The sequence below is a fragment of the Ornithodoros turicata genome, unplaced genomic scaffold (assembly GCF_037126465.1).
Source record: "Ornithodoros turicata isolate Travis unplaced genomic scaffold, ASM3712646v1 ctg00001212.1, whole genome shotgun sequence".
Lineage (NCBI taxonomy): Eukaryota > Metazoa > Arthropoda > Arachnida > Ixodida > Argasidae > Ornithodoros > Ornithodoros turicata.
In genome coordinates, this window is record NW_026999505.1 from 46,784 (window position 1) to 118,872 (window position 72,089).

General features: G+C 46.4%; 1 protein-coding gene across 1 annotated transcript; it reads right to left on the bottom strand.

Moving 5' to 3' along the window:
• Positions 1–23,568: 23,568 nt before the first annotated feature.
• Positions 23,569–49,914, bottom strand: LOC135376681 (BPTI/Kunitz domain-containing protein-like). The gene is made up of 7 exons (XM_064609177.1): positions 49,892–49,914; positions 37,947–38,000; positions 37,798–37,878; positions 36,016–36,189; positions 30,571–30,747; positions 29,008–29,181; positions 23,569–23,573 (listed from the first exon to the last, which is right to left on the bottom strand). Exons 2-7 carry the CDS (start codon positions 37,978–37,980, stop codon positions 23,569–23,571), a joined length of 645 nt encoding a protein of 214 aa, XP_064465247.1. The 5' UTR covers positions 37,981–38,000; positions 49,892–49,914.
• Positions 49,915–72,089: the final 22,175 nt, after the last annotated feature.

Below are 72,089 nucleotides of genomic sequence, written 5' to 3' on the forward strand. Positions count from 1 at the left end.
TGCAGTTCGTTGTGCACGTGAGAATCTTGAGGTCGCACGACTGGAGCAAGCATCCCAGTACAACAAGGGTCGACGCCAGGTAACATACCGCGTAGGAGACTTAGTCCTGAGGCGGACGCATCCACTTAGCGACGCGGCGAAGGGCTTCGCAGCTTCTCTCGCGGACCGATGGGACGGGCCTTACCGGGTAAGTGCGCAACTTACACCCGTAACTTATAGACTTGAACGTTGCAGTACAAGCGAGGAGTCCGGCCCAGTTCACATCACAGACCTCAAGGAGTTCATCGATCGCATCTTGGAGCAAGATGAAGGGCAAGAGGACTCCGGCACAAGTTCGTCGCAATCCCTACCCTTCCACGGCCCCATCGACACGGAGTCACAGCCCGCTGAAGATGGGACAGTTCGGGGCGGGTTACCGGGGTCTCCTCGTTGTAACCTCCGCCCTCGTAGACCTCCAAGGTGATGCTTTTTCATTTTTTTTCCCTGCAGATGCCACGACCACCTGCAGCAAGAAGCCGTTCTCGACCCCAACAACGGCACCGACCTCAGCGATTCCCTGGGAACTCTCCTGCTCGGAGGCCTTCCCCGTCACCCAGATCCCCAAACAGATCAAACAGACACCCCAACGAGCCTCCAGCGGTGTACACGGAACAAGAAAGAAGCGCCCTCTGCCCCTTCTGCGGTGTTCCACTGATCCACCCTCCGACCCATAATGCGGGAGCCCTTTACCTGCATCGTATCCAACAAGCCGCACAGCCGAGGGCAGCAGCTAACAACGTGGCCTCCGCTCCTACACGTCGGGACATAGTCGCTGCAGTGAACCTACTTCGGCAGATGGCCCCCCAAGTTCTCGCTCGGCCATCCTTCTCGCCGGACCCTGAGGATATAATCCTCGACCTCCCCGAACTTCCCGACATTTGCCTCAAGGGGGGGAGAGTGTGGGGGGCGCTGATAACCCGGCAACTTCCGCGCGATAGCGCAGATAGCGCAAGAGATAAAAGAGCGAGCGCTCGGGAAAAGAGGGAGATTCGTGCGGCAGGCAGGCTGGCAGACGGTCACAGAAGCGAGGAGCGAATAGAAGGAGGAGGAATAGAGGAGGAATAAAAGATGAGGTGGCAAGAGGAACGGTCCATCTTATAACCGTGCTTTCTCACGCTCGCATGCATCCGGCGTAATAGTATCGCTTACGGGAAACCGCCATTTTCTCGTTCAATATGACGCGCGCGCGCAAATTCAAATGTTAAGAAGACAGTTGTTATCGTTGCTTCCAAATGATGGTTCTGACCGCTGTTTCCAAACATGTCCCAACACGTTCAAGGACGATAGAGAGGGAGGGAATAAACGTTAGTATAAATTTCGAAGCAGTAGCGACAGTTTGAGCAATCGTATAGAAAACCATGCTCAGCTTGGAAGATCCTCGTAAGTGATGCCCGTTTTGAGAAAAAAGTTTGTTTGAAGTGTTTCGTTTTCAGTTTTCAACAACTTTGCGGCTCGTGAAGTCGGTTTCTTCCCACCTCACGTGTTTCGGGAGATTGGCAGCGCACGCTTCTTCTGCACCAACTGCGGTGGTTTGTGGTCCAAAGGTACGCTTCCTCGTTATTTTTTTTTTAATGCGTTCTATAACCAGTCACATTTTTTCAGAGCAAAAGCATTGGACGGACCGATTGATTCGACCGTTTCTCGGCTGTCGGACGGTACCGTTCGACGTGCATTGTAAAGGAATTCGTCTCGTAAAGCAACAAGAACAAGAAGAAGAAGAAGATGGAGGAGATGGATCATCACTGTCACTCTGTGACTGAAGAAGACTGTGCGTGTATCTGTTTTTTTTTTTTAAATACGTGCTTCTTACACTCCTTTCGTGTAGATTACAAATGGCTACTGACGGGAGATCTGCCCTTGGTCCTCACCTTCAAGCCTCCCCCGAAGACGTTCTTTTTGCGGATTGGTGATCAGCTGAGAACCTGTCGTTGCGGTGGACTTTGGTCGAGAAACCCCAGCCATTGGTTAGACTCGAGCCTTCGCCCGTATTTGGGCTGTCTTCCCGGCTACGAAACCAAAGCTGGAGGATAACTCTCTCTCTCTCATGTAACCTCTCACGATAAATAAAAAAAAACGGTTGTCTACTCTCATTCATGTCTCAGTCATGACGCCCGAGCAGCGGTTTGCAACCTTTGTGCAAATGCGAATGTATCGGGACTTGCTACGATTACGCGATTATATTCACGGTGATGGCTGCGAGGGTGACTTTCGCTCGATTCTCAAGACGATACCCTTACGTCTGTTCAGCACCAGTGGGAGGATTACAAAGAAAATGAAGCGATTCGTAGATTACAAGCTCGAGCTGTTGGAAAAGTATAAACGAGGACTGTCAATTGACCCGTGTCTCATCAACGCGGGTTTCAACCGACCTATCGTCCGTCGCTACTGGCTTCTCCACACATCCCTCGACGTCACGGTGACCGGCAACGACGAGCGTCGGGTCAGCACGTTGGAAGATCGTCTCGCAAGGGTCTTGTGTATGTCGTGAATAAATAAATAGACTATTTTACGAAACGAGTTCGCTCACGAGGAGACGTTTTATTGTTTCGTCATTCTCTTCGAGGTTACAGGAAAATATGGATACACCATTTTTCAAGCTGTAGAGTTTCGACATGCGCGTGGCTACGTAGATACAAAAAAGCCCGCAGTAAGGCGAAAAGGGTGATTGAATACATTGGTCGTTATACTCGTCCACTAGTAAAGTCCTTCGAAGGTTTGCTTCGATGGGGGGAAGTCCGTAGCTGTCGAAAAACACTGCAGACCCGTCGTAGTTTTTCATGTAAAGCACCCAGTGCTGCCCGCGATTTCTTCGCTCTTCGGTATTGATGATTAAATAGCCGGGCCAGCGTAAAACGAAGGCTTCGTCGGAAGCGCAAATGCCTCTCAGCATGGAGGAAGCGAGGGGGTTCAGGGACACGAGTTCCAAGATGTCGCTCTCGTACATTTGTTCTATGGGAAGGTGACCGTGCGGTCCTTGTCGACGCACATGAGCTTGGGACACTCGGAAATCAAGAGGACGGTGACCGCGTGTGTAAGGGCTTTAGCGAAACGTAATTGCAGGCGAACGTTTCCTTTTCGCCACTCGTTCAAATGCGAAGGAGAAGAACACTTGTCCACGTCCAAGTTGAAGTAGAGAAGGAACCCGTTCGTTTTAAATCGGTCGTAGCTATACTTGAAATGCTTCTCTCGCAGTTCTTGCAAGAAGTTAAAGTAGGGAATTTTGACGAGGTCGTTCTTGAAGTCGTACTCGGCTCGCACTTGCTGACCGTCCACGGAGAGCATCGAATGAGACAGGTCGTAATGGCGGAATTTGTAGGGGTTCGACTGGATGTCTCCGAGAAAGTCGGACGTGGCGAGCAGGACGACGCATAATTTGGAAGGCACCCTTTCGGGATAAACGTTTTCAAAGTGAGCGTCCAAGCTCCCGGCACTCAAACTCCGCACTTTGGTTTCCAATCCGCGTAAGACGTAGATAGCAGGTGTGCTCCGAAGGCGCCGCTCGTATTCCAAAAAGAGGGAAGGTGCAAGCGTCACCTTTTTCAAGTGTAACGTCATCTCTTTGATGTCTACCTCGTAATTGTACGTCTTCTTGTCGTTGGGCGCCGATATGAGTTTAAATTCGTCGTTGTTTAACAGGAAAATGATGCGAATTTCGACGGCAGGTAGCATCAGTCGCGGCTGTTGGAACAGGTCGGTATTGATCTGACCGACCAGGTTAAAGTATTTTCCACCTTTCGTCGCTTCGTAACGTTGTTTCGGACCGCGAGACGAGACGTCGTAATCGTTCTTTAAATGTTCGTCGTCCTCGACATAGAGTCCAGCCGCGTGCACTGTTTCTTGAGCCATAGGCGTGGAATGTAGCACGACGTCCAAAATACTCCTGTAGTCGTACAACTCGTTGGAACTGACGAGCTTGTTGTTCGCATAAACGGTGACCGTCTTAAACATGCCGCTCAACAGATGGTCTATTGGGAAAACGACATCTTTCTCGTCCATTTCTTCCCCTTCGTCGCGAACAATGAGCGCGGTCAAAGACACAAAGCTGCCGTAGAGATCCAAGTGTGCCCTTTGAATACAAATGTGTGCCCTTATTGTGTGCCCTTATTTTGAATACAAAACTCGATCACGGAATTATTTACTCCGTTGACCGGATAAAAAAGTTGGTACGAAGTATCTTCCACTCCGTATTGAACAGAAGGGGGGTCGAATATCATCACGTCACTCGTAAGACAATGCGGTGACCGTTGAGTCTGTATTTTTCCTTTCGTTGACGTCATGACGGGAGCGAAGTGGATATGTGACCCTCTCGCTCAAAAAGAACCAAAGATGTCTGCAGGTGCTTCGACAGGTGTGGCTTTTTGTTGTCTTTTGCGGCGTATCCTCCCATTGTTCTTCCCCGAGCCCTGCATGGAATCCAACACGTCTCTCCCCGTCGCAATTGCCGTTTTTTTTACTGCTCGCGATATTCCTTCGCCGTCGGCCAAATTCCGCGCCAAGCACTTCAACGTTTTCTTGGCGATAGGTTTTATTTGTTGCCAGATGGGTACAATAAATTTGGATATGTTGCTCCACACACCACCACCGCGTTGAAAAAGGGGACCCGTATACACGGGGATTATTTTTGAAGAATTACGGTACATATTTGAAATGCAACGTTAGATTGGTTCTACCTTTAGATCGCAACGGTAAACGTCTTCCCGTTTCGTCTGCGAGAACGATTGTCACTGAGGGAGTTTCGAATTGAGACAGGTTAAAATACTGGATGTTATCTAACGTGTAGGTAATGACGTGCTTGTCTTTCTCGAAATAAAAGGGTAGTATTTTTAATATCGGTTTTTTTCCGCTCCCCACGTAGGTGGGTTCTACGATATCCGTGTAGACGATTATGTTGTGAAATGGGGGTTCCAGGAGTACCTCGACTGAGCTCGTGGCATCCTCCTCCTCCTCCTCCCATGTGAACAGGGTACGCGATTCGAAACCCAAAAGCACAGCCAGCTCCTCGGAAAGTCTCAATGTGGTGGTTCCCTCGGAAAGCCGAATTTTACATTTCTGTTCGGCTCGATCGAAGCTGAAGTGCACGCGTTCACCAACGCGTTGGTTAATCGCATCCAGAAGTGCTTGGGGCGTAGCATAATAGCCGGGAGGTAGATGTACTTGCAATGATCGAGGAATTTTCGTCTTGATCACGAAAGAAAATTGACGCGTTACAGGGAGCGAGGTGCGCAGAGTTCCTTCTTGCCCCTCGACGGGTGTGAACTGTAGCATCTTTAAAAAAGGTTCTGGAATGTTGAACTCTTTCGGTGTTTTCAGAGAGTAGACGTTATCCGCGAATTCTAGCGTTGCTTCCATCTTGTGCGTCTGGAAATACTTGTTGAGTGTGTTCCGTAGGGACGTGGTTTCCGAATTGAAAGTGACGTCGCCGAAAGCGACGGGTGTGGCGTGCTCCAATAAGATGGAGGTGGCTTCGCGCTCGCTCATTTTGAGAGGCTTCACCGCACGACCTGATTCGCGTGATGCCAGTAACGAGTCGAGCGCCTGTGCGAGCCGAGGGTCCAATTCCACGGCTTTCACGTCTTCGGGTAATACAAAGTCGTATCGCGATTTATTGTACACGAAAGAAACGTTAAATTCCGAAAGGGCTTTTCCCAAATCCCTCTCGAGATCCGAGGTGATGCGAAAAGTTCTCCCGGCTTCGACCGTGTCCTCGAAAGAAACCTCGATTTTTGCATCTTGCTTTTCGTATCCGATATTTAAAAAATCGTTACTTATGCTGAGATCCATCAGGCCGACTTTATAGCGATCCGAGAGTTGAAGGGGAGTATCGAAAGCTACCGTGAAGGCATTGAGTTTATTCGAAGGAAACTTATCCATGCTGGCGTTCGAGAGGAGGTGGTCATAGATGTCTGACGTCATTTCCCAATCTTGACCACGTCGCTGCTCGGAACCCAACTGTCGTGTTCTTTGTCGTAACCGAACCAGCGAACCAAGGAGAAGCTCTGACCGTTCACTTGCTTCTTTCTCAGCACTTTCGTTACTGGCCAAGGCTGATTGGCGTCGCGGGTTACGACGAGTACCTCCTCCGGGTAGAAAGATCCGTCCACTTCCTTACCCCGGTAATCTTCCAGGTGTACGACGGGAGGAGAGGTGTCTCTCAGGCGGGAGACGGTCAAAATCTGAGGCGACCAACTCCCTTCCGGGCTCTTATGAAAACCTTTTCTATGTAGTAGGACCCTCACTTTATCCCCCAGTTTGAGCTTCTTTTTCACGGAGGGTACGACAGGCTTCCCATTTATCTTATTGAACAGCTCCAATTCGTTTTCGGGTGTGACTTCGGCCGGGCTGATGCCCAAAGTCCTGTGTTTGGTGTTGTTGTAGTCGCGCACGATCTTGGGAAGCGCGGAAACGAAGTGGTATTTTCCCGTTACTCTAAAATAACGGAATATTCTGTCGCGTAAAGTGCGTATGACGCGTTCTGCCTGCGATGCTTTGATTACTGGAGAGAAGGTCGAATACATGTGCACCTTCTTTCGTGAGAGATACTCCTTGACGGCCTTGTTGTAGAATTCCCCTCCTCTGTCGCAAAAGATGTGTGTAGGCACGTTACCACCCCGAAAAAGTCGCATCATGGCCTTTTTCATTTCGGCGGGGCGTTTCGTCTTTAGCGGGAGGGTGCGCAGGAAACGGGAGAGGGAATCAATCGCCACGAGAATGTAGCGGTAGCCACCGTTGAATCTCTTGTATTTTGAAAAGTCGGCGAGATCCATTTGCCACACGTCGTTGATCTTGAGCGCGATGATGCGTCTCCTATTAAACTTTCTTCTCAGGCGTGAAGGGTGAAGGGTGAAGGTGAAGGGTGTAGGCGTCCAGCTTTCTGAGAATGGCAAGAGCCTTCTTTTTGCTCAAGTGATGAGCTTTTCTATAGCGGTCCACGCCCCCCAAACCACCCTCTGGTTTCTCATATCCCTCCATAAGTCGTCCACGCAATTGAGGCTTGCTGCTGCTGCTGCTGAGACTCGCGAGGTTTGGGCAGGGAAATCAGGCGCAATAGTTTCGAGACTTTGGGGAACCAGGAAGGTTTCTTCCCCGTCTTACGTTGTAACAAATAATTAACGAGTTCGTAAACGGAGGAGTGCCTGACGGGCTTGCCCGACACGGAGACACAACCCTCGCGATCCCAGGAAATAACTTTTTTTAATTCCAAGACGACTCTTTCCGCTTCCTCTTCGTCAACCTCTGGAGAGAGGAGCGAATAGTCAAAGTCATTTGTAGCGTCGGACGTCTTGTTTTTATTGTCGTAGGGATCGAATCCGTAGTGCTTGAGTATGCGATACAGTGCTTGTAGTATGAGTTTCACTTTGACGTCGTCACTCTCCTTAGAAGAAAGAATATTTCCGATAGAACTGGTCACTTCAATTCTCTTGGCCATTGTCGTAAAGGTTCAACACGGCGGAAAGCAGGAGAGGAACCACCGACGAAAGAACGCCCTGCCCTCGCTGCTGAGACAGATAGTGCTTCAAACATTGCGGATTCTTGTGAATCTTTTTGTATGCGAGCCGGCGTAAGAAGCGTTTGTGCTTCTTCAAACGCGCGAACGTATCTGGTGCCGACGACACTTTTCCGTTCAATACATTGAGACAAATTTCGGAGAGGTGTTTCACGTCGGAGGAGGAAGAACGTCTCAAGACGTGGCGACGGCGCGGAGGGGGTAAAGTGGAAAGTACTTTGAGTAAAGTGAGATGAGGACGGAGATTCATTTCGGAGCGTAGATATATTGACGTTCACCCGGAAAAATATTGCTACGCAACCTGTGGTCCTCGTGCGTATAGTTGTGAAGATCCACGAGTAAATAAGCGTGGGGGGACGACATCGCTTGTTTATATGCGTCCAGAAAATACTCTAATCTTTTTCTACCGTATAGCTGTTGGCCGAAATGTTCCATCTGGTGCACGCTGCGCACGGTGCGCCACAGGACGACGTAACTGGCGTTGTAGGACATAGTTCTAAAATGACTACTGTTGAAAAAGATGTGTTGTACGATTAAGAAGATCGACGCGTTGGCGTGGTGAGAACCCCGAATGAAAAGATCGATCACCTCCTTCAAGGAATTGGTGTCGGTCATATGATCGTCGACGATGATGAGCGTGGCGCGCGACGTATCCCACTCTCGAGGTAGCTCCTTGGTAAATTTTACGGAGTCCCCAAATTCGTCCTGCATGCTCGGCGACGCATATTTCTGCACGTAGAATATTTGCGAGGGAGGCTTGTCCACGACGTTGTTCAGGTTCCTCAACACGTTCGTTACGAATGTGGATTTACCGCACATGGAGGGGCCGCTTAAAATACAACGAAAAGGATGGCGGAAACGAAAAGGTTCGGGGTTAGACATGACGTGTGTGCACACGTTGCGCGAAGAAAAAGAAGAGACTGAGACTCGTAGAGAAATACATGTCTTTTATTTACACGTCGTCGTCGTCCTCTAGGTCCGAACTGCGTTCCCAATACAGTTTATCCAGACTAAAGGTGGACTTTTTTCTCGTCAGTCTGTCCGCCGCTAAGATGCAGTCGAGCGTCTTCATCTTGTCCTGACACATTTCTTGACGTGCTTGCAACCATTCCAGGCGGTGGACTTGAAAAGCTTCCTCCACGATGCCGCGAATAAATTCGCGAAGTTCTTCGTTTTTTGTCTTTTCCTGGCGACGGCGAGAAACGCAGGAGAATAAACCACACATGGTGTTTTCCAGGGATTGGTCTGAATGATAACGCGCGGATAGTGCGCTCTCCCTTTATACGGCGCTTCCAAATAAAAAACATAAAGAAATGGGCGTCAGAACGAAAGCGAATCCTCCACCACCACCACCGTGCTCGAAGCGCATGCGCGAGACGTGAAGGGCGACGAGACCAAAACCGAAACGTCCGACGGCAGACGTGGTGGCGCTGCGAGCGCGCGCGCGTGTGACGTATGCTCCGCGGAGAGGGCGCCAGATTCAGTTTTCTGTTTGCCTCTCGTCGGGTGCGGACGTCTGGCGCGTCGCTCGTATCGTGACCGTTGATGTGCTGGTGAACTCTTTAGTCATGTAAAGAAGATGGAGGGCGGTGTGTGTGCACACAGATATGCTTGGATGTCGGTGAGTTGTCGTTTTAATACTTCTTCTGTTGTCGCGTTTACCTACCCCCTAACTGCGATTACTTGTCAGCGTGTATTGGAGTAGTGTATGTTTGTCGATTTACCTTGTTGCGATTAGCAGAAAGTCTTCCCCTTGTTGTTATTATTCTTGTCCGTGCATGCCCAAACATGTTCGCAATTCCCTTGAACGCCATTCTGTCAATGACCCTTGTTGCTATACTCGTCGGTGCATGCCCGTACATATTCGCGATGGTGAAAATTTTGTGTGTGTGTGCCTGTTTTCGCGCGTGTTTTCCCCTCGTTAGCACTTTTTTTGTTTTGTTTCTTTCTGCATTCCACGGAAGTCCCCATGATGACAGCGGTGCCGCCACCTGACGTGATGCTTTCCGACCTGTCTGGTGTGACGCTTTGCAAATGGCGGCGCCCATGGGCTGATGCTGTTACCGAACCTGGACTGACACATTAATGAATTGAATGTGTATAGTAATGACTTGAATTATTAAATGAGTTTAGAAAGTGCATTTATGCGTATGTGCGCTTCTTTTCGTGTGTCTCATTATAGAATAACACGACTTAACGATAATTTGATATTTTCCTCCTCTCTCTCTCGTTGGAATGAATAGTAATTGAATTTATTAAATGAAAATTATATTCTAAAAAAATTTTTAAAAAATTTGGTGGGGGTGCAAATTGCAAAATTGGGGGTAACAGGGGGGGTGAGAGAGGAGGAAGGTGTCATGTTGCTCGTTAAGTCGTGTTTATCCAATACTACTGTGCAATAGGTACAAAAATCACTTGATAGTAACGAAAATCTCCAACCAAGTTACAGGACGGGGATACCCGACGTTTCGGAGCCAGTTCGGCTCCTTCCTCAGGGGTGGCTGTAGTGGCCGTTGGCAGCAGCGTTCTTGCCGTGGTTGGAATTTCGTGATTCGCTGGATTGTTTTTGAGTCACGTGACGGAGGCCGCTGACGTATACGCTGGGTAACGCTCCAACAGATCGGTTAAGGTTTCCAGATGTGGATTGTATACGCCAGGACTCTACAAACATTCTTTTGATCTGATTACCCTCAAGGTCGATGATGCAGGCGTTTTGAAAGTCGATAGGATGTTCTCGAACTTGACAGTGTTCACCGTGTACAGGAAGCCCACTCATACGGGACGATATCTAAGGTTTGATTCCAATCACCCTACGTGTCACAAGGCTTCGGTGGTTTCGTCCCTTCTTTCGAGAGCTAAAAAGATTTGTTTGTCGGAGAAAGACAGGAAAAAAGAAGAAGCAACAATCACTTCCGAATTAAAAAATAACGCATACACAAGTAGCAACAACAACAACTTTATTTTCGACCTTGTAGAGTGGGGAGTTTCATCGCCACAGGCGATACTCTACCCCATTGCTGGATGGAATGGGGGGAATAAAATAACGAGCCCCTTCACAATAACGATCGAAGTCCGATGGTGTCCAGAAATGTCAGAAGAGCTTTGAGCGCAGAGCGTTGCTGGGCTGGATTGGGCCGGGGACCAAGCAATTTCGATAGGGAGAAAGGGCGAGAGTCCAGTTGACGAAGAGACTCGGAGAGTGTGGTTCGGGAAGGTTCGTAGTGAGGGCAATGAAGAAGAATGTGCTCCAGATCCTCAAGAGCACCACAGTGGCAACAGGTGGGAGAGTCAACTTGCCTCAAGCGGTAACGCTACTGAGCTGTAAAGGCCACATCGAGGCGCATTCGGTGGATTAATGCAGCATCTTGACGAGAGGTGTTTCGTGGCATGCGGAAAGCGAGCGTGGGATCAACTCTGTTCAAGATAGAGGGGGGAAGAATGTCGGTTGTCCGTTGGCGGGAAGCCAGGGGTGTCACTAGGCGTCGCAGAATGGAACGGCGGTCTCCTCTCAGCAGAACAATACGGGTCCGTTTCCGATATGAGAGTGCTGCTTCTGCGGCGCTGTCGGCCTGCTCGTTCCCCACGACACCACAGTGGGCTGGAACCCACTGGAGAACTAGCCTGTGGCCTGCGGCGTAGATAGTGTGGTAAGCCATTAGCACGTCTGTGACTTGGGGTGCGGATGGGCCTCGTATGCCGGAATTTTCAATTGCTTGAAGGGCAGATTTGGAGTCTGTAAAGACTGCCCATTCCCGGGGTGGAAAATCAGCGATGTGTTGTAGAAAGAAAAGAATGGCATAGAGTTCCGCAGCTGTGGAGGAGGTTGGATGTGAGAGGCGTGTTCCGTGCACGACGCCTTCGGATGGAATGAAGAAGGCTGAGGCGGACTTGTTGTTTCGGGATGCGCCATCAGTATATGCTGCCGTAAACGTAGAAAACTTCGCGTCTACCAGAGCATGAAAATGGGCTCGGAGGACTTGAGGGAGGACCTGATCTCTTCTTTCCAGAAGGTTTGGGAGGTGTACAAAAGTGGGCGGTACCGGTAGAGACCAGGGGGCTTCCGACGGCATAGTGTCCTTAGTTATGAAGCCAGTGAGAGTCTGGCGTGTCCTCTGCGTTACTCGATAGAAGTCGCTTTCAGGGCGGTATAGAATTTTCCTGAGTAGCGGGTGGCGGGGAATGTGAGCACGCAAACGGAGGTAGTGCCGAGCCGTTTCCCGTTCACGGATAACTTCAATCGGGAGCTCACCAGCTTCAGCCAGTACTTGCCGTGTTTCAGCCATTCTTGGAATTCCGAGGCATCGACGAAGGCTTCGAGCAAACAGGGACCGAAGTGTATTTAATGAAGTTGTTGATATCCTGTGCAGAATAGGAAGGCTGTAAAGCACAGTTGCACTCACCAAACCGCGAGCAGGGAACGCTGATCACAGCCCCATCCTGAGCCAGAAAGATGTTGAATTGCGGGGAGCCATCGCTGCACTTTACTTTCAAGATGTTTAATGTGCCGAGCCAAGCGCAAGTCCGAGTCGATTACCACGCCAAGGAAGCGGTGAAAGCGTACCGGGTCAAGCTTCTTCAAGCCAAGCCAAAGAGGGAAATTGGCCATAGCTTTACGCGTGAAAGGGAGCTCGACACACTTTTCGGGTGAAAGGTCCATCCCGAGGGGCGTGAGGTACGTACGGATATTGTTTAAAGCGAGCTGCAGGCGGCGCTGGAGAGCCGGGCGTGATTTTCCTACTGTCCAAAGGGCGACGTCATCTGCATAGACGGAGAACGACACTTTGCGAGGAATTACTGATTGTAGGCCGGCCATCACCACGTTAAAGAGTGTCGGGCTGAGAATGCTTCCTTGGGGGACTCCTTGAGGAACAGGATGCTGAGGGCTTTGGCCTTGGGACGTACGGAAAGCGACAGTTCGGTCCGTAAGGAAGTCTTGGAGCCAGATGAAGAGCCGACCGGATACTCCAAACGAACGCAAGGCGTGCAGCACACAAATGTGCGAGACGGTATCATGTGCGCGCTTGATGTCGAGGAAGACCGATTGGACGATCCGTCTATGGGCTCGAGCATGTTGAACTGTGGAGACTAGGTCGAGAACTGGATCCATGGAGCTTCGGTGGCGACGAAATCCAGCCATTTCGTGAGGGAACGCACGTTGTTTTTCAAGCCACCAGTCGAGGCGATACAAAACCATTCTCTCCATCAGTTTCCCCATACAGCTTGTCAGGCTCACCGGGCGAAAGGAGGATAGGGAATTTGGGGGCTTGCCTGGTTTCAGGATGGGAACAACCAATGCCTCCTTCCATGTATGTGGTAAAGATCCTTGTTGCCAAGACGTATTATAGACATGAAGGAGAGCTTGGAGTGACCGCCTGTCAAGGTTTCGTAAGGCGGCATAGGTGATTTTATCGGGCCCAGGGGACGAGGCGGCGTTCACAAGCTTCAACGCAGCCGTTAGCTCAATTAGTGTGAAGTCGCGGTCCATAACTTCCGGGGGACGGGGCCAGTCGTAGTGAAGTTCAGCCGTCAAACTGTGGACAAAACTGCGGTGTAGGGGCGTGGTCGAGGCAGCCGCCGGAGTCGTTAGTACCACACAGAAGTCCGTCGCAAGCGTGTTTTCGTCTACACGCTGAACGATAGCCAAGGCCGCGAGAGGATTCTTTAGAGGGGGCGCCTCCTTCAGAGATCGGATTGTCCGCCAGATCTTCGTGGCCGGATCAAACGGTGAAAGGTGGTGGCAAAACTTACGCCAACGCTTCCTGTCCTCGTTTTTAAGTTCTCGTGTTACTTTAGCTTTCATCCGACGGTATTCCACAATGTCCGTAAGTTGCCCTGTCCGACGAGCCGTTCTTTCTGCTCGGCGACGTAATGCTCTAAGGTGAATAATGGCTGGGGAATGGCCGACATGGCCTGTTACCCTTTTAGACATGACCACCGCGTCCTGAATACCGCGGGTAATTGCTTGAGAGAGAGCCTCTGGGGACATACCGGTGTGCACAGATGTTCTGAGGCCCGCACGAAAACGTCTCCAGTTTGTGAAAGAAATCAGTCCAGCAGTGGCTGAGAGGGGCAGTCTGTCGTGCGAAATATATAGAGGAAAATGATCGCTACCTCTAGTGTCGACGTCCGTAGCGCACGACAAGTGGCGAATTATGTCGCTTGAGCACCACGAGAGGTCCAATACATCAAGTGACGTTGGGGATCGCATGTAAGTGGGCTCGCGGTTGTTCAGCAGGCACATGTTATTTATCTCCATTGCCTCCAACAACCTCCTTCCCCTACTGTCCGTCCTTCGGCTTCCCCAGGCCGAGTGATGTGCATTGAAGTCCCCTAGCACAAGCGCCGGGGCTTCCAGAGAACCAAGTAAGCGTTCGAAGTCACTCCACGGGACCTGTACCGCGGGACGGATATAGATACTGACGACCGTTAACAGCATGGGGCCAAGGCGGATCCTGCATGTGACGTAATCATAAGAGCGATGACAAACTGAGCCGATGGGTGCAGCAACGAGGTCATTGCGAACGTATAGCGCTGCTCTGCTCTCAGGGGAATCATGAGAGCGATAGATTCTGTATCCATTAACACGATGTGTACAATCCATGCCGTGTTCGCATATAGCTATGAAAGGGAACTTGTACAGTTGTAGATGTAATTTACGCTACACAAGTAGCTTTGTTCATAGAGCCGCTCGACGTCAAGCTCGCGGTCTCCGAAACCGAACACGTCCAACTGACGACCAGCCCTGTCAGACTAGACGAATCACCATGCCATATGTGAAGGGAATCAGCGAGTCCCTGACACGTATACCAGCGAAGGAAGGAATACGCGTGTCTCACGTACCCGTCTCAACAACCGGACACTATATACCGCGGCCGAAAGATAGCCCACCGAAAGAAAAAGCACAAGGTGTAGTCTATAAAATTCCATGCACCAAATGCAGCGCATCATATATCGGCGAGACAAAGAACTTCCCCGAAAGACTACGGCAACATAAGAATGATGTACGGAAGTCGGACATCGAACGAAGCGCTCTCGCTGAACACTGTCATGTTCGAGACCATCCTATCGACTTTCAAAACGCCTGCATCATCGACCTTGAGGGTAATCAGATCAAAATAATGTTTGTAGAGTCCTGGCATATACAATCCACACCTGGACACCTTAACCGATCTGTTGGAGCGTTACGCAGCGTATACGTCAGCGGCCTCCGTCACGTGACTGAAAAACAATCCGGCGAATCACGAAATTCGAACTACGGCAAGAACGCTGCTGCCAACGGCCACTACAGTCACCCCTGAGGAAGGAGCCGAACTGGCTCCGAAACGTCGGGTATCCCCGTCCTGTAACTTGGTTGGAGATTTTCGTTACTATCATAGTTCTCACCCAACCAGACACATATGTTCACTTTCAAAATCAATTGGAATGAAACACACTGAATAACTTTAATGCAACACAGGCATCCGTGCAGTGTCTTCTCTCCTTCAGACAATATACGTAGGACACGGAGTGAGTACGTAATATCCCTGTTCATGGACCCCGCCACAATTTATTTCCTGGAAACAATGTTTTTTGGGGTAGGGGTTCACGGTACGGGATCTGCATCTTATGCTGTGCGTCAACTGTGTCCGCAACTACACTGTCTTGGCTCAAAGCCTTAAGTTTTTCGAATGTAGTGTCATAATTTGTGATTGTGTTGCAACAGCAATGTTAGCACCCTTACCCCCGATGCCACAGTCTATCAGCCCCAAACTCATGGAACATCCCAACAATGTTGGATGCAGAAAAGTACATTGTTGGGATGTTCCGTGAGTTTGGGTTATGCCTCTTTTCCACTAGTGAGGTACCAGTAGACGGATGTCTGCGGCTCCTTGATACCCAGTTACATCATGAGGACCAACATGTATGTAGGTGTTACGCAGCCAGAAGCAAAAAAGGGATACTACCTTTTCATTTAGCTCATTCAAAAATTTTAAAAAGAGCTGTGTTGAGTAACTGCTTAAATGGTGTTTTGCACAAGTCCTGCTTCCACTGGGAAAAAGGGGCCATATGATGCGCAGATTCATTGGGCGCGAAGTGCTGGGTACCCATATGAACTCATACTCACTGTGAGTGTGGTATTGCTAAAGACCATCGTGGGGAAAATCTCCGGCGAAGAACACAACTGTAGGGGTACTGGTTGTCATGCCTTATATGCATAAATTGCCCCATAACTTAAAGAAACTTGCAAACAGGCATTCTATTCCTGGGGCATTCTGTTCTCCTGAAAAATTAGGGGCGTTCTGTAATATGACCTGTCATAGAAAGAACATCGATCAGTATGACATGCAACATCTGATGTTTGTTCCACAATAAGTCCACGGAATGAAGCACTCTTTCAAATAAAATCTTACTATAGACAAGAATTCGTGCAGAACCTGCACTTCATCAGGTGAAGATACAAATAAACGTACAGCAGAACCGGGCTATTGCAGTCTCACATATGCCCAGTTATCCGCCTCTTTATATTAATTATCTATTCCCCCACGTGTGACGGCACACTTGACAGGATCACAAACCCAGAATTTATTACCCACCCTCTGTGTTCCCAAGAACACAGGAAATGCCACACATCTGCGTCACCCGCCGCCAGCATCTTTGCGCCTCCGATTGTCTGTGCTTTGTGGTGACAAGTTACCAATCTCGCTCCACTCGAAAAAGAACAGACCTCGTTCGAGATGTTGTGTTTGTGTAACTGCTTTCCCTGTATGCCCATACGTAAGTGGAAATGGTGGCATAGCAGACAGGGGGGATATTGAATAAATAAAAGTTGGGTGGGAGGCAGGGTGCCTGAAGAATATAAATGAATGAAAGGAAAGAGGAGAAAAGTAAGTGAAGAGGCCCCCGTGCCACACGAGGTACATCAGGTCAGTGGGAAAGATGTTAAGCATACAGTCGTAGCAAGCGCAATGGTGGAAATGCCCACATCTGAACAGGATTGCAGTAAAAAAACTAGCCACCAAATTTCAACGACTTTCAGTGCCAATATGCTTCATAGGGAGAAGGCTTTAATATATGATTGAAGCAAAAAAAAAATATATAGATATCCACCAGACTACTCTGCCTTATTCGGCTTGCTTATTCGGGGCCCCGTACTCCGTTCTCCATAGTGTTTTTTCATCCTTTCAATTTTCTCCAACAAATGCATCGAGCCTCAAGCGGGAACCAATCGCCGCCTGATTGTGCTTGCGTGCGGAATCATTTCTCCTACTCCGTGTGATACACACATACAGCGCGAGAGAGATGATCTTCCCATTCGTCGCTGTCCTTATATGTGACAACACGCATTTCAACGGGACCGCAGCAAACATGGACTGCAGGGAGGTAGCAAGAAAGAAATATTCAGGATTCCTTACACGTTTTAAGTTTAGTGACGCTGAAACTAACTGCAATTTGCGATACGCCGAACTAAAACGTGGATGTCGAACTTGACGCCATAACACTTCGTGAAAGGCACGCATTGGGTGACAGTTGCGGCACCACGCATGTATGTGAAGGCCACGGGTTCGAACATCGATGCCGACTTTGCTGTCTGGGGTTTTACCTGCGTTTTCGTGAGTTGCTTCCGCACATATGTAAGTGCAGTTCCCTTGGAAGTTGTCCCAGCAAGCACATTGTCGTCAGCTGTGACGTTTCCCACAACGGCGAGCCCTTTCGCTATCACCACCACCAAGTGATTGCTTCTGTCGTACGTATACGTTTCTGAACGCTATTTAACGCAGCAGTGTGAACCAAACTCTATAGCGTACGCTGCATGGAAAACAGCTCCTATCACTGAATTCACGAACCTATATGCGCTACGTTACCGGAATTTAGAAGCACACGGACGAACAAGAATCGTCCGACTGGTGGTGCACGCTGGCGCTCATGTGTTCAGAAAGTCTTAACTGCAAAGCTTCGGAAAACATGGTAAGTGAATCTTTCGATTTCCCTCAAGTGATTTTTATGACGTCGTGGACCTTTGATATTACAGCTTCCTTTACCGTACCTTTTAAATAAAATGCTGCTCATCTGCTAAAACACACGATAGGTGTTACACGATACGCAGTACACCAAGGAGTTCAACCTTTTTCTTTCCCTGCACCTAGGGTTCCCGCAAACGTTCCATAATATCTAAGGACATCAGGCACAGGGGTCATCCCAACAAGAAAACAAAAAGAAGAAATTAGCTTGAGCCAGATCATGTCACCAACACCACATTTATTTGATTTTGAAAACTCAATCGTCGTCGTCGTATATAGCTAAGGAGCTGGAGAGGCGACGCCTTTCATTATTGACGCTTCCGCGGCACCAGCAAACTTGTATAGCAGGCACTAATGATACGTCGCCGTCGCCAGAACCCAATTTGCGTTTACGGTGATCGTTGGAGTAACTTTCAAGTGCTTAGAAGCGGTTGTGACTTCAAGCAAGCTAACGCTTGTCCCAAAACAAAACAAAACAAAACAAAACAAAAAAAAAAGCTAACGCTTGTCCCATCCTACAGTTGGCGATACAAGAAGCGGTTGTGACTGGACGTGTTCTGCAACCGCTCCGAGCTAAGCCTATTTGTTTCCAAGCCCCGAATTTTGCAATGCTGCAGGGCGGCTTGCCACTTCCCGGCGGACCACCGCTCAGGGAACTGACGTTCGACGTACAACTTCCGGAAGACGTCAACGTTGACCAGTTTATTGACGGCATCGTCGAACTGGTCGGAGAGGAGGATTTTTACGGCGTTCAGCATAAAGGCGGCAATGCCTTCCAGGGTTCTGTAGAAACGCGTGCAGCCTTCGACATGATGCGTCAGTTGGGAGGCGTCCGTGTCAACGGCCGGATTTTGCCGGTGCACCCCCTTGGGCCCAGCACTGTCATCGTCACTTGTCTGAGAATGCCCTTGTTCCTGAGGAACGAGCTCCTTTTGCACGCGCTGCTTAAGTATGGAACGGTCATTGACATTCAAGATGGCGTATATCGCGTGAGGAAAAAGGCCAAAACTGGAACAAGAGTCGTTAAAATGGAAATGTCATATGATAACCCGCTGCCAAACTTCGTTCGGGTGAGGGAGTACCTCATCACCTGTGAATACCCTGGCGTTGTCCATGTGTGCCGCAGATGTAAAAAAAGAAGGCCATTTCCGAGCCACATGTACTACCCCATTCTGCAAACGTCGCTCCATGTTCGGGCACGCCAAAAGTGAGTGCAAGTCTGCATGTAGGCGCTGCAGAGGAGATCACGCGACTGTGGAATGCGTACGGAGCAGGAGCTACATCGAAGCAATCCTTGGACGTCCACGACCCCAAGCAAGCAGCTCTACACAACCTGCTGCACCTTCGCGAATCGATGAAGTGTTCCCTCCTCTCACCACCGAGGAGACGTCTGGGCCCCCGGGAGATAAGGCCCAGGCTAAAGACCAGAACCAGGTTAAACTAAGAGATGCGCCCGTGGAGGGCCACACGAAAGCTGCTGTTGATCAGCGCCCAGCTGATAGACAATGTCGCTCCTTTGGCTACGGAGGTCACACCTGACAAGAGTGGCGCCCCTAGTAGAGAGCCAACAGATGTCGAGGTACCCTGCGCCGATATCCAATACCAAGGATTAGACCCGAAACTTGAGGCCGGCGCGCCTCCTTCGGACTTAGCCGCAGACCCTCTAGCGGATAACTCGTCTACAACACCATATACTTGACTGAAAGTATCAGACGATGAAATGGCGCCGTGTCAATATCCCAAGAGCAAGCATGACCTGCAGTTGACATCTGGATCCGGGGACAGCCCGTCTAGGAAGAGGCAACTGAAGTCAGCGTCCCTGTTGGAGAGACAGTTCACGGGTTCGTCGTCGGACTCATCTGGTGGGTTGCATTTCTAGTATGGAAGTGCGCATACTGACACTTAACGTCCAGGGTTTTAAAAACCCTAATAAGCAAACCGAAGTAGTAAATCTCCGGTACAGACTAAAGTGCGACATACTCTTGCTCCAAGAGGTACATTTTCAAAACAAGTTAGAAGTAGCCGCATTTAAGCGGAAATATCGGTTGCCTTGCTTTTTTTTAAGTTTTAGTGTAGGCAGAGATGCCAGCGTTGGGATAGTTATTTTCAGTCGCAATCTTCTAAAGGATAGTTTCGTCTCGTATGATAGCGATGGCAGAGTTATTTGTCTTGACTTTTTCATAGGCTGTGCTAAGCATAGGCTGGTGAACGTTTATGCCCCTGAATCCGCATCTCTCACGATCCGTTTTTTTTTCCGTGAGGTGGAGGATTGTGTGCGAGTCAACTGTCCTGTCTTCATAGCCGGTGCTTTCAATCGTGTTACCGACTCGAATCGCGATGTCCGCGGTCTGGGACAGGGTAGACCTACTTGGAACGCTAGAGGCCTGCGGCGGCTGCTGTCGGTTTTCGACCTGGTTGATGCGTGGCCTTTACTTCATGATGACATTTTCGCTGCAACATGGTCACGGGGACCCTCTGCCAATCGCTTGGACAGGTTCTACGTGCCCCGGTCCGCATCGACATCTGTCAAGGAATGCAGTGTCGTGACTTCTACGTTTTTGGCGACATTTGTCAGCGACCACCAGCCTGTGCTCTTAGTGCTGGACACTTCGCGTATAGGTGTCGCGGTGCGGGGACGTGGCGACTTGTCCCGACTCTTCTCAACGATCCCGTCATTGTCGCCGACGTTACTGTCCGCATCACAGAGTACCTGTCTGGTCGCGACCCAAAAGCCCAAGGAGGAGGAGGAGGAGGAGTGTCGTTGGGAGGAAACCGAGAGGTCTGCCTGCCTGATTAGGCGGCATGTTTCTCGGGAAGGGAAAGGTGGTGGAGAGGAGGAGAGGAAAGGGTGAAGTGGAAGACCGAGCGGAATCCGCTCGGGGGGAGGATAGCTGCGTCCATGGGCCGACTTCAGGGGAACTGTGCCGGGAACGCCTATTACACATCTGAGGGAAACCCAGGAAAACCCCCAGACGGCACAGCCGGCCCGTGGATTCGAACCGCGGACCTCCCAGTCTCCAAGCGCACGCGTTACCGCTGCGCCACCGGAGCTGGTAGAAGCCCAAGAATAGGAAGATTTCAAGCATTGAGTGAGAGGTGTCCTGCAGGCCTGGGGCAAGCGTCGTGCAAGAGACCGTACACGCGAATTGAACTCCTTTTCTGCGAAGATACTCTTCGTGCGCAGGGGCCATCCAACGACGCCATTGATGTCAGAGTAGCTTGAATCACTCATTCATCGCCGACTCACTCTTTTACGTTGTTCATCTGCTACAGCCCGCCAAGAACGCTGCCAGTCTAGATCGGTGCCGGCCCTGAAGTCCTACGTTACCTCCATGACACGTCGGCATCGGGCAAAACTCAGGCAACTGTTCACAGTTTCCAGCGACAGGATGGAAGCATCACGGCAGATCCTTCCGAGGTAGCAACGGGATTCGTTGAGTTCTTCCGTGGATTGTACACAAACCCTGCATCGACTGCCGATGTTTCTCTCGGTGCTTTTCCCTTAAAAACTCTCCCGCCGGCTGAGAGCAGTACATTTGAAGACTTCATTCACCCCGAAGACCTCGATGCTGCTGTGCGCAGAGCAAAGCATGGTACAAGCCCGGGACCGGACGGGCTGCACGCAGAGTTTTACTCCACGTTCTGGCCGGTGCTGCGTATCTTCTTCACACAAGTTGTTCGACGTGGTTTCGAGGGTGGAGCCCTCCCATCGTTTTTTGGACTGGGAAGCATTATACTTGTGCCCAAGAAAGCTGGTAATCCCGCAGATCCCAGTGCTGCACGGCCTGCGCACGACTCACGAGCGGGAACTCCTGAACATTCAGTTTCGCAACCTTCGCGCATGCCTGGGCTTAGCCAAGACAACGGAAACTTATTCGGTACTTGCAGAGGCGAGGGAACCACTTGTTACCACCCTGCGAGATAGAGAGACCCTCCGCATTTACACGCGGCTAATGACTCGGCACCCTTTCCGCTACATCAGGAGCATCGACCACGACAGACCCGCGTCTGCCTTTGGTAGCGCAGTGCGCCGTCTGAAGGGTGTTGTCCCACCTCCCACATCCCACGTATCGTATGCTACCCCAACGTGGGCTCTCGACCAACCTCCCATATGTACATTTATCCATGGCTTCGGGAAAAAAAGCGACACGCCAGCGCCTGTAGCACATCAACTTGCCCTAGAACACCTAGCCTGCTACACCACGGAAGGCAGACAGTCTATACTGATGGGTCTGTGATACTTGGTGGAGCAGCTGCAGCCTTTTATGTGCCCCATGAAGATTTTGAGAAAGCGTCCAAGCTCCCCAACGACAACGAGACGTCCTCCACAGAAGCAGAGCTATTCGCAATCAATATGGCCCTTTAGCACATCTCGTCCTCCCCACCTGCAGAGTGGACGATCCTCACCGACAGCAAGCCAGCCCTGGAGATCCTGAATTCCCACGCCACCAAAATCATCAGCGACCTCCAAACGGCTATCATCACCGCATGCGACTCCCTTTGCGCCTCTGGCCACGGTGTGCGGCTACAGTGGGTTCCCAGCCACATAGGCCTCAGTGGGAACTCTTGAGCGGACGCCGCCGCGAGGCGTGCCCACCAAGACGTCGGCCCGCCAGCTAGTATGCCGCTGACATCGTCCGCCTGTCTTAGAAAGATCCGCGAGTGGAGTGCCTCCGAAATGCGTCGCTCTGTCGACGACGCTGTACGCTCCAATGCGTATATCCAGTCCATTGACCCGGCAATGCAATTCGCCCCATACCAGCAGCTCGTCCGCGCAGAAGAAGCGCTGCTGCATCGGCTCCAACTCAACGTCGCATATACAACGCAATACTGGTGCAGGGTCGGAAAGCGTCGCTCAGCTAGCTGCGCTACCTGTGGCACAGTAGCAGACGGCGAGCACCTCCTACTAACCTGCTCGGAGTACTCTGCAGCCCGCGCTGTCCTCGCCAATCGCCTCCAACGCCTGGGATACGGCTCACTCTCACTGGCCGTGCTTCTCGGCCCCGTCGCACGCCAACAGCAGGGAGCCGTTACAAGGGCTCTCCTGCAATACTTACAGGACACCCAGCTGAGTGTTACGCTGTAAACTGAGAACCGCGGCCCTGAGCACTCGCCTCCACTGCGAAGGAGTCGTTTTTTTTTTTTTTTGCTCCACCAGGGCGTAGCAAGCCGACATAGGTCTGGCTGACCTCTCCTTGCGTGGACGCCACCTCCTGTTTATTAAACTTATATATACCCCCCCCCCCCCCCGCAGATCCGGAATCGTGGAGGATGATCACGCTCCTCAACAATGACTACAAGCTCGTCACAGCAGCAATAGCATTCCAAGTCAGTCAAGTGCTCCCGCTGCTCCTTCACGCGGGCCAATCATGCGAGGTGCCAGGCCGTAGCATGTGCGACAAACTGAGTGGGATCAGCGACCTCTTGCTCTACACACGGCGACGGGCATCGTCCGGCAGTCTCCTTTCCTTGGACCAGGCCAAAGCATTTGACAGAGCGTTACAGGCATACCTCTTTTCGCTGCTGAGCGCTTATGGCTTCCCATAGATTTTTGTGTCCGGCATGCGCTTGCTGTACGCGAACCACCGCAGCCAGATGTGTGTAGCAGGATTGCAGTCCTCTTGCTTCCCCGTCCAGCGAGGTGTCCGCCAAGGCTGCCCATTATCTCCCGCCCTTTACGTCCTGGCTTTGGACCCTTTTTTTACAATGCGTAGAAGCGTCCCGTGCAGTCAATGGACTCCCCCTTCCTGGAGCGGGACGTTGGAAGATCAACGCCGGTCGCACTGGTACGACCAGCGGTTCCATGACGCTCGATATGTGGGACAGCGCATGCGTCCACATAGAAAGTACCTTACGTTGTGTGCTGGCACCACAATAGCGACAGTATGTTACTAAGTTTCGGAATTAGAAACACTGTTAGTAGTCATCTAATCTCGTGTTGCGTGCTCCCATGACGTGGTGCGCGTGAAGAGAAGGAAAAAAAAAGTCATTTCGACTTTTATTACAAGAGCTTTTTCTTTCGCCTCGTCAGCCTGCAAGAAAGAGAATAAAGTATTTAGCTTGCTGAGACCTAAAAACAGCTCTTTCTACTTCATATTTTTTCACACTGCAATAAAAAACTACACAATTTGCGCTCTCATAATACCGCTGTCGATAACATGGTTTGCTGACCATTTCAAATGTGTACTCGAAGCTGTTAAAATGGACGATTAGAATATCAATTTAAAGGGACGTGAAGGTGATGTCCATCATGGCGGGAAACTGTAAAGCAGTATATGAAAAAAAAATTCCAGGGAATATTTCTGCCCAAAGTCATTTTAAGTACTAGTGGTTGAAAAAAAATCGTCTGCTAGTCTAAAAAACAGCATGGCGAGCTGTTCTTTGTTGACTGCTATTCATTGTAAAACAAATTAATGAGAAAATAGCATAGAATGAAAACAGAATGAATAAATGAAATAGAATGAAAAATGAGATTGGCACCACCTATTTACGGCAGGGGGACCTTCCTGAAACGCCCGGTATATTTCTTCATGAACCTCAGCTCACCTCAGCTATCCGGCTGCCAATTCAGTTTCATCCGCCTGGTTCGCACCCGGGATTGACGGAAGATAAGGAGCAGCCGCAAGGGACGCTTCGCACAAATGCGCACTAATAATAACGCATCTTTGACTTATACATCAGTAACATGTTTTTGTTAGATTTGAAGTGTAGGTTGCACGTCGTATGTGCAATGTGCACGGGCGAGCAGAAGTTGTCTGAGCCCTTTTTGCTTTGAAAATGCCTGTCTCGAAGGGACTGACTTACCCTGATACGGAGAAAGATCTGATTACGCCTACTTCGCAAAAAGCAACTCATTTTACCCTAATCTTCGGGAAACTTTACTTTCCCAAGTAAAATGCTGTGCGGGGTCTTGACCAATATACCGTGAGGGAACGCATTCTCACCGAGACAACAGGTCAAAAGATATAAGGCGCCTCGTTTTTTTTTTTTTTTTTGTATAAGTTCTGAGACAGTGACATTTTTTAGCCTAATGAATGGTTATCATGACTAGGAGCTGCGGTATACCTCAAATAGAGAGATCTCGCATGCCTTGAACAATCGCCTGTAAGGATGCGCTCGTACTTCCCTTGATGATGTGATGATTTTAGATAACAAATGTGTTTCTATAGCATTAATACAACGCAGTGCGCATGCAAAAATAATTATGCGAGTGACGCCCTCTTTGACATAAAATCGTCCGAAATATTCTAAATCTTTGACTTTCTTAATAAACCACGGGAATAGGCATGCTGCTGCGTGCAGCGCAGTGCGCGGCAGATACGGCTGGAGTACATTGTATTGCACTTTGTTAGTAATTTTTCGCCGTGAAAACAACGCACAGTTCTGTTATTGGACGGACTCATGATGATTAGTCATGCACATGGCGTACCCACGAGCTCCTCCCTGGCCCTTACAGACGTCATCAAATCTTCGTTCTCTACCAAATCAATCTACGACGTCGACAGCTTCATTGTTCATGACCACGTGTCATCTTGCCTCGGTACACAGTCAAAAGTGCATTTCTTCACGGTTTCACACTGTGTTTCAGTTTTCAGGGATTTTTTTTTTACCCATTACAGATTTCTTTATAAAAAGGCTATGAGAGCAGATTAGATGTCGTTTTTGCCGTTTAGTTCTTCGGCCACGCGCACATATTCTCGAAAAACAAGTGTGCATCTACACGATGACTAGTTAACTCGAATTCATTAACTAATTTTTTAATTAGTGGTTTCCTGCAAAAGCGATATAGCAGATTGAAAGATTACCCTAGTTGCGAGCCATTTCACGTTTAAGAACTTCTGAAATCCTCGCGTTAAAATATCCATACCCGAATTTTGATATGCAAATAACTCAGCTGATTTCCTTTCACAATGATATAGCCTTGGCATGGGATGAGGGTATCCAAACTGATTGTGCTTTTCTTGATTTTCGGAAGGCGTTTGGTTCCGTGCCCCATAGTTTGCTATGTTACAAGCTGCAAATGCTCAGATCAGATCCAATTGTCTTCAGGTGGTTATCAGATTACATGACGAATAGGACACATCGTGTTGCCGTTAATTGTGCTAATTCTTGTCCATCCTTCGTGGCCTCGGGTGTTCCTCAAGGTTCCGTTTTAGGGCCCTTGCTCTTTTTAATATACGTTAACGACATTACAACGAATATTCAGTCGAACATCCGATTATTCGCAGATGACTGCGTTGTGTATCGTAAGGTGTCAGGACCGAACGATGTTCTCATACTTCAGAGGGACCCTGACGCTATTGCTGCCTGGTGTGCTACATGGGGCATGACCCTAAATACTAGTATATGTAAAGTTCTCTATTTTAACCGCACTAGTCGCATAAGAACACATCCTTATGTAATAGGATCTGTTCGTCTCGCGCTAACAGATGAATACAAATACTTGGGTGTTTTATTCCAGTCTAACTTGCACTGGGAGGGTCACATTAATCAGGTTGTGTCCAGGGCAAGTCGTACTTTGTTTTTCCTTAGACGCAACTTTAAGCGAGCGCCGCGTAATTTAAAGGAAACTGTTTTCAAATCATACGTTCTCCCGATATTGGAATATGCTTCGGTGGTGTGGGATTCCCAGCAGGAATATTTACAGAAAAGGATTCAGGGAGTGCAGAATATGGCAGCGAGGTTCGTGTCGGGTAATTATTCTTTTCTTATCCGCTCTCATGAACTTATTGCTGACTTAGGGTGGGTCAACTTAAAAAATAGAAGGCGATATAATCGGTTGAAATTGCTGTACGATATTCATAGCGGAGACACTGGTCTAAATAAGGATGGATTCCTTCTGCCACCTGTGTATGCATCGTCCAGGATGTATCTGTTGGACTCGTTTTTGAACTAGTGTTTTAAGGCAATCCTTCTTTTGTTCTAGCATCCCAGAGTGGAATTCTCTGCCCCAAGAAGCTGTCAATACTGTAAATAAATCATTATTTATGGTTAAGATTAGGTCTCTTATTCACTGATTCTTAGTGTTAATTTTTTTGTTATTCCTTTTTGTTTCTTTTTGTTTTGTTTTTGTAATATTGTGTGTTCGACCTGCTGAGGATGATGCAAGTAGCATCACTAGTATTGTACTACCTCACTCCTCTGCTGTAATGCCTCACGGCGCTGCAGCGCTCTCTGAATGAATAAAATGAGCCGAAAGCGAAACCGCAGCGACCGGGAACGCGTTGAGTACATCTTTCATTTCACGTCAGAGGGCCACGTGATTGAGCGATGGAGATGATTGGAGTAGGTGCCGCTTAGCTGACGATATAAACTGCTTTCAGACCCAGATGAGTATCCGCTTTTCGGTTTCGGTTCATTGCCGTGCCCAAATTGACCTTTTTCACATACGCGTCGTATTCTAGCGGCTCTCCAATGAACCGCGCTCGGCGCGAGTCAAAAGAAATCCACGTGGATAGCACAAAGGACCAAAACCGGTCCGGAGTGGGGCCGACAAGGTCGCGCCATTCGTGCGGTCTCCCCACTGGTCCCGACTTGTGTCTTCCCCGTAGTGCGCCATCTAGTGAAGACGGAGATAATCCTCTCCGGCGCCTCAAGGTCATGGGATGCGCATAGGCCATGCTGAAAAAAGGTCCATCCAGTGACGGATATTTCAGAGTTGGCCCTCTTTTCTGGATTTTTAAAAGACGCAGTGGATTTCAACGAGTATGGTCTCCCGTTTCGTAATCGCACTTTTGCCCGATATTCGCTACCTAAAGAGTTAATTAATCAATTTCAGGTAATTAGTGAACTTGTAGTTACCTGCTCTCTTTCAGGGGATGTACGCCTCATATACGGTTCACATAGGTGCAAAGAACTATATTGACGTTTATCTCTGATAACCTGGGATGACCTGTCACAACTCCTTTAACGATGACTTTGGGGGAAGGGGTTGCATTAGCGTTTGGTAGCACTGTATGCGCCAGCATTTGTTAACACTGCCTTTGGGGGAGGGGGGTTCGTGATCCAGAGGTCGACTGGGCCTAGTGTGTCCGTTTACTGATCAACAATGTTGCGTGTTCGAACAGAGCAACTTCCGTTGATGAGACACCCTTTGTGAAGAAAGTTAAACACTGTGACGTATGCTGAGATTTCTGCATACGTCAAAAAATTGGCAGACTGTCGCGACATCCATAATCGCAGTTGTGTAGCGAGGCGGTAGAAAAAAAAGCAAATACAGAGTAAGATTTCAAGTCCAGATGCATAGAAGTTGGGAACTGTTACCAGACATTGACTGCCAGTCTTTCCGTCATGTATGATAACTACAAAACAGAACAATGTTGGGGGCGCTTCGGATATGGTAGGACCCAAAAGGACGATTTTAACATACTAGGCAGCACTGACGTCACATAAGACTAACGTCATTCATGAATCAACCTGCGAGGAGCTACCATTCGAGGAATCTTCGACATACGCTGAGTAGTTTTATGTGTCAGCACTTGTTATGCCTACAAGCACGTTATTAGGACCAGGTACAAAGTAGCTGCCATGTAGTGCATCTGAACGTAATAAGACGTGGGTATAAATTTGTTTTACATCGGAAACATCCTCGTGTGGTTCACTTATTATTTCTTTTTTTCGTTTTGCATAACATTGCGAGGTTGCATCGTCTGCGACTGTGGAAGTGCGGGGCGCTCTCATACATATGGAGATGAAGACTGGCCTTTCTACCAGGTGTTTACATATTACAAATCGCAAGAACAGCACAGAAAATGATGACTGTGGGACCACCGCATCTGCATCTGAATCTGTCATACGTGCGAGCCCATTCCTGGGTTCTTCACTTTTGGGCGATTGTGTGGTTCTTATTACTGCCTCCTTCACTGTACCAGCTATGAACCTTTACTGAAAAGCAATTATGAGCCATCATCATGCTTTCTTCCAGGACTAACACTGTGGTCGGAGTTTAGGCGGGTGACTAGGTGGGATAGCAACGCGAGGTCGTAGTATGTTGGAACGGCGCAGAGTCTCATGCTGTACAGATATACCTGCATAAATTAATGTCATTGATATCGACAGACAGAAATTCAAACTAGATAAGTAAGATAAGCAAGTTGCTTCACGACTGCCGATCACGTGTGGGGACAAAATACAGCATTGTTGCCCATCGACTGTACTGTAAAATCAGCAGGTTGATATGTCTCAGTAAGACGCAGCATAGAACAAAGGCCATAGAGAGGGCATTGTCTGAAACACGTTTAAATGTGGTATGTTTATGGACCCATCACTGAGGATCAATTTCTCTGACGTGGTCATTGTCACGTGCCCTCACAACGTTACGTACGGATATGGAGAGTTGTTGGTAATATAAGCTATCACTCAAAGCACGGACCGGAAAAGCGAACAAATCTCATTCTATAAAAGGGGAAATGAGATCATGGAGTGAAACGATGACGTACTTGTGTAGGAGACAAATCTTTTACTCACCACTGCAAGTAACGTTGCACTGCTCAATCGTCTTAAAATTGTTGCTGTTTCCTTCACAACCTTGATAGATAAATTCCTTGCAGATACCTTCGACGGAGTCATAGTAGTACCTCACAAAGTAGGCTAAGCAGGGTCCTGGCTGCTTTGGTTGACGACAGATATATGGTATCTCTTCTGCAAAAGCATCACAATATGTGTGCAATACAGTTATCTGTTTACGATCTATCCACATTCAGCATGTCACAGAATGTTCATAACACATCAGGAGAGCGTGCAATGCCATTTTGAATGCAAGGTGAGCTATCAGCTTCTTATGTCCTTATGCAGCAGTAGTGCTTAGCCAGGTGGTGGCGCTTCGCGGATGTGCGGCGAAGCGAAACGAATTTGAACTGCGCGCGGTCTATTCTGACCCACGCGACACCTAATATGGCGCTCATTTGCAAACACCGAAAGGTGGCGGAATCTTCTCGGCAGACGTGCTTGGCGTGAGCTGTTACGTCACCGATGTGACCTGCCGGAGAGCGAGCGCAAGGACGAGCGGAACTGTGATTCAAGTTTAGGACGATTGGAAGCGAAGACAGCAGTGCGGATTCATGTACCACGAGTTTACGAGGATGTCGCACTTCCCTGACGGTTTTGCTAGATCACCCTGCATACAAAGTTGTTGCATTGCAATTGAATCAGAGAGGGCGCGTTGGTCACAGTTTCATAGCTTTGCAAGTTCGCTTTTGCTCTGACTTGGCCGGCACAGAGTGGGGATCGTTAAATTCTCAGGGGCGTTCATGCAGGCCACGTCGCAGATTCGCAAATGTACGTTGACTTCCCTAACCTGAAGCAGCCAGGCGAGTCACGTATTTCGCTTCGCGAAGCGAGCACTAAAGAGCGGTTCCCTGCCAGCCCCTCCACTTATGATCGTTGCCGTTGGGAGAGAAGGCTGAACGACGAAAATGAGTTGCGTGCACTGCGCTCGCGTTGGAAATACATCTTGTTGTCCTAAGGAAGGCATCGCTGATGCAAAAATATACCGCAATCACGGGATTTTGACTACCGGGATACCGTAGCTACCATGTGAGAAAGAGGTACGAAAAATGCATGGTGACAAAAACATTTTCAGTTAATTGTATTAGATTTCTCTATTCTGTATTAATATTAAACCAGTACACAACCAGGCCATGTATCGTGACATATCCTGACAAGTTGTCTCAACTTCAACATCAGTCTGAACCTGGATTTATTTCTACCATGCACTATTTTCGCGAAGCTTTAGAGATCGCGAATAAGAGACAATGTAGTACAGATTGCTTCATTCTCTTCACGCTCTCTTGCGGCTCAGAGGCTGGCGACGGCACGCTCTATCGTGTAACTCGACGATTCTTTGCGATTGCGGGAATTGAGCCACTAGAAATGAGCGATCTTTGCTTTCGTTTTACTTGCACCATGGGCATTGGACGACTCTGGCGCATAGTGCTGAGGAGCAAACGCCAGCTTGCGAAGCTAAGATGTGGCGACGAAGGCGCCCCAAGATATGTACACGCATGTGCACACACCACCACAGTCACTTACTCGCGCATGCCTTCATGCAGCCATCCTGCGTATCGAAGTTGTTCCCGTTTCCATGGCAACCACCGTAGATGAATCTCTTGCAGCTTTTCGTTTCGGGATCGTAGTAAGACCTCGGGACGTATCCTTTGCATGGTCCTTTATCCGGCTTTAGGTAACAAACGGCAATGTCGCCTTGTCCTGTGTGCACACCCTCATCATAACGATGCATATTGGCATACAGGGTGTCCCAGAAAACGTGTCATTGAATTATAATAAAAAAACTACGCCACCTAGAATCATGCAGTCAACAGCACTTGTTCTTATTAGGTTTTTGCCACCTCCTCATGTGAATGTCATGTACTCCAAGTTTAATTATGTAAATATTTGCGAACTTAACTCGGAAATTTGCCAAGTAAAGGCCACTTTTTTACCCCACCAAAATGAAGAGCGTGCCGAATTCACTCAAATTCACGATAATTCACAGTGATACTCACGAGCTATCCCATCGGAAAAAATAGCCGAATATCATGCTTTTCGGAGCACCGGACCATAGCACGCGATCACTTTTTGAGCGCAATCGCTTTCAGTGCGACGAAAGGAGGTTCCGAAGCCAGCCCACAGAGTGATAGTAGAAAAAGTAACAGTTCCTAAAATTGGGAGAGGGAAAGCATTATCCCAGCGAAAGACGAACGTGATAAGCCGTGCCTGTTTTATCTCTTTCTGCGATGTCGGGGAGGGCTGGGTTTCCAACCTCCTTTCGTCGGACTGACAAAGATTGCGCTGAAAAATTCATCGTGCGCTATTCTGTGCGACCTCCGTAGAGCATGATGTTCGGCTATTTTTTCCGATGGGATAGCTCGTGAGTATCACTGTCAACTATCATTAATTTAACTAAATTAGACACGCTCTTCACATTGGTGGGGTAAAAACGTGACCTTTACTCGGCAAATTTCCGACTTAAGCTCGCAAAAACTCACATAATTAAACTTACGTTACACGACATTCACATGAGGAGGTGGCAAAAACCCAGTAAGAACAAATGCCATTGACCGCATGACTCTAGGTGGTGTAGTTTTTTTTATTATAATTCAATGACACGTTTCCTGGGACACCCTGTATATATTCACAATACAATTGACAACACAACTTCATACATATTCAGCAATGATAGATAATTGCTAGTGGTACACATTTCAAAATTATGAACACAGTTTACTGCTGTTTATTCCTCTTTAGGTTCTTATCTTTCGAACCTCTGATTTACGTAATAATCTACTATGTGCTTCTACTGTTTTATGCGCCGACGGTTCCTGGTCACTTAGTACGTGCAATGGATTCCCAGAGCTAACAGCACAGGTGTTTCGTGAGAGAAAAATAGGGCCCAAGTGTATTATGTCTACGTAGTGTGATCGCTACTCTGCTACGTTGCTTACTTTCTGGAGGGGCGATCATACGAGGTGGGCTCCGATCGTCTACAGGCACGAGCTTTCTGGAGCTTACTTCATATAGGTTATGGTTCACATCAATATCGGGTGAGGCGGAGGTACCAGTCAATTCAAGAACGTAAACAAATACAAAAAGATGCAAGACCAACGTGCACACAGCATCCACTCACAATTAGTAGCTCCAGAAGATAAGAAAGATTGCCCCAGAATCCGGCTCGAGACACGGTCTAACCGCCCTGCGTCCCACTCTATTGCTACTCCCTTCTCTGCTTCCGTCCACATCTGTAGTGCTCATAACACCAGCTGCTTCGCGGTCTTTACAAGGGACTTAAAAGATACTAAACTCTATCTGCATACGAAAGCTTAGCGCGGTGTTTCGTCTTTCATTTTCTTTTGGCTCTTCAGGTACACATAAGAGTGTCATTGAAGGATAATGTTCGAAGTACTCGCTCACTCTGTGAAATAATATTGTTATGATCTCTAAAAGTATAGAATACAGAGACTCTGAGAGGTAGGTGGAAGCAAATGTCTCAGGACGAAAGTCGCCGATATTTGAAACGAACACTCTTATTCTGTAGAACACAAAATATGGGCCCGTGTAACATTTGGCATAATGATTTCTCGTTCGCTTTCATCGTCGATTGAACATTCGCTTTGTTGATATCCAACGTTTTTTTTTTCTTTTTTTGTGCGTCGAATTTGCAATAGTGTGTTGACCGGGAACGTTCTTCGTTCTGTGTTCAGAAGCCTAACCGCGTTTCATTCGGTAAAACGACTTCGATGAGACGATTTGATGTCTTGTTTGCGCCATTGACATCATGCCGTTGGTATGCCTGCTTTAAAAGGGATTAGGCTAACCTGAGCCTGATAACAGAATACAGAATGAATAACGTAGTGCGCAGGCTCTGACACTCTGCGTAAGAACACAACAGGGTGGTGGTGAAAGACGCACAACGTGGCCTCACAGATGTGGACAACGTCACGACTGAGGACCTGGGGGAATGTGCCTCCTGGGCCGACTTCTAAGGAAACTGTGTCTCGACATATGTCTGAAAGTGAGGAAAAGGACAGCCGGCAGCGGGATTTGAGACCCCAGTCTCGACGTGACACGGCCAGCACGCTAACCACTGAGCCACGCGAGCTAGTAGGAACACAACACGGGGCAAGTGATCATGCTACAAGTAACGTCTCCGCTACATTTAAGGTACTTAGAAAACACCATAGAGGATGGCACCCAAGTGAAATTTAATAGCACCTGTATTATTTCAGATGTCACATGGATTAAATAAGATGACGCGCGAATTAATTTGAAAGACATTTGGATTAAACTGGGTGGGAAAACCTGAAGATGACAGTAGGAAATACAAAAATTGACGAAAAAGCCAGATACCACAATTGTCCCGAATGTATCAGCTGACTACGGGCAGATTTCAAGCGGTAGCGTTGCTCCAAACGGCGACGCTGGCGATGGTCAAAACTTCATGCAAACTACTTGATCATTTGACTATTTGACAGAGAAAGGTCGCTTGGTCCCTATTGTCACTCCTCAGGTACGTGAGCATCGAAAGAAGTGACAGGGCGCTGACAAGCTTTCGAGAATTCTTGTTGTGTCGTCCCTCTCTCTCCCCGTCTCGGGTACCGCCTCTCTCCTCATACGTGAGCATAGACGGCTGATGGTTCAGTCAGTCGACTCGAAAGGCAGATTTCCTGTGGCTTCCATTGCTGCTGCCGCCCAAATCACGTCGAAATCGGCGGACTCTTAACGATTATGTCACATCTTTAAGTCATCATGCTTCCTTTATCTAAATGTTGTTCCGCCACCAGTTGTGTGACGTCAAATGCCTTACAAATGAATCATCTTTCCGAAATCATCTTCATCTTTGTGAAGCTTCTAAGTACACTCGAGTTGGGTCTCTTATCACAAACGTTCTTTATCGTACTCTATCGCTGCTTCTGATTCGTGCCTCAGATTCGGTAATTGTTACCGTGTATTTACACGAGTCACTTTTCTGACGCTCAGGGAACGCTCCCTGGTGCCACGTGACTGGCGCTTTTCGTCTCGTCTCTACTTTCTGGTCTCTGGAGCGGAGGCATCCTGTTCTCTTGGCGCCATAAAAATCTTCAGGAGTACGCTAGAAGGACAGCTCGGAAACAGGGACGTACGGGCGAGCATATTGAATGTGACAGCGTTGGGCGGCGGCGCTCTGCTCCGCCGCTAAGCTTAATGGATAGAAGAACAAGGCCCGAGCTGAAACATGACACATAAATGGTACACACACCAAACGGCCATGTACTTTACGTATAACAGTTGAATGGGGAGTGGAGAAGGTATACGTACCGCATGAAAAAAAAAACAAAAAAAAACTCAGACACAAACGAGATGCAAGCCCAAAAACAGAAACAGCACAATAAATCACGGGCGTCGGTAAACCGACTCATGTCAGTAGGCAGTTTAAGGAGACGTAGAATTTTGACGGCGACGTTTCCGAAAAGATAAGCCAATCGCCTGATTCCTTTGGTGTAGCTGACACCAAGTGCCTGATATCTGATTGATATCTGCATGACTGACAGGCGATAATGAGCTGTGGGTGCGGACAATTCTCTGGCTCCCTAATACTCAGACACCGTAGTGATCATGTTAATCTGAGATAACCTTCTGACTTGCTGCCGGCAGGAAACTGTCTCGCGTGAATCCACGGTTTGAGCAGGCACAGAATGCACAGTGCTGTCTGGGTGAAGGCTCCAGTAGCCTTGACGACAGCCAGAACGAGCCAGAGCTTGTGAACTCTCGAGAACAGCAAGTTGGACTAGTTCGTACGTACTAAGCAACATGGTAGCACCACAAACAGTACACATGGGACAAGAACGACGAGAAGAGGACAAGCGAAGGCCGAAGATAAGACGTGTATCAGTCAAGCGTCTATCGCTCTATCAGAAGAAGAGCTTGCATTCCTTAAGGGTGTCGTAGGTGGCACGGTTGTTCTTTTCTTTTGCGTTTTTTTTTGTGTGTTAGCCTTAGGAGTGTCCAAATGGAAAAAGCTTCACGTATGTGTCTATGTCTCCGTGTGTGAGATGGTTAAGCCTCACCGAGACAGCGGAAATTGAAGTAGTCGAATGTAATTAAGAGTAAGAGGCATGAGTAATTGACGGTAGTTAGAGATATGTGTATAGGTATATAGTTGTGAAAGTGCGCTTGTCCCCTTCTCGTCGTTCTTGTTCCACGTGTACTGTTTGGCGCACCACCGTGTTGTTCAGAGCTTGCGCTTATTTATTCAACTCGCTCTACCTGGGAGCCGGAGTCGTGGCGTGTGAGAGTCATCGACACCTGCGACCCACATCGAAAAGGTCTAGTGTTGAATCCGCGAATTTCAGAAGCGGAGTCATTACCACGGGGATGACGTCACGATCCCCTTCTCGTGGACGGGGATGACGTCCACGACGGGGTATTTGCGACCACCAGGATTCGACTCTCTCGACACCCGAGTCCCCCGAGTCGAATAAACGAACCCAACCAGACTGAGTTGCCGTGCGGTGGCTTATCTTAGTGGCGATAGCAATGGGTTGTGCTATTTTTCGCAGCGTCTGTTCCCGTTACGTTTTACTTTTTGTGATGCAGATGTGACCAGAAATTTGCAGACCCGACCAGTAATTTGCGAAAATATACGCCAGCTACTCTATGGCTTACTGTTTTTGGAAGGTATTATGCCTAAAAATCGATGTAGCAGTTAATGAGATGACGGTGCCCCTGTGAGTTTTTTGGAACTACTAATTTCTTGCCAAAAACGACGCATTTGTGTCGAGTTTGTGGCAGGAAAATATATCAACATCACAGCGAACGCACAAATCACAGTAAACTACTCTTTGAACACCGTGTATTGCAAATGTCACGTTTTTATGCCATGTGTTCGCGAGTTCACGAAACCAGGACAAGAGCCACTCGTATAACATTGGGACGAAATGTATAACAGTAACTAAGCCTACGAGCTACGCATGAAGTGCTCATAATGACTGAATAACTCACCTGCGCAAGTCTTCCTACATTCGTAGTACGTGTCGAAGTTATTGAGGTTTCCATAGCAACCGCCGTAGATGAACTCAATGCATTGACCTTGATGCGCGTCAAAGTAATACACTGGGAAGTGTCCGTTACAGGGTCCTTCAGCCTTGGGAAGATGACAGATTTCTGTCGCGTTACCTGCGCACAAATACGTACTATGGTTGGAATTTATCTTTTTGTTATACATTAGTAACGGGATCTGAGACACTTGGTCCCAAGTTATGCGTGATAGATGGAAACATGACATCCGTGTGAACCCACAATTCAATAAGTTTTAGAGCAGAGGGAGTAGGTGAGGCCCTCGCTCATCTGACGCTCAAAGTGCATGAACACGCAAGCTATGACATGTTGAAAAATAATTCACGTTTACTCAAAACACTCACATGCAAAAGCACCATGTAATAAGCGTGATGTAACGAACCACGCTTATGAATGTCTAACAGCGCCATTCACAACGCCATTAAGGAAAAATGAAACATGTTTTCATAATCCTACCGAATTCGAGTAATCGCATTGTATTCTCCCCAACTACTCCATGTGACGACAAGTATCACAAAATAATTCAGATTTTGGGAACTGTGACGTCATAATTCGTTGCCTTACGTCCCGAGACAACTACATGATGATGAGCCTTTATACTGAGGTCGGTCCGTGGATTAATTTTTCCCAACTGAGGGTTCTTCAACGTGCTCCGAAAGTTCAGCAGACGGCACACCGTATTTAAAGTCCCTCGCGGAACACGACGTGTTAAAAGAACTTGTACCCTGTCACCAATTTGCTGACGTTCTCCTCTTTGATACAACCCGCGACCCCGAGATGAGTAGGCGGACGCGTTACCAACTGATCCTCGAGGCAGGTACAGCTTGGGACAAAAGTTTACGGAACACTGGGGTGTCGCTTTTTTCCCTTGGAGTAATACCCTATCAGCAACCAAGAGTGGACACACATACTGAGAGATTGATAGCACAGCCGGTCATCCGTTTCTTATTCGACCTCTTCCCGATATCTAGCACGGGAGTTCTCCGATGAAGAAATACGCATGTACCGTGTTCCGTAAACTTTTGTCCCAAGCCGTACGACACAATGCCTCCAATATGCCACCCGTCCGGGTAATTTGTTCCGCAAGGGTTACTTTGCGTCATCTTACTAGTGTTGTCACGTCACTGGCTGCTGGAAGGGTTTCAACGTAGGGCGCTGAACGCGGACTGATAAAGTGCTTGTTCCGTTGCTGGGAGAGAAACTCCAGAGTTCACGGTGACGTCACCTGATCTTCGAGAGTTCGAAACTATCAACATTTATTAGTTCTTTCGAAAATTCGTAAAGGCGCGTAGTGCACTATTGACATTGAAATCTTCAGTGCTTAATCATCCAGCGGGGTTCATAAATGATATATTATGAAAGGGAAGAAGTCGTGTATTTAAGACGGGAACTTTAAATCCCCCCCCCCCCAATTCGCAGAAGTGATGCTGATGGGAGTTGTGGGCCTGTATGCGATTTTTGTACAATATAAAGAGCTAAAGAGCTAAGTTACAGGTTCATACGCAACCAAAGGGCTAAGACCTATTTCCATTCTGAAAACGCTATAGGAAAAATGTAGTTGGATGATTTTTTTCCCTTTCTTTTTTGTCTGAGCGACACATTGCGTGTTCATGAGAGTCTATAGCTAGAATGCTGACAAATACAAGCGAAAATCTAATTGTGTGGATTTGGCAGGCACTGTTGTTCTTTAGTTGAAGTTCATCTCACCTCCGTCTGCCTGCGTGCGTGCCATACGCAACTGGTCAATGTAGCTGTATTCATATGCTACGGAAGTCTGTATCGCAACGCCTGTAGAAACAAAATGTCATCATCCTCAGGATACTTTATTAATTCCAGCGTTGAAAGCAACAACTCACATATTCCGACCAGGAACGACTGCACACTCGTCATCCTTCCTCTCTTGTGTTTCTCTGGGGTCATAAAGAGATTAAAAAGTTATTTTGTAGTAAGCGCAGTACACATTTGATTCTGTCTCGTTATATGCCAAAAAAAAAATCGTAAAATGTGAAACACATGTGCGTAATGTAACTATTGACTGTTGCGGCAGCCCATTTCGGCCTTGCATTAAAATACTTCACCTAATCTTGGAGCTCCGCACAACTGAAAATGCACTGCGTAGGTGATTGGTGGCTTTGTGTCCGGATTGTGTGCATGAGAACACACGAATACATATGCAGCACAGTTCATTGACTGTGTATTCAGATGTGTCAAAGCTCAATGTGTATTAGGGTATCATCAAGCGAACTGTCAGTTTGCGTACATAACGAAATGTAACGAAATGTTTTCTTTGCGCTGCCATATGTGCTCCACAATACAAATGCGGCTATCAGCTCTATAAAGAGGTGGGCAGGTGGAGAGAAGACACAAGAAACAAGTCAGACACGCCGGGAATTGGTTAATAAATTCGGAATCTTTGTGCTCAACAGAGTGTACGAGTTGAATACCATGTAAGTTTGCCATGTAAGCCGTTTAAGTTTGCCATTTGAATGCCATGTGTAATGTTTCGTTCGTAATGTTTGTTCGCGGGTTCTAATAAAACTCCAGTACATAACGTATACTGGTGAATGTCCAGGTGAGAAAAGAAGAAAAAAAAATCAAACGCTCATCCGACATATTTTTTAATGGAAGCTCTTTTTACGACTGTCATTGGTTACCGGAAAAGCTTGCATTGAGTGCTTCACATAACCGGAGAGCTGTGTACGATGTTTAATTTTCGTACCAAGGACTAAAGAGATACGTCGATTGCCCATACCTGCTTTCGTATGTACATTTTTTGTGCCGCAATGACGGATGCTTATCGGCACAAAACCAGCCAAGGGCATACCTCTGTGGCGTACCCAGAGGGGGGGGTTAGGGAGTTAGGGTTAAGAAGCCTTCGCCCGAAATATTACTTTTGGTAGTGCATTTCGGAGAGAGAAATGAAGGTGAGATCCTCCTCCCCCATGTAAGATCCCCATAGGTCCCCTCCCGAAATATTCTTCATGCTACGTCCACTACGTCCACATAGTACACCGTGAGAGGAATATGAATAAACAAGTACTGTACTTGGACCACCAGAGAGTGACAGACGCATGCCAGCTGGTGGACGTGAACTATGCACTACACAGCCTGAGCTAACTCAGAGCAGCAAACAAACAAATCTGTGTCGACCTCGCTTGTTTGCTGCCACCCCCCTCCGCCAACTACGCTCTAAGAGAAAAAAAAAGAGAGTATTTTACTTCTCTTGGGGAGTAAATGCAATGCCCCCCAAAATGAGTCCCTTTCGGGAGTACATGCACGGGAGTAAATGAGAGTCACCGAGTGGCATTTCACGCTCTGTTCTAACAGTACCAGCTACATAATTCGTGTGCATGAATGAAAATATTGCTATTAGCGCAAAAGAAATAGGATAGATTGGTCATGTTCTGCACACCTCATGCAATGGTCGAACGCGCGTGACGAACGCTATGGGCCAATGGGAGTCTAGTGCCTCCATGATATTGGAAGCATAGAAATCACGAGAAATGAAATATCTGGTCCCTAGTGAATTGTTCTTTTAGGTGGTTGCTCATTTAGCGGTGCAACAGTTCCAGTGTAGCAAAAAAGGACGCTCTCACTTGACACGTAAACAGAAACGGCTGCCCGACGGCTGTCACGCACGGTACGTTCTCCGGAGGCCGCATCGCGGCGCTACCAGTTTGCCGAACAGTCCCTATAGCGTTCACCAGTGGGATAATGCGGGGAAGAACAGGACCAATCTATCAGTGCTCCGTTCTTGGGAACAAGAGAAAAGAGTATCTGAGTCATGGCTGCTAACAACAATATGGTATTTTCAATAACTCAATACACCTGAGTTAGTATACGACTTGTGTTGAACAAGCCGGGTGCGAAACTACGACCCCCCTGCCCTGAGCCCTGCGCGTATTTTTCCCTGCGCGGCGCGTGTGGCGAGGGTTGTCCGCGCGCTTATTGGCGGGGAGGGCTGCGCGTGCGCTCACCGTAGCGTATTTTTCAGCCTGGGCAGACTTCTTTGGCCGACTTCACATATTTTTCCGATACAACAGGTGAGCGGTTTACATGCAGAGACATGCAAAGAAGGGTCATACACAAAAAGTACAAGTGAAAATATATTTATTAATGCCATTCAAGTTGAGATATATTTATTAAAGCCAATAGTGCTGGGAATTGTGATGCCAATCAGGTGAAGGAGAAAAACCCAGCCGAAAAAACCTTCACCACCTGTAACAGGGCGGTGCTCGGGTGGAGGGTTGCTGTGGTGGGCGGAGCGTGACCGGAGGGCTGCGTGCGCGCTTACCATTCATCCTGGGCTGACTTCTTTCATGATTTTCCTACTTGGGCCGACATCCTTCCCGCGACAGGTGGGCGGTGCTCGGGTGGAGGGCTGCGTGCGTGCTTACCCTTCACCCTGGGCTGACTTCTTTCACAATTTTCCTACTTGGGCGTCGCGTGGCCGGAGGGCTGCGTGTGCGTTTGCCATTCAGCCTGGGCCGCCGACGTTCGTCATTTTTCAGCCTGGGCCGCCGACTTTCATCATTTTTCAGCCTGAGTCGACTTGAACCATATTTTTTCCAGCTACAACAGGTGTGCAGTCTACATGCAAAGGATAGCCATACACAAAAGTACAAGTGAAAATATATTTATTAAAGTCATTAGGAATTATGTTATGACTCTGCGTGAATGGGAAAAACTTAGCCAAAAAATCTGAAATAGAAGGAACACAATACAAGTGCTATTATAAAAAGTCTGAGATGTGAGAATCTGATAGGTGTAAGTAATTTCGAGCACAATAGCTAAGTTTAATATTCCTTTGTGACACAAATTGAATTTCTATTGAAGTGAATAGCACAGACATAAGGCAATAATTCGAATCAACACATAGCATTAATATAGAACCTAACCGACATCTAGGGACACAATAGCTACAACATATCAAAACGATCAACACATTTAATCAAAGAAGATATTCTTAATCAATATGATTATAAACAAAATTATAACTTGTATTATAAAAAGTCTAATATTCCTATACGTGAGAACCATCTTTGCAATAGCGGCAAGTTCTGATAGTTGTATGTAATTAACTGTGAACAGCAGAGACACTGGAAGACTATGGGACACGAAAACAAGACGAAATAAAATCTATACCACGACACAGAAGACATTCCACTTCAACACATAGCACGCTCCTAGCCAGCAAACAGAACAAAGAACGACACGAACACAAGAAGAAATAAAATCTATACCACTGCATTGTCAAACTCATCAGAAAATAGACATGTTAAAAATGAACTTCACCACATAGCACGCTCCTAGCCAACAAACAGAATACGAACGACACGAACACAAGAACAAATAAAATATATACCACTACGAAGAAGATATTCCTAATCAAAACAACAGGGTAATCTATCATTCAGAAAATCAGATGAAAAAATCAAACTCATCAGAATATAGACATGTTAAAAATGAACTTCACCACATAGCACGCTTCTAGCCAACAACCAGATCTAATGATATCTACCCTGATTTCTTGAAGACGGGTGCCGATAGATGTATGGAGGACCACGGAACACGAACGACACGAACACAAGAAGAAATAAAATATATACCACTACAAAGAAGTTATTCTTAATCAAAACAACATACTAATCTATCATTCAGAAAATCAGAAGAAAAAATCAAACTCATCAGAAAATAGATATGTTAAAAACGAACTTCACCACATAGCACGCTCCTAGCCAACAAACAGAACAAAGAACGACACCGAACACAAGAGGAAATAAAATCTATACCACTACGAGAAGATATTCCTAATCAAAACAACACAGTAATCTATCATTCAGAAAATCAAACCCATCAGAAAATTAATATTCCTATACGTGAGAACCGTCAATGCAATAGTGGGAATATCTGGCATATCATTTCGAGCACAATAGAGAATCTCAATTTCATATTCCAACATTACTCAACTTTTAATTTCTTATTAAGTGAACAGCATAGACGTAAGGAAAAACGAGAAACAACACAATCAACAGCTACAATTAATAGAGAGCCAAACCTGCGCACCATCCAACACATAGATAAATAATAGCTAATCAATCTATCAAAGGCGAAATAGCACAGAGTTAACGCTGAAGAACAGAGGAACACGCGGCGACACGTAAACAACAACAGAGGAAAATAATCTATCATTGAACCATCATAAAATCGAACAATATACAATTTTCATTCTAACAAACACTACGAACCTTAATGGAGGTATCCAAGACGTAGGAAATATGCACTGTTTTCACTCTTTTCCTCAAAGCCAGGAGACTGTATGTCTCTATCTATATGTCCAAAGCACTGCGCATGCTTTATCACTCAAAGGGTTGGGGGCTATATTCCTTCATCCAGCAAACGGGACGCTCTAGAGGTCAGATAAGAGAGTTCAAAGGCGCTATATTTTATTGTGCAGCGCAAACAGATGTCGGTATCACTCCCTGGGGTCACTATCTTTTCGCATCCTTTACCTGAAATGGAAATCTTTCGTCAAAGTGGTTGACAAGTCGGCTAAGTTTGTAGAGATGCGATATTGTTATTGAAGATGTAGAGAAAGTCCAAATTAATAATTGGTAGCAACGATACTCAATCAAAAAGAGAAACAAATTTAATTACATCAATTTTTGTAATATCTTGCAACAGAAATTTCTAATGAACCACACAGAAATATCAAACGTGAAATGCGACTCAGAGTTATGCGAGGCATTCCAATCTTAGAGATACTTACTTATGTCAATCGAGTGAACAATTGAAACCAATACAAGACAATAATTATTTCGAGCGGTTAGTTCACAACTCATAGAATATCAGTCGAATGAATACGACAGGTGGAGATTATAGCATTCTAAACCAGATAATAAAATTTTAATCAATAAAATAAACATAGATATGCTTTTAATTAAGTGTAGATGTGCACTTGAAAACAGAAGAGACAATTGCTCTACATTGAAAAGATGGACAGATTTTGTACTCGATACCATAAGTCATGGGAAGATGTGATAAAAAACTGCTTCGAAAAGGAGGAGCCGCGAAACGATTTCATTATCATATATATGATTTCATTATCTATATATTCATATTGAAAGGGTCACATGCGTCGACGAACCCGTTTCCGGAAAAAGCAACACGCTCGCGTGCGGTACCGCGTTAACGCGTCGGGCGCAGAATCGCGTTCGGTTTCGGGTACGGCATTGGGGAAACGCGGCCCGGCGTGTTGCCGAAACGTCTTCGAGGACGCGGGTGACCCTTTCTTCGAGTTTTAAGTAAATTTTCGTTCGAAAAATATTCGTAACTTTTAATATCCACGACATAAAGAATTCGCATTATGTTATAGTGTATACAGAAAATATCAATCCATTCGAATAACTTCTCTGACATTGTGAAAGAGTGCTCGTCAAAGTGAGCGACCTTAAGCTTGCGTATTGTGAAAGTACACATTCTACAACACTGATCATAAATCGCAATACCTGTTCAAATTGTAATTAAACTCTTACTGACGTGTGGTAGTCACCACTTCTCCTGAATGTGAATCGATAAATTTTAGCAATTAATCCACAATCAAATATATTGTATGGTATGTGTGAGTATATGCACAACTTTTTAATCTATATCTTTAGAAAAAGGCAAGAAATAGCGTGCAGTTTCGACATTGAAAATTTAAAGAAGAAAATGATCTTTTGTGTGGAATTTGCGTTTTACAATGTTATGAGCTAAAGACTTATAAAATTAAAGTATGGCCTTTCCATTTGTAGTTCCCGGATGCTATGACACTAAAATAATGTGATAGTTTTTTTGTATGGTTACGGGAAATCTCTAGTATATTTTGTGAATTGGATCTACGTTTATGTGTGACCTGCGCTGATCTGCTTATTATAATTAATATAACATATCTTCCATTGTGTTTATGCATAACGCTCATCTTCATTGTACATTGGTTAAGCACTTCTGATGGCTGTTGTGTGATCCGCTTCTCCCAAAATCTGATTGCCACTTGGAAATTATTTCATATACATTTGTGTGACGTGTGTTACGAAGACTACGTGATTAGAAACGTAGACTTGGCCTGTACGTCGTGCTCGTAAAACCTTTCGTTTGCATTGTGGCATCTGATAATAGATTCGCTTTTCGCGAAGGCTTCGTATTATCTCCCAGGCAGTGAACCCCAGTGGGATTGTAAAAGTTGTCGAGAACGACCCGCCGCAATCAGTTATCTTGCCTTATTTCCCGTTTTGTCATATCTTGGCCCCTTTGCAAGCCTTGCACGGCTCCTTATTCCTATTCAAACAATGGACAGCTGCATTGACGAAAATATTTATTTATTTGTTCCGCACTCCAATCGGTTGCTTGTCAAAGAGGCCTTTTCTTCTTTTACTAAGTCTGGATAGTGCAACTGATTGAGAAATATACATGCACTGTGGAATTTAATTCATGAATATGATAAGTTTTCACATGAGATTAGTGATCTTTTTGTAATCATAGATCGATGTTATCATGTCTCTAAATTTCAATGACCGATCTTCTCCGGCAATTCTATCCATCGGGTGTTGGATTTGCACAGAGTGTAGTCGAGTAAAACCTATTTGGTGGTCAGGTCTCATTCCATATGAGAATTCTTACACAAATTGTGGAATATTCGTTTCCTTAGCGATCATTGTTCTCAGTCTAGCCATGCTAAATGTAAAGTGTTTTTCATTGTGATGCGAAGAATTCATTATGATGACAAAGATTACAATATTGATTCACTTACACTTGTTTATTTCGATAAATTACAGTTCTAGTTCAAACTCTGAAGTTTTCATTTGTTGTCTTCATTGATGAATTCGAAGACATTAAATAGTTTATTCTGATTATTGGGCGCTTGATTCCAGCGTTGATTAACGCAGGCGCTATGTTGTCGCCGTGTTTGTATTACTTCAACAACTTGCACTTTGTCGCGATGAACCTTGCACAGTCTCTTATTCATGCTTCCTTTCTGTGTATGAAGGTTCTTGAATGGCGTACAAGATAGTATTAGATGAAAATCGACCGGTGGTCCACCGCAACTGATATGTTTGTTGAGTTTCAACAGGTGATAATACATCAGACCTTGCACGACAATATTGAACTTCTGTTGATTCGACATCGTTGCAGAGACTGGTAGAAAATAATTGTGTTGCGTGGTAGTGGAATATATCACCGTGATAAGATTTTATGTACTTTCCATCTCAGATATGTGTAATTTCAACAAATCCGTCATGAATCGTGCGATATAGACCGCTTGTATATGATAATTTGATCCGACTGCTTTCTTGATGTATGCAATACCCATTGCAATGATACAATTACATCTGGTCTAGTGTATTTCATTCTTCGTTGGCAAACTCAAAAACTCCGCCATCAATCCCAATGGCCCTTCGACATTGTGTGCAGATATTTTATAAGTATTGTAGATTCGGCATATAAATTCTTGCACCTCAGTTCTGTAGTTTGTACCATATCTCCCAAATACGACCATGTCTAGGAGGTATTGAAATGCAGCGATAATGAAATCGTTTCGCGGCTCCTCCTTTTCGAAGCAGTTTTTTATCACATCTTCCCATGACTTATGTATCGAGTACAAAATCAGTCCATTTTTTCAAATGTAGAGCAATTGTCTCTTCTGTTTTCAAGTGCACATCTACACTTAATTAAAAGCATATCTAGTTTATTTTATTGATTAAAATTTTATTATCTGGTTTAGGAATGCTATAATCTCAACCTGTCGTGAGAATATTGTTTTGATTTTTTTCAAGTATTCATTCGACTGATATTCTATGAGTTGTGAACTTACCGCTCGAAATTATTATGTCTTGTATTGGTTTCAATTGTCACCTCGATTGACATAAGTAAAGATTGGAAGATTGGAAAGCCTCGCATAACTCTGAGTCGCATTTCACATTTGATATTTCTGTGTGGTTCATTAGAAATTCTGTTGCAAGATATTACAAAAAATGATGTAATTAAATTTGTTTCACTTTTGATTGAGTATCGATCGTTTGCTACCAATTTTTTAATTTGGACTTTCTCTACATCTCAATAACATATCGCCATCTCTACAAACTTAGCCGACTTGTCAACCACTTTGACGAAAGATTTCCATTTCAGGGAAAGGATGCGAAAAGATAGTGACCCCAGCGAGTGATACCGACATCTGTTTGCGCTGCACAATAAAATATATCGCCTTTGAACTCTCTTATCTGACCTCTAGAGCGTCCCGTTTGCTGGATGAAGGAATATAGCCCCAACCCTTTGAGTTATAAAGCATGCGCAGTGCTTTGGACATATAGATAGAGACATACAGTCTCCCGGCTTTGAGGAAAAGAGTGAAAATAGTGCATATTTCCTACGTCTTGGATACCTCCATTAAGGTTCGTAGTGTTTGTTAGAATGAAAATTGTATATTGGTCGATTTTATGATGGTTCAATGATAGATTATTTTCCTCTGTTGTTTACGTGTCGCCGCGTGTTCCTCTGTTCTTCAGCGTTAAGTCTGTGCTATTTCGCCTTTGATAGATTGATTAGCTATTATTTATCTATGTGTTGGATGGTGCGCAGGTTTGGCTCTCTGTTAATTGTAGCTGTTGATTGTGTTGTTTCTCGTTTTTCCTTACGTCTATGCTGTTCACTTAATAAGAAATTAAAAGTTGAGTAATGTTGGAATATGAAATTGAGATTCTCTATTGTGCTCGAAATGTTATGCCAGATATTCCCACTATTGCATTGATGGTTCTCACGTATAGGAATATTAATTTTCTGATGGGTTTGATTTTCTGAATGATAGATTACTGTGTTGTTTTGATTAGGAATATCTTCTTCGTAGTGGTATAGATTCTATTTCCTCTTGTGTTCGTGTCGTTCTTTGTTCTTTGTTGGCTAGGAGCGTGCTATGTGGTGAAGTTCGTTTTTAACATATCTATTTTCTGATGAGTTTGATTTTTTCTTCTGATTTTCTGAATGATAGATTAATATGTTGTTTTGATTAAGAATAACTTCTTTGTAGTGGTATATTTTATTTCTTCTTGTGTTCGTGTCGTTCGTGTTCCGTGGTCCCCCATACATCTATCGGCACCCGTCTTCAAGAAATCAGGGTAGATATCATTAGATCTGGTTGTTGGCTAGAAGCGTGCTATGTGGTGAAGTTCATTTTTAACATGTCTATTTTCTGATGAGTTTGATTTTTTCATCTGATGTTCTGAATGATAGATTACTCTGTTGTTTTGATTAGGAATATCTTCTTCGTAGTGGTATATATTTTATTTCTTCTTGTGTTTGTGTCGTTCGTATTCTGTTTGTTGGCTAGGAGCGTGCTATGTGGTAAAGTTCATTTTTAACATGTCTATTTTCTGATGAGTTTGACAATGTAGTGGTATAGATTTTATTTCCTCTTGTGTTCGTGTCGTTCTTTGTTCTGTTTGCTGGCTAGGAGCATGCTATGTGGTGAAGTGGAATATCTTCTTTGTCGTGGTATAGATTTTATTTCGTCTTGTTTTCGTGTCCCATAGTCTTCCAGTGTCTCTGCTGTTCACAGTTAATTACATACAACTATCAGAACTTGCCGCTATTGCAAAGATGGTTCTCACGTATAGGAATATTAGACTTTTTATAATACAAGTTATAATTTTGTTTATAATCATATTGATTAAGAATATCTTCTTTGATTAAATGTGTTGATCGTTTTGATATGTTGTAGCTATTGTGTCCCTAGATGTCGGTTAGGTTCTATATTAATGCTATGTGTTGATTCGAATTATTGCCTTATGTCAGTGCTATTCACTTCAATAGAAATTCAATTTGTGTCACAAAGGAATATTAAACTTAGCTATTGTGCTCGAAATTACTTACACCTATCAGATTCTCACATCTCAGACTTTTTATAATAGCACTTGTATTGTGTTCCTTCTATTTCAGATTTTTTGGCTAAGTTTTTCCCATTCACGCAGAGTCATAACATAATTCCTAATGACTTTAATAAATATATTTTCACTTGTACTTTTGTGTATGGCTATCCTTTGCATGTAAACTGCACACCTGTTGTAGCTGGAAAAAATATGGTTCAAGTCGACTCAGGCTGAAAAATGATGAAAGTCGGCAGCCCAGGCTGAAAAATGACGAACGTCGGCGGCCCAGACTGAAAAATGATGAAAGTCGGCGGCCCAGGCTGAAAGGTAAACGCACACGCAGCCCTCTGGCCACGCGACGCCCAAGTAGGAAAATTGTGAAAGAAGTCAGCCCAGGGTGAAGGGTAAGCACGCACGCAGCCCTCCGGTCACGCTCCGCCCACCACAGCAACCCTCCACCCGAGCACCGCCCTGTTACAGGTGGTGAAGGTTTTTTCGCCTGGGTTTTTCTCCTTCACCTGATTGGCATCACAATTCCCAGCACTATTGGCTTTAATCAATATATCTCAACTTGAATGGCATTAATAAATATATTTTCACTTGTACTTTTTGTGTATGACCCTTCTTTGCATGTCTCTGCATGTAAACCGCTCACCTGTTGTATCGGAAAAATATGTGAAGTCGGCCAAAGAAGTCTGCCCAGGCTGAAAAATACGCTACGATGAGCGCACGTGCAGCCCTCCCCCGCCGATAAGCGCGCGGACAACCCTCCCCACACGCGCCGCGCAGGAAAAAATACGCGCAGGGCTCAGGGCAGGGGGGTCGTAGTTTCGCACCCAGCTTGTTTAACACAAGTCGTATACTACTCACCTGACAACCTGTTAGGGTTGAGTGTTTCCGGGGAATGATGTTTGTCATTACGGTATCTCCTGTGTGTATAGAAAAGGTTCCTGTCAATAAAAGTTCCTCTCGTTGAGAGTCTGCAGGTGCGTCTGTCCTATCCCCCCTAGTGCCCTCATCGTACTGCCGTTACGATATGATCTACATTACAGCCCTCCATGGGCCGAATTATCCAGGCGCGACCCGGCCCCTGCGCATCGAAAAATGGCCCGGCCCGACCTGCGCCCGGACCTATATATTATATATACATATTTTTATCCGGCCCAGTATTCCCGAGGCCGAGTAGATCCCGGCGTAGGATTTCAGGCCGCGGCGCACACGTTTCTGGCGCACATCAAACAAATTTATAAGTAAATTTATGAGAAGAGAGGACAAGGCCACAAGCATACAAGTTCTTGCGGCTTTAAGCCGCAACATCACGAGGCCAAATTAAATCCCAAACGCACGGGCATGGGCGTTATCGTTACACTGTCAAGTTTTTGCAGAGGTAGAGGATGCGGTCGACAAACGCCTTCTCCCGGTCCCTACCACTCTCACAAAGCTTTGCGAACGTGATTGTGAAATAAGTGAGTTGTGAGGAGCAATGTGAAGTGGCTTTGAGAATGTTCTAGAGGGTCGAATCATCCGCATAATGCAGTGTCCTTTGTTTATCATTGCAAATGTATGCAGAGGAATGACGCAAGCGCGTGATGATATGAATCAATAGTCCTCCATTGGTGTGGAATTAGCTGCGTGACCCGGCCGAGTCTGACTCTCGAAAACATATGTGTCGACCCGGGCCCGGCCCGCGGTGGTGGCATATTTTGACGGCCGGAGCCCGACCCGGCCAGGAGCACACAGCCAATAATAAGCAGGGCCCAGCCCGCGGGCCGGCTCGGGGGCCCGGGCCCGTGCAGGGCTGTAATCTACATAGCGTACTTTTTGTGACATCTATATGGTGCGTTTTTCATCATTACTAAGTGTAGTGAGCAACGGCAATAATGATGTGAGTGCAAAACACTTACCTTTCCCGGACGACTGAAAGAGAACCGCCTGAGCTGATCAGCGGAGAGGCTTCTTATGTATCTCATCGTTTCCGCTGATCAGGAAGAATTTTCTCGACGCAAACAAAATGAATCCGATTACAAGAAGAGCTCGTGCGATACAGGACAGCTCACTGTTGAAGCGTTTTTCTTTGTACGTAGGAGTGCAATATTTTTTTAACACTGTCCAAAAACCGAGAGATAGCGCTGTACATGAGGTCGTTTCTATGACGCTAGCATGGCCCTACACTTGAATTCCGTGTAGAAAAGGGGTGTAGCTGATTGATGTAGCTTGTAATATTTCTTCGCGGGATATCTTCAGGGGTACAACGCCTTTGAGAGGAGCAACGAGTGCCTGTGAAGATTAAATCGTTCCTTCAATTTTTACACTGCGATCGATGTACAGATTCCGCCATTCCCTAAATACATGTCACCATGAGTTCACACCAGTGACGGTCACCGTGGATGAGACGCAGGAAGTGCGGGAGTGTCGGAAATTTGTGGCGCACGCCAAAGGAATCCCATCCCAAGCAGCAAAATGTACTGAAAGTCGGGTGCAATAGGGGTGGACGTGTAGGTGGAAGGCCTTGAACAGACTCGTGTAACTAAGGAGCATCGATAAGACAAATACCGTCCACCCCTATTCCACTCGACTTTCAGTACATTGTGCTGCTTGGGATGTTTTCGAAATTATCTGCAGTGCTAACCTACGGTACGAGCAGCATGTCGCCACATAAATAGTCCGACAAAGCTGGAACGGCAAGGCCCGAATATCAGCGCGGAAAACGCACCGTAGTATTTCACGCCGTAGTAAGCTTGGCGCCAAATTTCACGCTCAGAGCCGGTTTAGAGGGCGTGGTCGAGCGCATGAGCAGCCTCTTCATATTTCGGGTGGACGGCAGCGTGTCAATCACAGCGTGGCACGCGTATTATGGCGCATTCCATTGGCAGAGCTGGGTCAAATTTTTGCCCCGGGAAGGGACAAAAACTGTGCCAGTGGCATAGTCGTGTCAGCCGTGGAATGTTTCATTGGCTGAGCAAGGGGAAAACGTTCGCTAGAAAGAGCAATAGTTCTTGACCCACGAGACCAAAGCTAACCCGGGAAAACAGGAGCTCACTCGCTATGTGCAGGGCGTGCTTCATATCTCGAACGGTTGTTAGCATTCCATTGACGAAGCGAACCCCTGTGGCCCCGCCGGGAGTATGCACTCAAACCCCACCGAGCGCGTGGCAAAATCTCCTCCCGCAATGGAATACGCTATTAGCTTCCGGTTCATCAAGCAATGGAAACCGAGTGTTTTTATTTTGACGCTGTACTGACGGTTGAATGGGCGTCATGACAGCTGGGCCTCTCCAAAAAGCTTGCCATTGACACTATTGTCAAGCTTGTCAATGTTGTGTGTGTGTTCTTTGTTTTTTCTTTGTCTTTCTTTTTTCTCGTCGAGTCCCTCGTTTCACGACGGGCACAGGATCCATGCCGTCTGGGCCGCGTGCATTCGCCGAAGCGTTTCACGCTCTGGCGGTTTTACGCAATGAACTACGCCCCATGCAGTTGCAGCTTAAACTTACTCCAATCGTCATACGCGGGAAGCTGTTTTTGAACTTGTAATGTTTTAGACACACAAGTTCTACATCCGGAGCTGCTACACCGGAGATAGGACACGGTCGAAAAAGAGCACACGTTCGAGCAAACTATGTGTGAATTTGAATTTGAATTTATTTTTGTTTCCTAGGAAGAGGCATCAAACAGCTGGGCAGTCTTACCTACTTACAGTGTACAACGGCCGTCACAACATCGATACAGAATGAAGGCTAAGCACCTATTCACTAGAATGAAGTAGCTATTTCCTTCTAACAATAGGCCCTTTTGGAAAAAGTGCGCCATCCAGTGGCAAGGATGCGCAACCCCGCCATGATGCAGTCAAAGCGTCCGAACAGCTGAGCGCCCTTCATTTTCGGATTCACTGTAGGTTCGCGTTTTCCCAGGATGCCTCTTAACACTTTATTAAAACATTTTATTAAAATATTTACTATTTACATACACTTACAAATGGAACAGCGAGGCGTTCCCAGGAATGCAGTCCCGTGGAAATCAGATGTAAATGCACAACACGAATATCCATAGTCGTACGAAGAGACATTTACGTAACAAAAAAAAAGAAAAAGAAAGGACAACGAGGTAGAAAGAAAATGGCCCTCTACTACAAAAAAAGAAAAAGAAGAAAAAGAAAGGAGTACGCCTGAGCTTTCCTGCCAAGTGAATAGAGTGCGACCCCAACCATTATCGAATTTAACGACTCAGCAAAATTTTCCCTGCTTTCTTTTTATTCCTTCCCTCTCCCTACTCCTCTCTGTTCTCTTTTCTTCCCCTTTCTCACTTTCTTCCTCCCCTTGCTAAATGAACTCCCACGCACCGTGTGAATGAGTGGAACGCGCTGATTATTTAAATAGAAGTTCAAACGAGTTTCGTGAAAAGAACTTCTAAAGCAGGTACTGTGTCACGACAAAATTGCACAACCAATAAGCAAGACTGTATTTACTTTTCAAACCACGACCAACCACACAGGCACCGTTCTGCGTACGCTCCTTCTCCACATCTCTTGTTTCTGACTTGTTTAATTTTTACTGCACACGTGTAAAGGGCAATTTTGGGCGCTTACTTAATCGCACATTCGTCCTGCAGAGCTACATAACTGGCCTACTCCATTCCTGTTTCATTCGTCCGCGTGGCGCGTCGATCCTCTCTGAAGAATAGACGCCATACCGTATGCGTGAGGCGCTAGCCGCAGTACTCACAAGGGCAACTGCGCTTCAGCGTGTTAAAAGACGCTGAAAGTACACTTACTGCTAGATGGAAATTTCCGAAGTCTATGATATAGACTCGTGATGATGATGCCAATGTGTCTTGCTCGGGGCTTGAGAAGAACTCTTATGCTGATTTATTTTATGTCCGAACCGTTTTCTTCGACACCCTGAAAGTGCGGAATGATGGACTAAGGTAATGGATACGTCATTTCAACGATACCACACCCATCTTCGTCGGCTACGACTGCCGAAGCTCACTCCCTCGCATAAGATAGCAGTTACATGGACTGCAAACATCTGATTTCATAGCATGGCCTTACGTACGACTCGTTCAGCGCGATCAGCGCCTCCCGATCAGAGAAGGACAGTTCAACGTTCAACAGAGGGGCAATTTTAGCTGAGTTCGGAGGTGGCGCTAGTGTTGGGCGCAACAATTTCGAGAGTGAACCGACCTCGATTAGCTGAGATTGGTCAGCGCTCAGCCCCTGAACGTGCCGACACTAGTGCAGCGTGCAGTCAATAAATTGCTGATATAAAAATAGCGGTTCAATTTCACACTCTGCAGCAAAAAAAGCTGGTTGCTCTTAAAACCACAAAATAAATGTATGAGCAAAATATATCACCAATCCCATCAGGCAGCACCTCAATCGTCAACAGGAAGATGTAAAACGCTATAATGTGAACAGCGAAGGTGATTTATTGTTCATTGGTCATTATCTGGGTCTGTAACGCACATCAAGAATGCTCCTAAATGTTGATGCCCGGCACGTTAAATTATTATTATTATGGTGCAATATTTCGTTTTTCTTCTTTCGTTTCTTTTCTCTTTTTTTGCTTCGATTGTGTGTTCTCTTCTGAGCCGTGGCTTTGAGCGCTGCTCCTGTTGCGGTTTCGGTTTCTTTTTAGGAAATTTGGATAATAAGCATATTAGAATATCACAAGCAAGGGGTGCACTATAAAAAAGGTGCCGTTTCCTTGAATTTGATTGTTCCTTAAACTCCAGGAATTGTTAGCTCTGCGGATAATACCTCGAAGCATGCAGATACATTTGAGGGACACTAATGAACATAAGAAGGATTCCCAGCAATTGCACTTCAGTATCTTCCGGCATTTACTATTATGTGTCACACAGGATTTTCTCTCCGATTCCGCTAAAACTACACACTTTCAGAGATTAGAGGCAGCAACATTATTGCTGCCCCTTTCCCTCTTCCCGTGTTCCATATTTCCCTCATCTTTTTCTTTGGCTCCGCGCCGACTGGTCACGTTCTATTTCAGTGCATCTTTTTGGAGTTCTCAACTACTTACAAATTCGCTTTAATTGCCGCTTTGTGTGTAATTAAGTATTATATATTATTTCGCCCTGTTGACTATGATTCACCTTAAACGGGGACCCCTTCTTGTTCCATCTTAGTTTGTACTTGTGCCAATTTCCTCTTGTAACGATTTTAGTATGCCCCGAAGGACACACGATTTCTAATTGGAATTGGGGACACATTCGTGATTCCTTGAATTCAATCTTTAGGCAGTGGAAGCTCCATATATGCCCTCATTACCATTCCTGTTTTACGTTTTTCTTCCCCGAACCGCTACATCCACTTTACTACTTCTTCCATTTTGCTCCGCCGTTCTGCGGCACTCATAGGTTTGCTAGATGAGCCCCCTTCATTGCCTTGTGCAAAACAACATTAAGGGTAAATTCAATCTAGTGTCATATAAGCATTCGCAAAGTTGGTTACCTTTTGCTGTCCTGTCTGAAGCAACTAACCCCTGCTGAACATTTTATCATTTCCCCTGCCGTGAACAAGAAACACCCTGTAGATGAATTCATGCTGTTTCCTGCCTTGCTCGAGCAAGGAACTTGCTTCTTATAATTGTTGCTTCTAATAATTATACGTCTAATAATTCTAGCATCTGTTTGCGATAAATGTTGTGTGTGAGAGAGTGTGTGCCCCACTCGTTGGAGTAACAAAGCACGCGCAGCTTCTTCGCTTTGGCTGTATTTATAGACAGTAGCTCTCCACGCTTTGAGGAAAAGGAGGAAAAAGCAAGAGATAGCTGCTCGTGTTTTTTCTCATTGTACCATGTCAATTTTCTGTGTGTTGAACACCTCCAGTGGATTCATAAAACAAAGTAAGGCTTGTGGTGTCTGTTAGAATAAAAATTTTAAAGTGTTCGATTAGATTAGGTCACGATGATTATTTTATGGTTCTTCAAATGATGGATTGTTCTCCTCTGTTTTTTACGTGCTCGAGAATGTGCCGCTGACTAGAAACCATTTCACTGTGATGTCATTGTCTGTTCTTCACTCCGATATCATTCTTAGTTGTTGTTTTTTATGTGTATTGTTCGTGTCCCTGTGTTCTTTAGCCTTAAGTCGATGATAGTCACTTGGAAGTTATAAAACTTGTATTTTTCTCGTTTTGATAAACATTCGCTATCATTTTCCTACATGTATCTGTTGTTTGTGTGTTGGAGGATGCGCAGGTTTCGCTCCCTATTAGTGCTAGCTGTTAAGATAACAGGATAAATTTAATTCGTATGTTTTTTGTTTTTTTTTACAGTACATCGGGACTGAACGGGCAAGCCCGCAACATAGTACCGCAAATAAATACACATGTGAAACAAAAAAAAAAGATAATGTAACAAGACGTACACCATAAATCACTGAAATTTGTCCTGTTTGGCAACACCAACTACATAGCCTAAGACCATTGCACATCAATATGTACACACGTACTGAAGCCTTATAAACAACACCAAAGGAAAAGAGGGAAGGCATACGCAAACGGCAATAAGTAAGAAGCAGAAGTCGCTTGGATGTTCGACGTATTGGTGTCACTACTTGTTGAAAATACTGGTAGGTATGTCAGACCATAAATTTCAAAAGTATATAAGATGCGGTAATATACTAGAGCGTAGTATACTGCAATGAAGATGTGAATCGGAACTAAGTTACGGAAGACGTACAAACCAGAAGAAATCTTCCGACGAGTGTTCCGACTGAAAGTGATCCCGCTATGTCAGGTCACGAAGAAGAGGTGATGGTTACTCGTGTCAATGTGACTCTGAGGAGCATGAAATATAATGTGGGACGTTTCTGAACGTAAGCTGCTTGTGTGCTCAACGACAGCCAGTGATAACTCTTTTCCATAGCAGTGCATAGCAGCATTTCCAGCACCACTAGTTTTAATAAATGTATTTCCAGTTGTACTTTTGTGTATGAATGTCGTTTGCATGTCAATATTTGCATGGAAACTGCCTAGCGCGCAACTGTTGCGGTAGAAAAAATCGTGAAAGAAGTCGGCCCAGTCGGTAAAATGTGTGACGGTAGCGCATGGGCAGCGCTCCGCCCACGCGCCTGCCAATGCGCGCTGGAAAGAAATCGCGAGTGAAGTCTGCCCAGGGGTCAATAAACGCGCCTACCACGGTCGCGCTTTTCCCAGGGCCTTTATTTACACTACTGGCATCACAATCCAAGAAATCCTTGAAATCGCAGATAAACTCACTAATTAAAGTTACCTTGACGCACTTTATGAATTCACCGGTTTGACAGCCACGGAATAGAAACCGAAACCTAAGTAGGCTTCAGTTACAAAGCTATGAGTTTACAATAGTACATCGAAACTATAAGACATACAAGGTATGACCCAGTATTGTTTTAATCGCTTTTTAGCACGTTTCACATGTCTTTCTTTGGAACACTCACTGAAAAAACGACAAACATGAAGTAAAGACAGCTAAAACTAACGGTGGTCTCTGAGAGCGGTTTTAAATTTTGCTCTTAGCTTCTCTGCCCTCTTTTGTGGTAATTTTTCAACCGAATAACAGTATGCATCTTTATGTTCCTTCCAATGTAGTATCCCATTAAAAATAAGATTGTTCGCATTATAAAAATATAATAAATTTCATTTTATTTATCTATGTGTGATTGTTTATTCGTTATTTCCTATTGTTCTATTAATAGAATACTACTAATAATTTCACGTATACGTATGGAGCCCAAGATGTCGTTCTAACTGTGAACACGGTAACAGAGTGTTCTCTCCTACTCTATTCACTCTAGAAATGCTCGTTTCATAAGGAGAATGGCAGCAATGACACTTACGCTCTAAAAGCCCTACCATATGCTCTCAAGGCCAATACGTGATTTTATGTTTCGGCAATAATTATTAACATTATATCATTATATTATCGGCTCGATGTTCGTTACTCTGCCTGCTTACACACTCGATGTTCCATTTTTTTTTCACTTTAACGAGGGATATTTGATTAGCTCATTAACGAATGGCTCGTGATTCAGTGGATCCACCTAGGATCCACGCCTGCATGAGGCTGACATTCAGCCTCATGCAGGCTAGAGCAGCGTGGCACAAACTACTGCCATGTTTGCAAGAAAAAAGTGCGTCCACTTCGAGTGAGTGGCCGCTCTGGAGAATTCTTTTGTACCATTATTGACTCATTGACTGCGAACAGATAAGAGGAGTGAAGAATACGCACTATCGCGTAAGGTGCTTGGGTTGTCGTCGTAGACATCTGTTGTGTGCGAAGCACTTCAACTCTAGGACTATCTGCTTGCAGATGAAGAAAGTGCTTTTTCATTCATAACACGTCTTGCAACGTACCTTTTGACTCGTAAGTCGCCATGTTGATTCATTTTAATTTACATTAGTTTACATTACAATGGCTGTGCTTGAACAGCGAAAGAGGCTGTAGTAAAGGTGAGTTGCAAGAAGTTGGATAATACAGACCGGTATGCAATATATTCCTGCGTCTTCCAGAACAATTCCTGACTCAAGAACTTCCAAAGGTGGCAGGCTGCACGGTGGCATGTGCACAGCGAAAAACGTTACTCGGAGACCATATGGGACACACGAGGGGTATATTGACGGTTGTGTGTGCGCTAACTCGCTTTGTGGAGCCCTGGAAGCACAAAAAGTAGTTGTCTGCGCAGCGTGCTGCCTGCTCTCCGCATCAGGGCTGCGTTTGATCCACAGCAACAGGCACACATCAGTGCTCTTGCAGCTTTCCTTTTCTTTCCGTCGCAGAAGGGCTGGTGTAAACGTTCGTGCATGCATCCTCTACTTATGTACATATTTTAAACATGATAAAAACTACCTAAATTGGATAAAACAAAAACTGCGTATTTTGCGGTTATCACGCTTCATTATTTAATGATCCTCGCAGTCGCATGATCTTCGTGGATCTGTCAGCGGCCGGCTGGCCATGTCGTGCCCCCCGTTCCCAGCACGGTGCGAAAGCCTCCTACGTACATTTTGTAGGCACTCTATTTGAAAAATACATTTGATTGATTGGGTTACTTACCTTGGCACATTACAGATTGGACCCATTCATATGACTGCAGTCAACATTTATAGTTCTGTTTTCGACACTCAAACGTCGTCATCACCGCATACCGCTAAATGCAAACACGCTGCAATGTGGCGTCCGCCACATCGGCAAAATTAGAGAACTGGCACCAATGATATGTAGCAGTCGCCGGACTCCAATTTCGCGTTTGCAGCGATGGCTGCGGTGACACTCACTCAAGGTTTGTCCTCTCTATTGCGTTTTGACGCACAGGCATCCTACAGTTGGCAATACGACGGCAGGCATCCGTTGCGTCGGTATGTGTCCGTCAGTTACCATGGCAACGAGCTGACGGACAGCTCCGACGCACGCACCTGCACAAGTTCGCGGCAGCTCAACTTTTCTGCATGGCAAAGCGTTCGGCGGAACAGAGAGGCCAATCAGAGGAGTGAATCTGACGATGCGCTGTTGCTTCGCGAGCAGTAATGACGGACTACAGAACTGTGCTGTGTGTGCCTGTTGCAAAGTCGGCAAATTCTGGATGTACCGACGTAACCGTGCAGGAAATGCTTTGCATTGAGACTGAAAAGCATCCATGACTGTATGATAAGACTAGGTCTGAATATAAAGACACATTGAAGCGAGAAAATGCATGGCAGGCAATTGCACGCACCCTGAAGCTCAACGGTAGGTTTTACGTTTTACTTTCTTGTTATTGTTGTAGACCCATGTCTCGTATACATTTTACTTCGCGCTTCATGCTCCCTGACGGATTGTAGCGGAGGAGTGCAAAAAACAGTGGCGAACAATCCGAGACAGGTACGCGCGGGAGAACGGACAGACGAGAGAGGACAGGCCAAGAAGCGGTGCCGGGAGTGACGAAGTCGTCACCTACAAATGGCCACTCTATAAGTGTCTGGGGTTCCTCAAACCTCATCTAAAGAGTAAAAAGTATGTATTAGTAGAACTCCACTGTAGCGCAACTCCCTTATTGTGTATACGAAAGCTTCGTCGCCGTAGGTGTTTTGCATTTTTCAATTCATTGGGAACTCCGCAATTTTCGCATTCCGCATTTTAGTTCAGAGCAATGTTAACGACGACTGTACATTTGCAACATCCTTAATTAACGTTATCTAACTGAAGGACATTTTCCAGCTTAACAGACTCAAGTGCAACCCTCTGCAAACACTTGAAAAAATCAATCATTCTCGGCTAATTCCCGTTGGAATAACTTAATTGTAACCAGCACTCGTGTATCAGTGATTACCACCTGTTGATTCTATGTCAGTGAGTGTGCAGTGGAGTTCAGGAATGACAAAAAAAGTCAAACCACTGTTATTATAGCAGTAAATGTGTAATAATTAATGCATGCTACGATAATATCAGTAATTAAACAGCCAGTGCTTGGACAAGATGACGCAGGAACAGTGCAGTTAGTTCTTTTAGTGTTTGTCTGTCATCTTGTCTCAGCACCAAGGGCTTTATCCCCATTAGACATGGGAACATCTCTCTTCTGCCTGATGATGTTATGATTAATGCAGGCTACAGAACAGAACACTGTGGATGCCACAAGCAACTCCGAGGAATACCATGGGACCACTGCGCAGGGTACGTACGCTAGAGTGCTATATGCTAAATAGTGAACTTTCAGGCCATGTTGTTCAGGCAATTAAAAATAAACGTTTTGGACACCAAAAACAAGTGCTTGGAGCTATCTGATGGGTATAAACCGCAGTTATTCGTCACTGCAGGACAACTCAGTGAGAATGGCGATGAACCATTTTTTGACATTTTAAAAAACACCCAAGAGGTTGGCCAGGATATTTACGGAAGTTTCAATCCATGACGAAAACCCTTCCAAGACTAGGAAAGAAAAAGGGTTGTATATGTACACAAGTGTAAAATGCAGTTAAAGTTTTAATACACAAGTAAATATATACAAAAACATGGGTAATATAACCAGAGGCGTTTGACAGAAAGAGGTCAGACCTTATATATATGTGCATGCCCATAAAGTACTATAGGACAAGTGAGTGTCACCATGTATCATTTACATAATGTGATACTTGCTTGTCCATGCAAGTATACGGTACTGGTGCTTTCTGTGTTCACTTCATTTGCTATTGCCGTGCACCTCGCTGTATAACGTTTCTTATTTAGGCCTTCTCCTCACAATGATCAACGAGGATTCATTTACGCCGCCCACAGACGAATCAAGTCATGAAATAAATCAAAGCGAGGTGAAACCTTGAACACAAAATTTTTGCATGTACACAAAGTACTTATAAAACATTGCTTCCTAGGAGAGCTCTGGCCAAACCTTTGAATCATCGGACACATACAGAGGGTTACGTGACCAGGAAGAGCGAAACGAGCCTCCCACTGCTCCACCCCAAAAACCATACAAAAGGAAGACTGCATCAGGGGAGACAAGCTACCTCACATAGGCTTTAGCAGCAGCAACTGCACAGATGGCGAGTGGAAGCCGAAATTCACGCCTGCATATTGATGCTGATGACTATGACACAAGTCTACGGGACAGTTTCAAGACTCTGTCAAACAAGAAAAAGAGGGTCGCGCAGCTACAGATCCAGAAGGTGCTGTTTGACTTGGAATTTGGTGAATAGAGTGAATAAGATAACTACATATATGATGAAGGCAAAGTCTTCTTGAGTCTGAGGAGCGGTGACAAATACGAGGACAACAGGGCAGAAATACACGCAAGAAAGGACGCCCCGTTTCTGCCCTGTCGTCCTGATATTTGTCACACCTGCTCAGGTTCAAGGTGATGTTGCCTTCATCACGTATACACAATCTAGCTAGCTCATTACTTTGTTTGACAATAATAAACTATGCAGTTGCGTTTTGGAAACTTATGATAGTGTGATGTTGCTTAAGATAGTAGCGTGCAGTGGAGCTCTCAAACCACAGCTGTAACATCCTCTTGTGATGAACCGCGCAAAGCTATCTTGCATTGCCATTCCACCTCTCCGATCTTTGAACAGAAAAAAATTGCAAATGTGTTCCGAACTTCTTTGGCGTTTTCTGTGTATGTGTTGCTACCCTGACGACCTACGCTTGCAAGGGTTCCATCTTTTCGCCATTGTCCAGTGTGTACTTTTCCATCTCTGTCTTCATAATCGACATACCCTTGTGGGTAATATGAGAAGGACTTTTCTTGGATGTCACATAGTCTCAAGAAGTTGTGTAGGCATACAGTGGCCCAGACAATGGCGTTAAGGGTCTCCAGGGATGCCTGTATTGGTTGTCGTAAAATTCTCCACCTCGATACCAATATGCCAAAAGTGTTTTCAGCAACACGACGTGCTCTTGAGAGACGATAGTGAAACACTTTCTTCTGGAGCGGGAAGTTTGCGCCAGGGAATGGCGTCATCATATTTCTCAAGAGAGGAAATGCAGCATCCCCTACAACAACAAGTGGCATTTTGACACTTGAATTTGGAAGTTCCTTGTAGGAGGGAATCGAAAATCCCCCTGCTTTTAACTTCTTCCCCATTTCACATTCCCTGAATACGCCACCATCGCTCCAGGACCCGCATTCCCCAACATCAGTCATTATGAATCGGTACTGTGCATCGCACAGAGCTAGCAGGATTATGCTATGACTGCCCTTGTAATTAAAAAATGCTGAGCCCTCATTTGGTGGTGCCTGGATCACAACATGCTTTCCGTCTATAGCTCCTATACAGTTAGGAAAATTCCACAAATGCCAGAAGTCCTCGGCAATTGCAATCCATGTTTGTGCTGTCGGTTCCTGCAAAAAACAAGGGTACTGCCTGCTATAGCTTCTACGATAACTGGGCTAACAATCCACCCACCAAACTTATCTAATGGTCCTCATACCAGCATGTAGATTGGCATCAGAACTTTTTTCAAAGCCTTGCATGTGTCCCTTATAATAGCACTTGCTGCTGTAGTACTAATCCTGTAATTCTTCGCAATGATTCGCATTGATGATCCATGGGCTAAATAGCTGAAATAAAGAATATTATTGTTAGTTACGTTACATTTGGAAAGGAGGACTGAAATAGGGCTAGAATCGCGAAAGCTTTGCACTTTTGTGCCGTTACTACCGCAATGTGAAGGACATGCGCTCCTCCGGTGAGATTGACTAACGGAAAAGTGTGTTTTGTCGCCGAATTAATGGCTCCACGAGGGAATAAATGACGTCGAACCTGTGAAAGTCAAAGCTGTGTTTTTAGCAAAAGTACCATACCACCCACTCAGGACGATATGTGGGCACTCTATCCTCATTTTGGAACGAGGATATATCAAATACAACTCACCTTTCCTTTGGCATTCTGAAGTACTCAAAAAAGTATTTCGTGCTGTCGCTGCGCATGTCTTTTACTAGATGATGGTACTCGCCGTGTGTTTTCCTTTTACGTAAAATGCTGCCAACCCATGTCCTAGTTTGTTTGAGTTTTTGCTGTGAAAGCAATGCCGCGGAGGAGTATTGCGCCACAGCGGGCCAGTCTATAGTATCTGCTGTCTGCACATAGTGGCAAGAAACTCAACAAGAGCATCGTTAAGCGTCAGTAACGTTGAATCTGCCATTTCGTGGGGCAGCGGACGATGCACGGCACTGCCTGGGTCCCCGTACGGACATGTGCGCCGAGACAATGTGGGAGGCGGGGGCGCTGGCTGTCGACTACCGCATATCCGTGCGTGCCAGTGAGGACATGTCGACGGACCGATGTCCGTCAGCTACCGCATTGAACGCATCGGCCTGCCGCACGCATTGGTCTGCGACGTAACAGTGAGGACCAACCTTCAGACATTTCCGATGCCAATACATATATCAGTGCTATGCTATTCAGGACGTACTCAGGAAGATTACCTTTTTGAAGTTACCTGCCTGGGACCAGCTCACTGCTTCGCAGTCGGTCGAACTCTGGTCACAAGAAGCATGTTGCTCTCGTCTTCTTCTTGGCCGTTACTTTCGCCGCCCTCGAAACACTGTTGAGTGATGCGCAACTATTGACGGAGCCTGACTCTGGGCGGTCACTTTTTCGTGACCACTTCTTCACCCTGTACGAGTTGGTGGTACCTCCTGATGCAGGACACCAGACTATTTTGCAAGAGCCCAAAGACTTCGTTCTGAGCGCAGCCAGATTTACTCAGGATGAGTATACGGTAGCTGTTAAAGCTTTGCAAGCTGGTAGGTCTCCCGGCTCTGATGGTCTCCCTGCTGAATTCTATAAGTGTTTCTGGGGGGTACTTCGACGCCCCCTAACCGAGTTATTGAAGCTGCTTGGCTGCTGGCGTCCTCTGCCCTTCCATGAGGCAGACTGGCAGGGTATAGTGTCTATGCTTTGCAAAGATGCCACACAAGTCGCGACCCTAATGCCTACCGACTCGTATCTCTTCTAAATACAGATTACAAGATCATTTCTACCACAATTCTAAATCGAGTTTCTCCAGTCCTGGGTTCTGTCATCCCTGCTTCACAGGCTGCGCCGTCCCTGGGTGGTCCCTTGTGCTTCACACTCGGGCTTTGCGAGACGCGATTTATTGGGCTAATAGTCTCCACCAATCGGCAATGCTGGTTTCTTTTGACCAGAACAAAGCTTTTGGGAGCTGTCGATTTTGATCTTGCGGCGGTATCTTGGATAAGAGCTCTCTATGCTGAGGCCTTTGCCTGCATTGGAGTAAATGGGGCAATGTCTGGTACCTTTTCCATCAAATCGGGGGTGCGACAGGGTTGTCTCTTATGTCCTGCTTTGCATGCCATGGTCTTTAGCCCGCTCTTGGAAGCTCTCGCAACCTCGCTTTGTAGTCGTATGCTACAGCTGCCGGGTTCCGTGGCTCTTCCGTTGTTTGCATATGCAAATGACTTATCCTTAATCCTTAGCAGTGAGGACGCGATAGGTCCAGTGTTATCCATCCTGGATGCCTACGGTGGAGCATCGAACGCGCGGATAAACAGGTATACGAATGCAATGCTCTTTATCAATTCTGTTCCATCCTGTGCGTCTCCATTCAGGATACCTGTTAAACTGAATTACGCATACTGGGCTACTATTTAAATAGTCGCGGCGTATCATTGTGGACGCGCATTCACCAGCGCATTCACCAGTATTCCTGTTCTCCGTGAATTGAGGGGTCTGGTTCTTCCACTTACTTTTAACGCCCGGCTAGCGGCGTCGTGGTTCTTAAGCAAGTACTGGTACCATGGTACCATATCACTTTCGCCACGTCAGGTCTTTCTTACTGGGACCGTATTGTTTTTCAGTTCATATGGGGTAACTTCTGCGAAATGAGTGTCACGCGCGCGTCTGTACCAGTCTGTACCAGGAGGTTGGTGGCTTGCGAATGCCACATGTAAAAGTGAAGTGTTTGCTTTAGGTATAAAGACCAGTTTTGATGCCCTGAGTGAGCCTAACCATCGTGCACACAACCTTTCGCACTACCTTCTTGGCCCGGAGATTCGTTTATTTTGTTCCTTTCAGCAGAATAGGCCACGCTCAGAGTTTACAGCTCCCTACTTAAAGGAGTCCGTGTGAGTCAGTGTCAGTCCGTCGCCTCCGCGACAGCCACGTGGACGCTGATCTTAATACATGGTCAGTGAGGCGGTTCTATGTGCTCCTGCTTGGCTTATTTCCGGCACCCACGGGTGCACCGGAGCTGTCTGTTGCGCGTCAGATCACGAGGCGCTACGCTACTGCAGGATGGCTGGACACTCTTGCGCAAGACTTGCGCACGATGTTCTGCCACTCAGGGATCGTTTGCATCGATATGGTCTAACCTCGCCTCGCTGTCCTTTCTGTTCTAGTCATGAAACTGCGCAGCACGCTCTTCATGAGTGTCTCGTTCCCGACGTTTTGTGGCACAGAGTTGAGGAGCTGTATGGGGTTCCACCGATTCGCTGGAACACCATTCAAACGCTCCTTTAACCTCCCGTTCCAATCCGGGATAGACGGCAGTTCATTCTCTTACCAGTAGAGGTAAACTACCAACTCGTTCACCTACTAACACGTTCTAAGCCTCGTTCGAGCGGTTGTTCACAGAGTTTCACAGAGGGAGAGAGCAGTCCTTGGTGCTATGCATTTCGGAAGACGATCGCTAACTTCGTTTGTGCTATTGAAAGAAACGCATGGAAGGTACGTTGTCCACTACTAAGCATTACTTTCCTTTGTGCCGTTATCCCGTACGCAGCTCTCCGCAGTCTTGGTCTGTTGCATGGCGACGACAAGCACGAACAGCAATGCTTAACGTGACGCTTTTTCACAAGCATGAGTTGGTATTGCAGAAGTTCTAGTTTTAGTCCTAGCTTGTTGAGATAGTTATATGGGAGCCAGTATTGACAGGTCATTGGCCTCGATGCCAATACACACGCTTTAGTGTTTCAGACGTTTAGTTTTGGCAGTTTCGTGGGACTGCCTCGCACTAGTTTATCCTGCTCTTCGTTCTTAGGGCGACTGCAGTACTATGTTTGAAATGTGATGTGGGCGAGCTTTCACTTGTCCCATCCTAGGGTAGGCGACTTATCTTTCGCTACCCAGGCAGTTAACTTGCGGAGAACTTGCTTTAAGTGTGGGCAGTCAGGACATTTTAAAAAGTCCTGCTAGGTGCCTGCGTGCTCTTGATTTGGCGAGGTAGGTCATGCTACCTGTGAGAAACCCTGCCGTTGGTGTGAGGGAGACCATGCTGCTACTGCGAAACAGTCTCTCCAGCTTCTGGTGAGAGACCTTTTAAGGGTGAACGTGCGGAGCCATGTTTATGCGACTTTTATTCTGGGAGACAAATTGCACACAACAAAACCTTTCGCGCTATTCGGTAAAATGACACACACACACACACTTTCATGAGACGTCTTAATCTTATTTTTTTATGCCCCTCTGTACTCATACAGTCAATACAATCGACTTTCTTGACAAAATCATTTCACATTTTAGTAAGGGATGGGTAGTCCAGTCATGTCGCACAGTCCATTCTCGCCACACTCGGCTCCTGCCACACATTGGCTGCACGGCTTGCCTTCCTTGTACACAGCTTCCTTGATCAAGTTTCCACTGGACAATTGAAAATAAGTTGTCCAAATGAACATGTTTAGAAATATAACGCTCTTGTCGACGTATTCCCGCACGAATTCAACGACATCTTTCTTTGTTGTTTTCTTTACCCTATTTGCGATCATACTTATATCATTTTGCATCATACGATACTACGTGTTTCTAGAGTTGAATGGTATTAATTTTGGTGTCGATACTGCTTCGGGGGGAAAGCGGAATCATGCCCTTCCTGTAGCATCATTCGTCGGAGAATCGTAAAGGAAGGATCGTAAAGGAAGGAAAGGATCGAGGCTTTGATTGTAAGAAATTATATACGACTTGCGGGTATAGCGATGGCGATTCTGAAGGTGTTTCTGCGTCATACTTTGCTGGGCTCATAGATAGGAAGAAAGTTAAGGACAGCAAGGCTTGTCGCTCGCCAGCGGCGACAGTCGTGATGCATTCTGGAACTTAGGGGTAATATCCATCATGTAACCGCCTTCTCCCTCTGTTGATCTGTATAGGTTTCGTTGAGTATCACCTCGTTAGAGTTTTTTTTTTTCTCACGCTGTCTAGTTGTACTAATCGGTAAGTCTAATTCGAAGGAGATAGCCTCACATTTTTGCGTAGTTGCAGGTGTACAGCTTCTTGTAAGGTAAGGTAGATCCTGCGTTGGAACTATAGCTATTATAGCCACAGCCAACGAAACGGGGGGGGGGATATATTTATTAAGAAAAAAAGAAAGGAAAGGTTAGCCAGGCAAAGAGCCGGCCTGCTATTCCGAACGAAAAAAAAAAGAGTAGGAAAACCGTAGGAATGAGTTGTAAGTCGTGGTTTCGGCACGGAACTCCTGAGCACACGTGGCACACCGACGGCGTATGTATAGACGGCATGTGGAGGCTGTAAGGGGCAGAGGTGCCAGGGCCGAAGTGTCATCAGACCCAGCGCGTCTCGCTACTGCGTCTGCTCGAGTATTTCCATACACGCCTACGTGGCCAGGGACCCATTGACACGTGATGTTGTAACCAGTGGTGAAGAGTTCATTGAATTTTTGAAGCGTCATGGTATGCAAATCGCTTATTATGCTGGAGCGAGATGACGACAACATATCTAGTGATGCCTTGCTGTCGGTAAGAATGACCCACGTTCCGTGCCCGGATTCGGTAATATGCTCCAGTGCTGCCAGGATACCAAACAGTTCGGCTTCTGCCGAGGACACTGTATAGGGGAGTTTGAAACCATGCCCAGGTCTTCATCCGGAACGTAGAAAGCAGCGCTCGAACTATCTTGGGTTACTGAGCCATCGGTGCATATATGGCGACTTAATCGGTGTGTTGAGGCGAGGTGCTCCAGTGTGAGCTGGTGGGCCACGACTGTGGGGACGTCTTTCTTGCGTTGGAGGCCAGGGATGTTAGAGTGAATACAGGGTCTTTCGAGAGTCCACATCGCCGGTGCATAGGATGGTGTAGACGCGGGAGATGGAATGCTCCCTTTCAGGCGGGCAATGGCACTGCCGAAAGCAGACGCCGGGCAGTCGTCATGAATGCGACAATGAGAGTGGAGCGGGTGCCATGTAATGTAGCGTGTATAAGCGCGAAGGGTATCACCATCCCGCAGTATGTGAACCGGCTGCTCTCGCGCCTCTGCCAAGACAGAATACCTCTCCGTTGTCCTGGGGACTCCCAAACAGACACGGAGACTACGGACCTGGATGTTGAGCAGTTCCTGTTCTTGGGTTCGACTGAGACCATGCAGAATGGGTAAGCTGTACCGCAATGTCCCCAACACCATGGCGTGATGGACACGATAGAGGTCAGAGCATGACGGGCCCCAGGATGCACCAGCAATACGCCTGAGTACACTTACCAAACAGTTTTCCTTGGTAGCAAGCAGCTCCACATGCTGGGACCACGTCAGGCCTCGGTCAATTGTAATCCCCAGGTATCGGCAGGGCGTGACAAAAGTCAGGGGTGAGCCATCAATGAAAAACGGGTACTTATGGAATGATCTTCGTGAGAATGCCATGGCTACCGTCTTGCTAGGCGAGACAACCAAGCCGCGGTGCAAGAGGTAGCTTGAAATGATATTTAATGAACATTGTAGTCTGCGTTGGATCGTGTCACGCCGAACGGCGGAAGTCCATATACATATGTCATCAGCATATATTGTAATGTGAGTGTGATTATGAAGCTGCGCTCGAAGAGAAGCAATAATGATATTGAATAAGGGGAGACTGAGGACGCTCCCTTGTGGGACACCACGGTGCACGCGGAACGTCGCAGTGTCCCCATCAGCGGTGCGCACAAACAGGGAGCGGTCAGCCAAGAAGTCTTTAATCCATGACAAGGGGCAGCCCCCGATTTCAGCTTCTGAAAGCGTCGCCATGATTGCGCTATGGAGGACACTGCCGTACGCTTTCTTGACGTCGAGGAAGACAGCGGCTGTCAATAAACCTTCGGCTCCTGCTTGTTGTGTCCTACTGGTTAGAGTTATGACGCTGTTCATTGCTGACCGGCCTGGGCGAAAACCCGCCATCTCCTCGGGAAAAAAACCCGTGCTCTCAAGGTACCAGCTCAGGCGGTTGAATATTATACGTTCCAAGGTCTTCCCCACACAGCTTGTAAGAGCTATTGGGCGGAAAGAATCGACGTGATGCCGTGACTGACCTGGTTTGAGTAAAGGGACAACCATCGCGTTCTTCCACTCGTTAGGGACTTCCCTTTGGCTCCAGCTCTCATTGAAGGTCCTTAGGAGGGATGCTCGCCCTGACAGGAGAAGATGCCGAAGGGCCTTATACGTGATCTGGTCTGCTCCAGGGGAGGTATGCAGAGGTGGGGCCCGTAGTGCAGAGTCGAGCTCGAGAAGGGTAAGGGGCAGGTCCAGAGCCGGGTCTTTCGAAGACTGCATACCGGGTGGAAAACTTTGAGCTGATGAGGGCACGCCTGGAGGTTGCGCTGTGAGGCACACGCAATAGTCCTCCGAAAGGCACAGTTCAGAACGCGAGGTAGCCAAGGACAGGGAGCGGAACGGGTGCCGTTGAGCCACAGGAGTACACAGTCCCTTGAGCACTCTCCAAATCCGAGACATAGGGGTACGGAGAGACAGAGATGACGCCTATGCTCCCGTCCGAGTTTACACATTTGCCGATTGACAGCCTTCTGAACCCGTCGCACTTTTTGGTGGTCGTGTGGTAGATGGGTGCGTCGCGCACGCCGTTCCGGGCGGGGACGAATAGCACGGAGCCGCTCGTATTTGGCAGCCACTGCAGAGGAACGAACAGGAAGCCGGAATGGACTTGTAGCCTCCTGCAGAGATTGAGTGCATGGTAAATTATCATGACAGATCATGACAGTCGCGTTGTTTTCAGTGTTGTCTCACTCTGATCTCGCGCTTTTGCCCGAAATGTCACTAAGAGTGCATTAATGAACTTTAGATAGTTGGTCATTTTTATAGTTGCATATCTTCGAGAGGATATGGGCATGCACAGTAAATCATTTTACACCTTTATTTGCTCAAACAAGGTGTATTCTTATAAAAACACCCTTTTCTATTCCACAAAGAGTGCAAGAAGTGCATTACTAAAGGTGTAATATCGACATACACCATGTCTTATCCAATGTGGATCATTAAGGGTGTAAAGTGGGGGTGTTGAAACAGGTGTTTTCCGTCGAATGCACCTTTTTTACACCCATTTGAATTGGGAATAAGGTGTTAAAAATTGTGTTTTATTTCGTGAGAGAAAAATTATGCTGGTTTCACAGCTCCGCTCAGCAAGTAATCACATTATAGACGATAACCTGAGTTAAAAACACAGTATTTGACAGGAGGGATGTTAGAAATTTAGCTTATACCTTTGACTCGTTGCAAGCGTGGGTGTTAATTGCAAAAACACATTCCCGCCACCGTTACAAACGTTTCCCGCCCCACCACATGTAACGAACGTGCCCCAACAAATTTTATTTGAGTATATGATACATCCGACACGCCAATATAGGCTACTGAGGGTGCCCCAGGTCTCTTTATGCCTTGCACTCACTTTGGTCCCACAGTGTTAACAAGCTAACGAGGCGTGCCTGCGACGCATTGCACTCCGGTTTAGGTTCAACGATGGAACCACGGCTGGAAGTCTACCGCGTTCGCGGTGCTGCTTGCCATAGAAGCAAGAACGTCGAACTGTATGTCTCGGCCAGTGGTGTCGGTATGCTGCCGCGGAAGCTCCTATTACACTATTTGCGAGGGAATATTCGCTAGCAAATAATTCCATCATAAAAGGTGTTTTCAATAGAATACTCCCATTTTAAGGGTGTTTTTGTTTTCAAACACCCATTATAACAGTGTTTTATTAGGAATACACTTAACTAAAGGGTGCATTAGAAAACACCCATCATTTGAGGGTAAAGGCAACACCAAAAAGGTGTGCGCCGTGAGACAAGTCATTTACACCAAAAAAGTGTAAAAAAGTTTACTGTGTGGCCGCAGAACTCGACTGCAAAAATGCTGCTCTCACGGCTCTCGTGGCTTTTAATTTAAAAAATCTGTAGCCAATTAAAAAAAACCTCTCTATATATTCGTATCTCTGAATGTTTACCGTACTTTACCAGATATGGCAAAAGATTGCGTTGTTCTCCACCACAAGAAATAATACGGATACGGCCCAGAAATACAATACAGCAACACTGCAACATTTCATCTAGTAGTTCCTCTGATCATGGAATTCGTCTTGTATCATGGTGTATGGTATTGTTCACGCAGGCTAAATTCCGCAGTTAGAGTGTTTACCCACGGGCTTGCCACACTGACCCAATCTTGGCAGTGTCATTGTCTCAATATCGTGCCATGTTGCACGACCAACCTTGAACCAATGTAACGTATATCGGTTATCAATTTTCGACAGGTATTGTACCAGTGATGGGGTTTCGCTTGGGTTACGTGTCCGTGGAGAAAAAAAAAAGAATTCGCACGTCTGCACATGCGCAGTGGATAGGTGGATGAATTGTTGCTGCAAAATGTGCGCACGTACCCTCACCACCTACTTCGCCGGCCATAAAGCGCACCTCGCCATTCGTGCACCTTCATGCACCGTCTCATTACGTGTTGAGCGTCCCATGAAAGTTAGCTGTCCCCCTACCAATGCTTCATATTATTCGGAATCCTTTTTACCTCTAAGCGGCAGAGACTGGAGTGGCTTTCCTGAAGCCCTCGTTCTCATCCGTGGTCCATCGTTTTTCGCCCGAACTCATGCATACTAAGGTTGCAGTGATGGAACAATATTATCTCACTTGACAGGCACTCAAGAGGGGATTGCAAGTATGGCTGCTCCTCATTGTGCTGGCATCATTAAATTGTTTGCTTCGAGTAGCTTGCCATATTCATATTCCTATAGCAAAGCACCAACACTGCCACACTTGACTGAGTACTATTAGCGCACCGCTTGCTTTTAACTGTTTTGTATCTCCACATGTTTCTTAACATAACTAATCAATCAGTCAGCTGTTGTATTTCCGGTGTTTTTTTATTTTTATCCTCAATACAATGTATACTGCGGTGTTTTTGAGAACGAGAATGCGTAAGACTACAGGATCCTTTACTCTCCCCACTAGAGTAATGCAGTTCCTACACAGAACGTCTGGGAATCTGATTGATCCTGACAGCAGAGCAGATACTTTATCTGAGACAGTGCAGTCCATACTGGAATACATATACACTCGTGTGACTGCTACCTGCCTCAGACACATTGCGTGACCTGACTTGCACCGGAAGTCTCGCTGGATGCGAGACAACCACGTTGCCACGGCTTTTGCCATCTTACAGTGATCTGCAGGCTTCACTCTCTCAAGCCTTGCACTCTGCGCACTCTCCCAATCACAGTGAGCACCATCCTCTCCGTTTCCATGGGGTACCCCCAAACAAAGAGGAAACGAAATAAGGCGCTAATTTTAATGCTCACAATTACAACTAGGATATTGACAACCAAATCAAGGCCATCGATGTAAGGCTTAATCAGCCAAAACAAAAAGAGATGCATGCAAGTTTTGCTGATATTCTGGCTG

Coding starts and splice junctions, on each gene's coding strand:
- LOC135376681 (XM_064609177.1), bottom strand. CDS start 37,980: ATGACGAGTGTGCAGTCGTTCCTGGTCGGAATAT. Junction 37,879..37,946: donor GTCGTTCCTGGTCGGAATAT/GTGAGTTGTTGC, acceptor TTGTTTCTACAG/GCGTTGCGATACAGACTTCC. Junction 36,190..37,797: donor ACGCACGCAGGCAGACGGAG/GTGAGATGAACT, acceptor ATTTGTGCGCAG/GTAACGCGACAGAAATCTGT.